Source organism: Lissotriton vulgaris, unplaced genomic scaffold (assembly GCF_964263255.1).
Source record: "Lissotriton vulgaris unplaced genomic scaffold, aLisVul1.2 SCAFFOLD_1663, whole genome shotgun sequence".
Taxonomy (NCBI): Eukaryota; Metazoa; Chordata; class Amphibia; order Caudata; family Salamandridae; genus Lissotriton; species Lissotriton vulgaris.
The window spans coordinates 154706-226794 of NW_028247258.1; positions in this window are offsets into that span (position 1 = coordinate 154706).

The following is a 72089-nucleotide window of genomic DNA, read 5'->3' on the forward strand; positions in this document are numbered from 1 at the left end:
AACATATGGTTTCAGTCTGTTGACATGAAGCACCGCGTGGGGGCTCCTGGGATTTCCAAGATCAACCAAATAGGTGACTTCTCCCTTCTGTTCAAAAATAGTATGGGGTCCACTCCACTTGCCCTGGGGAGCTGCTGGGGCCACAGGCTCCAACACCCACACTTTCTGTCCTGGCTGGTAAAGAGTCAGTACAGCCTTTTGGTCATGCCAGGCCTTTTGAAATTCCTGACTAGCCTCAAGGTTTTTGGATGCTTTTTTCATGTACTCTGCCATCCGGGAGCGGAGACCAAGTACATAGTCCACAATGTCTTGTTTGGGAAGTTTGAGAGGTAACTCCCATCCTTCCTTCACCAAACAAAGGGGTCTTCTTACAGTATGCCGAAACAAATGTTCAAAGGGCTGTAGCCAACCCCCTTCTGTGGGACCTCTCTGTAGGCAAATAAAAAGGCAGGGCAGTAGGATGTCCCATCTCCGCCTGAGCTTTTCAGGGAGACCCTTAATCATGCCCTTTAAGGTCTTGTTGAACCTTTCAACTAGACCATTGCATTGTGGGTGATAGGGTGTGGTGAACTTGTAGTTCACTCCACGCTTCTTCCACATTGCAGTCAAGTAACTACACATGAAGTTTGCACCTCTATCTGATACAACCTCCTTAGGGAAACCCACTCTTGAGAAAACTCCCAAGAGGTATCTTGCCACAACAGGTGCTGTAGTGGTCCTAAGGGGAATAGCTTCTGGGTATCTGGTGGCGTGATCCACTGCCACCAGAATAAACTTGTGCCCAGAGGCTGTTTGGGGATCCATTAGTCCAACAATGTCAATCCCTACTCTTTCAAAGGAAACCCCCACCACAGGTAGTGGTATAAGGGAGGCCTTTGTAGTGCCACCTGATTTGCCACTGGATTGGCAGGTGATACAGGAGCGACAAAACTCCTTGGTGTCTTCTGACATGTGGGGCCAGTTAAAGTGAGGGACAAGCCTGTCCCAAGTTTTGTTCTGGCCAGGATGGTCCTGCAAGGGGAATATCATGAGCTAGTGTCAAAAGGAAGCCCCTGAATGCCAAAGGTATGACCAACCTCCTGGAAACAACAGGCTTGGGGTCTCTAGTCTCTGAATACAAGAGCCCTTCATCCCAGTAAACCTTATAGGTTCCACTAGCATTTCCTGCAGCCTCAACAGCAGCTTGCTGTCTGAGGGGTTAAAGAGAATTGCAGTCCAACTGCGCCTGCCTCAGATCTGCCCTGGAAGGTCCCCCTGTCCCAAGAAACTCAACCTGGTCAGGCTACAGCTCTTCTAGGACAGTTCCTTCTTCAGGCTCACAATCAGCTTCCTCAGAAGGCTGATCCTCATCCTGAGGCAGGGGGGAAAGGCACAGCCTTAACCCTACTGCTCCTTTTCCTGGTAGGCAACTGGTCCATTATTCCAGAATCCAGTGCCTGTTCAGTGTTGCAATTTTTGGCCTGTGACCTAGTCACAGCAAGGACATGTGCTGAGATGCCTAGCATTTCTGCATGTGTCCTATACTCCACTTCAGACCAGGCTTAAGTCTCTAGGTCATTGCCAAGCAAACATTCTACAGGGAGGTCTGAGCTAACAACAACCTTCTTAAGTCCAGTTACCCCTCCCCAGGAGAAATTAACAGCTGCCATCTCATGTGTGGTAGTGACATTGCTAGCATTGGTCACTAGGTAATTTTCACCTAGTATGATCTGTCCAGGGTCCACAAAGCTGGGTGTCACCATTGTGACACTGGCACATGTGTCCCTGTATGCCTGAGACACTTTATCATTGATTAAAGGAGTTTGTCTGTACTTGCCCAAATAATTGGGACTCACAGTAGAGGACATGGCTATGTCCCCATCACAGATCAAAACAGCTTGAGTTTTTACTCTGACTAGACCAGAGTCCATCTCAGTTCCCAGGGCTAACCCATCTACACCCTTCTGTTGAGAACCACCGCTTGGAGCTGAGCTAGGGGGAACAGTTGTCTTAGGGGCAATGATGGTTGGAGCTGTCTCCTTCTTGGTGCAATCACTTGTCCAGTGAGTATTACTTTTACAAACTTTGCACCATGGTTTCTTTTGGCCTTCTTTCTTTTTAGAATGTTGGAACCCCCCCGCCCCCATTTAGAAGCTTTTTGGGGACCTTAAGAAGACTTCTGGTCTTTTGCTTTCTCCCCGCCCTTTTGGTCTTGCTTCTTCTGGTCACCACCTTGGTTCTGTACCTTCTGCCTCACCCTGGTTCTGACCCATTTGTTTGCCCTCTTAACTAATTCTTGTGGAGAGGTCAAATCAGAGTCAACCAGGTGCTGATGCAATAACTGGTTCTGACAATTATTAAGAATCTGTTCTCTCATTATAAGGTTATACAATCCTGTATAGTCACTTACTTTACTGCCCAGTAACCAACCTTCCAGAGCCTTAGCAGCACAATCTACAAAATCTGTCCAGTCCTGAGTCTGTTTCTTTTGGGTATCTCTGAACAGCAAAATATACTGCTCAGTGGTTAGGCCAAACCCATCTATTAGAACACTCTTCGGGACAGTGTAGTTGTCAGCATCCTCTTCTCTAACAGTGAGGAGCTTGTCTCTTCATTTGTCTGCAAAGGAGAGCCACAAGATTGCTGCCCACTGACTTTGGGGTACCTGCTGTACTTTGCAGGCCCTCTCCAAAGCAGTTATCTACTTGTGGATGTCATCCCCAATCTAATAGGGAGGGACAATCTTGTTTAGTTTTCTATGGTCATGAGCCTATCCCTACCACTGGGGATATTTCTGCTACCAATGGGCTGTAGCCCACACCATTTTTTCTCTCTTTCAAGAGCTAGGGTCTCTTTAGCCAGGGCAACTTTTTGCCTCCTGATCCTAAGATTGACTTCTGTCATTCTTGCTTCATGCTCTCTTCTCTGAGGGGATGTTCTCCTCATGTGAGATGAGACAGTTGACCCTATTAATGAACCACAATGGTGAAATTCACCTGAGTTAGACCTCTGTCTTCTGGGTCCACCAGTAGGCCTACCTGGGGGAATGAAGGAGAGACCCTCATGGCCATCCCCATCTCCAGTTAGTCCGGTTTCTCCCAGGTCTGGGTCATCACCCAGTGCCTGGTCTTCATCCTCATCCCCTTCAGAGTCCTGGTGGGGAACCCCACTAGGATCCTCTTCTGATGATGAATTGCCCCCCTCCCCATTACCTAGGGTCCCTGGATCTGATGCTTTTTCTAAGTCATCTGCCACCAGTATATCTATGAGGTGTTGGGTGGTTGGACTCTGTCCTTGCCTTAATTTTCTTGTGACACATAATCCTCTCAAATATGGGAATGAGAAGGTGTCATACTAAGATGTCTGCACTTGGCTGACATCTGGCAGAGAGGCACTAGCTCCTGCCCTTAAGGCCATGACTAGTGAGGTGTGGTGTGGGCACTACCTACACTACTTGTTTTCCTACTAGAACCTCTCTAGAAGTTGTAGTCAGGGTGTGCTAAGCCCTTACCACCTACAACTGCTAAGTTCAGTAGAACCTATTTATTATAAGACTTGATTCATATGTACCTACAGGTACCTTGATGTGATATTTCAAATGATATTCTCAAGATTATTTGGAAAAACAATGCAAGCTCTTATCCCATCCACTGCACACCAATGTGAGAAGTTAGCCTGGCATATGATGTCCACTAGTTCCAGTGGGCACCTTGCACCAGTCTAATCGACCCTTATTAATGGTGGTTGTAAAGTCAACCTTATAAAAAGCTATCTGAGGGGTAGCAGTGACGAGCAGTCTTCAGGCTAAGACTTCTGAGAGCGAATTTAGCGAGTTGTTTTACCAATTATAATCCCTTGAGTACCAAATGAAAGCACACCACCCAAGGTATATATCAAATATATAGGTACTTATTCTAACAGAACCCCTCTGCACTCTTTATGAGGTCAGAGGTAAAAGTACAATACAAGTTACTGTTCTGACCGGGTTTCTTGCCCCTTTTTGAGTTAAGGTGACTTTAGCCTGCTATCATTCTAATAGGAGGATTAGAACCTCAGACCTGGCCTGATATCCTCTAAAAACAAGGAAGATAGGCTGAAATTTCATAAAATGGAAATGGAGATATCTAGACTGGAAAATGCAAGGATGCACTGTCAACCCGAGGCAGTCCCTCTAATTCTTAAGGACCTAGACTGAGTTCGCTCTGAGTACAGAACTAAGTTGGAAGAAAAAGTGAGAGCCCAATGGGAGGTACATAGAATGGAGAATTATGAATACGGGGAAAGAGATAGTTCTACCCTAGCTTGGAAGATAAAAGCTGATAGAGCGAGGAATAATATCAATAAATTAATAATTGATGAGGCTGGTGCAACGTCAAGTAATTATGAAGATATGCAGCAATGTCTTCTTTCTTTATTTTCTCAATTATATAAAGAGGATGTTGTACCAGATACTGATTGTATTTAAGCGTGGTTAAATAATAAAGCTTTACCACTATTGACTAGGGATAGCCAAGATATGCTAGAAAGGCTGATCACTGAAGAAGAAATCAGGCTCCATATTAAAAAGATCAAAAATAATAAGGCTGCATGGACAGATGCTCTTCCAGGAGAAGTCTATAAAGTTCTGGATGAGATAATTATACCTAGGCTACATGAGCTATTTAATTATATTTATATATCAGAGGGGGGAATCCCTCCGTCCTGGAAAGAAGCAACAATTTTGTTCATATTAAAACCTGGAAAAAACCCACTAAAGGCGGATTCCTACAGGCCAATCTCCCTGCTAAATGCAGATTATAAGGTCTTCACTAGCATTTTGGCAGGGAGATTGGTCAAGGTGGTAACGCAGGTAATAGGAATAGATCAAAAGGGGTTCACTCCCGGACGATATATACAAGAACAGACCCTACAATTAATAGGATGTATAGACCTAGCAGTAGCACGGGCAGAGCCTCTGACGGTGGCCACATATGACGCAGCTAAGGCGTTCGACCGCGTTAGCTGGATCTTCCTTTGGGAAACCCTCAGAGCAATGGGCTTCGGCCCAATATTTATAAGAACTTTAGTTCAATGCTATGAGGGTGCTTCGGCCATTATTCTCCTTAATGGGATACTAACACCGAGGTTTGAAATCCAGAGGGGTACACGTCAGGGGTGTCTTATTTCACCCCTGTTGTTTAACATATACATTGACCCCCTGGCTCAAGCGCTTAGACTAGACCCTCAAATTACCCCCTTTCGAGTGCAAAATTTCAGCATTAAACTCGCTCTGTATGCAGACGATCTGCTAGTTTATACTAGTAATCCAACTGAGGTTTTCCCTAAAGTGGAGAATACTTTATGTGAGTTTGGACTGTACTCTGAGTATGCAGTTAATTACTTCTAAGACCAAGATAATGTGTTGGGGGATTGAAGGCTGGGAGAGGAGTGTTAGCACTGTATTTAAATACCTGGGGATAGTTATAGAGCAGGACCTGGCGAATATTCCCTTGACTAATCTGAGAGTTTCGAAGGAAATTGACCATCTCTTCCTTAGGTGGAGGAATTTGCCACTTACAATATATGGTCGAGTAAACTTAGTCAAAATGGTAATTCTACCCAAATTGACTTACCTGTTTAAAACAATCCCTTTGGACTTCCCTGGTAAACTTCTCGGGAAAATCCAGAGCAAAATCGGGATATTTATTTGGGCCAATAAGAGCTCCAGACTATCCTGGAAGAAGCTAAAGAGAAGGCTACTTTAGGGGGGCTTAGCCTTACCTGATATACTCTGTTACTGCCTCACCTTCCAGTTTAAAAATATCCGTTGTTACTGGCTAGCCCCACTGATAACAACGGTGGGAGGATCCTGAATGCCAATGTGAATCAAAAGGGGGGGGGGACTGGATTTTTGTATAAGTTCGGGGCCCCCAGGTTTTTTAAGAAAGTCCGTCTAAAGGTGATCAGATCCGCACTCAACACTTGGCATATTCTTAAAGCAAAGTGGGGGATAAAATACCACTCAGACTTTGCCCCAATCTGGGACTCCCCGGGGCTTCCTGACTGTTTGAAAGATAGCTTGGCCATTCCAATTCAGCGTGCAGGTACCCAGATGTGGTCTGATTTAATATCTTCAGATGGGGTCCACACCTGGGAGGTTCTGAGAGCAAAGATTGGGGATTCTTTCTCCCGATTTAAATTTTTACAACTTTGCTCATGGTATGTGGCAGAAAAGGTGAACATAGGCGGGAACTGGGAGGTGGATTATAAGCTCCAAAACCCAACTCCCATGAAAAAGGAAGTTGGGATATGGTATAGAAGCCTACTAGATAGGGAGGAAACTGAGCTTCCTCCACCACATCTTGTTTGGAGTTCATCTATATTAGAGAATAGCTCTGTAGAGCTTTACTTCCTATCTATTAAAAACCTATATAAGAATGTTAAGTCTGCCTCCCTGAAGAAAAATCATTTCTTCACTATCAACAGGTTATATTATACTCCGCAAAAAATGGCAAAGTTTGTCCTAGATCCACCTCCTCGATGCCCTAAATGTGGTTTGAGAGAAGCAGATGACCTGCATATGTTTTTTGAGTGCACTCAGCTAAAGGGCTATTGGCAGAATGTAGAGCTGGCATTGACGGGAATTTTTGGTTTTAAGGTCAATCTTGACCCAGCTTTGATTATATTTGGTTTGAGTCCTGATCTTGTGAATCGTATACCTAGCCTACAAATGGGCTGCTTTCTATGCTTGATCTTGTTAGCCCGAAGGGAAATATGTAAATTATGGAAAGATCTTGTTCCCCCTTCATAAGAGAAGTGGGTCCGGGCGGCATTGAATATGGCAAGACTGGATCATAGCGAAGGCAACATCTGGTCGCCCTTGGTATATTGGGGCACGAAATTAAGGCTGGTTTAAAATAGTCCGATGATTACACAAACCCTCGTACAAAGAAGCCGGCCTGGTGGGCCCGAAAGCGAATGCGGGAACATGGACCCAGGGTGTTCAGGATCGATGGGGTCTATTATGTTACGATGGCAGACGCTTACGGTAGTATGAGGACAACAAAAAAAGGATGTAGGAGGCCCACGGGAGCCGCGTGCAGTGACTAAACACAGGAGCGGGTTACCATTGACTTTCTATAGGAAACAAACAAGTTACAAATTTACAATTTAAGGACACTTCTAAATAAACTACGATAGAACCCTTTTGGACTTAGACACTAGGAGGGCCACTACCCTCAAGACTACCAGATTACTTGTGTTACCTCACCCACGGAAGCAGGTGCATAGGTCTCTTTTGGTGTCGGGTTTCGTTGTCTATTTCAATGGAGATCTGCAAAGAAGTGCTGCAGGCGACCAGAGGAAAAGTGTCCGTGTGGATCGAAGATCTATAGAACCTGTAAGCAGAAGTGACAGATTCTGGGTCACTTGCCAGTGACCAGGGCGGCGATAGGAAGATGCCACCAGATGACAGGTGATTTCAGGTGAGGAGGTGATGCTTGTTCTTCAGCCACGAGGACCAGGAGTCATCGATGATGACCGGGAGCTGGATTTGAGCTGTCCCACAAAGGATCTAGTAGACTGTGGCGTCGGTATCTGTATTGGACCCAACAAGCCTTGGCAAACGCAACCCATGCAGGAAGTAGAGATGGGATTCGGTGCAGACCAGCAAGGTCTGAGGAACTTCTCCTTTGCAGGGAAGTTGGAGCAAGCCTGTAGCAACCAGGAAAGCAAGTTAGATTCAAAGAAAAGTCTTCGGGGGGCTCACTAGCCAATGGGAAAGGAACTGCAAAGACGCGTCAAGCTGAAATGCAAAAGCGGGGCCCACGGGACACTCATGGAGTGGGGGCCTCTGAGCTTCGGTGCAAATAGTGCTCGGGTCTGGGGCTTCAAGCACCCCAATGCACAACTCCGAGATTCCTCGTGAAGTAGGTGCAGCTTGCAAAATGCAGGATGTCCAGGAGATCCGGTCCCACGCGTCTTCCTGTGTCCACCACGGGTCTCAGCTTTACTGTTAGCAAAGGTAAGGTCAGAGATGTCTGGAAGTCTGTGTCCTGTGTTGCAGATTCTTCGGGATCCGTTGGAAGCCTCAAAAATGCAGACCGCGCAAAGTTAATGTTGGTGCCTGTTTGAACAGTGTGGTCACTCCTTGACCACAAGGGAGATATCTTCCGTCTTCCAGTCAAAATGGAATGTCGAAGGTCCAGGATATATGCTTCAGAGTTTCATCCAGGGTAATCTAAAGTCCTAGGGACTGGGTTCCTATACTTAAACTAAGTTAAGGGGCTGGAATACCTTTAAGGTCCCTACTATGGGTGGACCTGGGAAAGGGGTGGTTACACCCCTTTCCCTATGTCCAGTTTTGCGCCAGAGCTGGGGCAGAGTGCCCCAACAATCGGTTTGAACTGGGAAATGCATGGAGAACCTTGTGGGCCCCAGGTAGTGTCTGGAAAGCATTCCCTGAATGCAGCCCTCCCTGCCCCAATACACTAAAGCCTGTCTGGGGAGGTGCCAGCACCTACCTGAACAGGAAACCTATTGTCCAGGCCTCCCCTACCGGAGTTTCGTCCAGCAGCAGGAGGGCAGACTCGTATTTGTGGCAGCAGCATCCATTTTGTGATGCTGAGGCTCTGCTTAAGTTTAACCGGGTTTACCAGTAGCTACATGTCTTCTCCCACTAGAAGAGTGGAATGCTACCCCCGCCTCCAGAACTGACGGGGGGAGGGTAGTATTCCAAAGTGTTTGACACCTTACACGACATGTTTTGATAAAGCCAAACCAAAGTTAGCATTAACCACAAGGATTATAATGCACTTAAGAGTATATGGTATGGCTATATCATAGAACAGCTATAAGGAGATGGTTCCGAAAGCTGCAGAGGGGCTCAGCTCATGCTAGGGCACCCTCTCACATAAAACCAAGCACTCTGCCTCAAGGATTGTTAAGGCCTGCCATAGGAGTGACTTATATGTGTCTATATATATATATATATATATATATATATATATATATATATATATATATATATATATATATATATATATATATATATATATATATATATGTTATCTCCCAAACACCACTGCGTTCAGCGATCCTCAGACCTGTGGTGTCAGTTTGGAAGGCAAACCAGGGGTGGCACAATACATGCTGCAGCCCCTGGTAGGCCTAGGGTGCACCTATGCCCTGGGTACATTTGGTACACTATAAAGGTGCTCACAAGGGTGACCCAGTAACCAATCTGGTATGTACCTACAGTACATGGTATCAATCTAGAGAGAGAACAGCTGGGCAATGGACCTGATTAGCAGGTCCACAGCCACATTAAAGTCGAAAAACCAGAGAATCACAGCAAAAAGTGGGGGTAACTATATGAAGCAGACCCTACTCTCCTACACAACCCCCCCCCCCCCTAAATGCAGGGACATTAAACTAACCTTGACCAGTTGAGTCTTCATGTTCTAAGTGGAAATATCTGGAGAGTCCACCTGCATTGGCATGCTTACTCCCAGGTCTATGTTCCACTGTAAAGTCCATCCCGTGTAGGGAAATGGACCACCTGAGCAGTTTGGGATTTAAACCCTTCATCTGTTTTAGCCACAAGAGGGGCTTATGGTCTGTCTGAACTTTGAAGTGAGTACCAAACAAGTTTGGCCTCAGCTTTTCAGGGCCCAAACCACAGCAAAGGCCTCCCTCTCAATAGCTGACCAACGTTTCTCTCTAGGGGTCCGCCTTCTGCTAATAAAAGCTACTGGCTGGTCTTCACCATCTTTATTCAATTGTGATAGCACAGCCCCTACCCCCAACTCAGATGCATGTGTTTGAACAATGAATTATTTGGAGTAGTCTGTACTTTGCAGAATCGGCGTAGTGCACATGGCCTGCTTCAGGTCATCAAATGCCTTTTGACAGCTGACTGTCCACTAAACTTTCTTAGGCATTTTCTTAGAAGTTAAGTCATTAAGGGGTGTCACGATGGAACCATACCCCTTGACAAATCTCCTGTAGTACTCAGTTAGCCCAAGAAAGCTCTGACCTGAGTCTGGGTGGTTGGAGCAGTCCAGACCATTATGGTCTGGATTTTGCTCTGTAATGATTGAAGCTGGCCTCCACCTACAAGGTGGCCCTGGTATACAACCTGGCTCTGCCCTATCTGGCACTTGGTAGCCTTGATAGTTAGGCCTGCCTTTTGCAGGGCCTTCAAAACATTTTTCAGGTGGATCAGGTGATCTGCCCAGGTGGAGCTAAAGACAGCAATATCATCTAGACATGCTGCACAGTCAGGGCCGTTTCTAGGTGTTTTGCCGCCCTAGGCGAGAATTGAAAAATGCAGCCCCCTCCCTTTTACTACGATCTCTATCACCCCATCATCCAGGATAGAAGAATTAATGCATCAGATATAAAACAACTTGTATTCAACATTAAACCATAAAACACATCAAACATTAAATATTAGAAAATGCAGACTTTGATACCAATTAAGCATAACAGATGTACTACCATGCTTCTCCTTGTTGCCAATTTCTTTATGGAAGGGTTTTTTAAAAAATTGTACAATTAGTTGAGGCCCACATTTTGCTTTGGGAGTGTGCCACTTTTTCAGACCAACCGTAAAGCAAAATTTGTTGAAGCAAATAATGTGCTTATTGCTTAATGCACTCATAATATATACCTAATAAAAACCAATGAGTGGGATCTTAACTAATCTGATGTTACTACTTGTGATGTCACATTGTGACATCATAGGCTATGTGGCCCAATGAGCGCCAATTGTGGCTAGATTTTAGTACTCAACTGTAGGGGCAACAGGGCATTTTTTCTTTCAAGCAATAGGACCCAAGCCACCCTTAATCATGATGAACAGCCTCCAATTGAGGTCTACCCATAGTCCGAATTATCCTACATAATCCTCCTAAATCTTTTAATTTGTACCACAGAAGGGCTGGCAGTGGTGAAATGCTCTGGCACTGGCGCTCTGCGCTCTTGACACCAGGCCCCGACAGTTCCATGCATTGCTGGAAAGCGCGCAGCTCAAGGAAAGGGGAGCCTCAGACTTTAAACTACTAGTGGAAGGCACACACTCTTCACGGCCTTCCGTTTATTTTATATATTTATTTATGCGTTTTTATATAGCGCGGACGTTACCCGAAGGTATCAGAGCGCTTCACAATGGGAACATTAATGATACATGAGGAGAAAATCACAAGTGATCAAATTACAAAGGCATACGTTAAGTTACATGAGGCAGAAGTGACAATTGTGAGCAAACAAAATACAAGAGGTAGCAAACGGTACATTACAGGAGGAAAAAGTGACATGTGCGCAAGTTACAAAAGCGTACAAAGTAAGAGTAGAGGTAGAATACTGAAATAAATGGCAGACCTCCACTCAGCCTGGCACTGGCGCTCCACACTCTTGACACCAGGACCCGGCCCAGACAGTTAAACACATTGCTGGAATGCGTGCAGCTTAAGGAAAGGGGGGCCTCAGACTTTAAACTAGTGGAAGGCACACGCTCTTCACAGCCTTCCTTGACCCCCTCTCCTGTGTCCTGACCTCCACCCAGCCTTGCCCACATGCACAGGTGCGGAGGGATTCTATCACCTCACTGACTGGAGCCGAGGCCTGCCGCCTGGACATGGGGCGGCGGACGCCAATCACAATGCCTGCCATTTTATGACTTTTGAATTAGGGCCTGCTGCTGCAACAAGCAAACAATTAACAAAACCCACGCAGACATATCTCTCACAGTTGTTCCCCCATTTCTGGAGCCGTGAGGACCGGGACGAGCTCAGAGACTAACTCAGACGCACAGGCCTCTTTTCAAATTAAGAGTGAGTACTGTACATATTTTGCACATTCGCAGCAGGCTTGCATGATGTTCGTAATAGTCGGTTCGCTGTAACTTCGCAGTAACTTACTCACCTGTGCTCGGGTGAAAGAAAGTCACGTCCACGTGCAAGTCATTGCAGTTTGCACGCTCCGAGCCTCATGCACTGTTGTCCTCAGTCAGATGCTCTGCGCTACCACCAGCACTACTACTGTGAGACTCTGGGATCTCAAGCCAGACCAGCGGGAGCCGAGAACTCTGAGTAACCAGCCGCCGGATGGGACAGGTCTGTGTTGTTGTTGTGGGGGGGCACAGGCAGCAGTCAACAGGTCTGGCCTGGCAGTCAATTCTCCTTTAACCAGCACCTCTACACACACAGTCCAGCCATCCCCCACGCTCCGACAGTTAGAGGGTGGTGCGTGTCATGCCGTCACTGGCTGCTGAAGCACCACTCGGGGATTGGGCAAAATTATGATGCCTAGGGCCATTATTGGTAGCGCTATCCCGCGCTACTAGATTGACGGCCCTAAGGAGAGACCCGCACATGATACAATACTAGTGTGTACCGCCCGCCCACTCCTCCCCACACGCACCACAAACCACCACTAAGCTAGGGTGCGTTCATCGCTGCGCAGCAACAATGTACTAGTACAAGCATAAAGAATGGTGCGCTTGCACTCCACTTATAGGTGCTGCTGCCCGCATGTTTTTTGCCGCCCTCCACCTTTTGCCACCCTAGGCGACCGCCTAGTCCTGCCTAATGGCAGAAACGGCCCTGCATATTTAAACTTTACAGAAACACACAGTCACTGGATGATGTCATCAGTGATGTCATCAGTGATGTCACTGACCATGTCATGAATGATGTAATATGTGACTTCATCAGCAGTGGATTGCGGGTGCGCGAAATATAGTTAGTCCAACTAACTATATAGGAGCAATTTCATTGTTTCTTTTTAATGCTAATTCTTAACTATATAAGACCTGAAACCTATGGTTTTTTAAGTGAATTTGCAAGGTTTTTAAAATGCTAATTCCTAACTATATAAGGCCTGAAACCTATGGTTTTTTAAGTGAATATATATATATATATACATATATATATATATATATATATATATATATATATTTTTTTTTTTCGTTGATTAGATTTGGTCATGGATGAAAGGCCTATTCAAGGCTGGAATGTAAATAATGTAAATAATTCATATGCCCATCCAGGGCTGAGATTGTATATATGATAACTGCGATGCAACAATGGTAACGCAAAATCATGTGAACATAGAAATAAGCGACTTTCACGATAAATTTTGAGTGAAACTCGCATTTGTTGGTACCAGCGGCACATTTACCATCTAAATCTATGGGTTATAAGCGAGATCGAGCATTGTAATTAATTTAATGTTTTCTTTCTTAAATTCGAATGGATATGACGAGTTCTCTCACATTGGGTTTATATGTATATATGTAATATAGTGGATTACATTTTGAAAGATTGCCGCCGCAGAAGCAGTGAATGTATTGTTCTAAGTACCTTCGTTTATGTCAATGCACATGAATTGACACGTGACCTATGACGATCACGATGTTACTTGATTTAAACTTGATTTGTAAATAATGTCAGTTACACTGACGAAGGCGGAAACGCCGAAACGCGTTTGCTAACTGACTACCGAGGGAGTTTAATGAATAAAGACTTGGCTGACCTACGCCACATTTGCTTTGAGTGCTCTCATTCCTTGAAACCCGGGAGCTTTGGGGTTTCTGAGTGTTGCCAATATATATATATATATATATATATATAATCACAGGATTTCCCCGGTCCCGGGGAAGAATGGAGTCGCAGAAAGACGGCTCTGACACGCTTATTTCAATGAAGACAGTTTAAGGCTGACCGTGATCAAGACAGCGGACGCTGTCGAAACGCGTTGGTTTCTTTTTGTTGTTTAAATCCCCCCACATGGATTGATGAAAATAAACTGTCTTCATTGAAATAAGCGTGTCAGAGCCGTCTTTCTGCGACTCCATTCTTCCCAGGGACCGGGGAAATCCTGTGATAATTTACAGCGGTTGGCTCAACCGCAGGAGCAACGCAACAGAGAATCAAGGAGCGCCTAGCGAAGGGAAAGGGAGCCAAGCGGTGGATATATATATATATATATATATATATATATATATATATATATATATATAAATACGGGCCCTTGTTGGCAGCAGTATACCGGCCAAAGTCTACCTGGGTTAACCACCTCTTCTCTTGAGTAGGTGACTAATGTAGGTTTGTTCCCATCGACAGAAAGACGACCAGCTGCTTGGTTGATACTGAGCGTGGCCGGTGCAGGGAGGAAAGCCTTGCCTATGGCTTGCCTTCCGAATATATCCCGACTAAATGCCACATAAACTGCAAACAGGCTGCAGCGTACAATAAACCCACAGTACCAACGTGGCTTAGATAATGTTCATTGGAATTTGTGTAAAAACTTGAAAGCGGCCATACAGCGCCTTTGTGAGACCGGAAGCGAGTGTGAATGGAAGCCAGCCTCACGGACACAGCGCCTCTAGCAGCTTTTTCCCTCCCCTCTGGAAGAGATCTTGGACGCTACTTCCCCACCAGAGGGTTATTTGGAAGGGGAAGAATGGAGGGGAATCTTACAGCAGCATTGACCGGGGGATAGAGCTGGATCACTAAAAAAGTCTAATTGAAGCCGACAATCCTCTGGGGTGAGGTCAGGGTTAACAAGCACACATCCTGCTTTGTTTCACACACAAGGAGTCTCCAGCTGTACCACGACGAACTGTCTGGAACTTTAAAAGACTCGATTGGCAGAGCACTCAATGTTCTGCCTTTTAATTTCATATATGTAGTGCCTCAGACACATGACGAGGCTCCGAAGCGCCTCCTCAGACAGACCTCAATACAATGCCCATGATACTGGGGCTTAACAGACACCGCCTAGGGAAAGGAGTTTACATGGAGGAGCTGACTTGACTCTCATTAAAAAAAATACATATTTAAAAACACTTCAGATATAAGCGGAAGCATCCATGCTGCAGCGTATTGTAAAATGTTCCTTTAAGGTCTTGAAAACCGACCCTACCGCTTGCTCTACACTCACTTCTAGCCAGGGCCCTCTTTTGGCATGTGAGATCTGGGCACTGGCCCGTGGCGCTTAGAGTAAGAGGGGCGCACACAATAGCTGACCTCCAGAGCTCTCTTCACTAATGCTTTTATTCCAGGACGCCGGTTTAGTTTATGAATTTCAGGCTGTCTATAAAATATTGTTTTATTTAGTTTCATTAGCCTCTCTCCAAATAGCATTCCCCCATCCCCCCTACCTTTTCCTTACCACCCTCGCCCCCTCCCATGGATCTCACCTCCAGTTTAGAAACTGAATATGTGATTCAATGAGCACGAAAGGGACCCCTAATAGCATTATATAGGATGGGAAATGGGTTGAAGAAAACTTTCAGGAGAGGCGTCAAAATTAGTTTCACCCAGGGCGCTAAGGAAAGGCCGACCCTCTTTCTAGGGCGTCTATAAACTTAAACACAACTATTGGATGCAGCACTGAGTTTACCCACACACACAGCCGGAGTGGGAACCAAAAGCTGCCCTGGCAAAACTGCCCAAGCCAGCCTACTCTCTTCGTCTTCTAGCTCAATGAACAAGTTACTTTCCTTCGGTAATGATGTATCTTTAAAAGCCATATATTAGTTATAGATTCCTTACCTTAGGACTATTAGTGATAGGTTCCTTACCTTAGAATTACCCCCAGGTGTCAGACTGGATCCGGAGAATTTTTCTTCAGCAGTACCCTTGAGCGTCGCTAGGTGGCATCGGTCCACTCCACGTCCATCGGCAGTGTTGTGGTGCCATGGATGGTGTCATGGTGCCTACTTAGATGCTGCCCCTGCCTGCTGTCAGTTCGGACACGAGTTTCCACGCCAGAAGCTCAGAGCCATGAAAGAAACTGACCACTGGTGCACCACACTAGGGCCCTGCAAGGGATTCCCTATCCCTAGAAGTCAGTTTGCAGAGAGGGGAGGATGGGTGGGGCGGTAAGGAATCTATAACTAATATATGTCTCTTACAGATACATCGTTACTGATGGTAAGTAACTCTTTCATCTGAAAGAGACTATTAGTTATAGATTCCTTACCTTAGGTTAGAGATCCCAGAAATACCAACCCCGGAAGTGGGTCTACAAACCACGTTCACACAAGAAAGTCCTGGCGGACAGAACTGGCAAAGTAGCCATCCTTCCGGACTTGACTATCCAGACAGTAATGTCAGATGAACGTGTGCATAGACACCCACGTGGTTACCTGGCAGATGTCAATAGGTGGGACTCTACTTGACGAAGCAGTAGTTGCTGCTGTAGCTCTAGTGGAATGAGCTCCAGCCCCACTGGAGTTTCCTTTATAGCTAAAGCCTAACAAATCTTTATACAAAGGATGAGCCATCTAGAGATGGTACACTTTTGTACAGCTTGACCTTTCTTGCCACCATCATAGACAACAAAGAGTGATAGTCTGTCCGATGTGAAAAGGAGTGATAACTTTAAAGAGGAATTAGGGTCTCGTTCGAAGCACCACTTTTTCCAGATGCACCGAGAAGAAAAGGGGCTTAGAGGAAAGCGCTTGAAGCTCACTCTGCGAACAGAGGTGTTGGCAACAAGAAAAGCGGTTTTCAAGGTAAGAAGCCTAAGAGGACAGTTGTGAAGAGGCTCAAAGGAAGCGCACATAAAATAAGTCAAAACAAGGTTCAAGTCCCACTGAGGCCTTAGGAAAGGAGATGGAGGAAAGAGATGAATAATGCCTTTTAAGAACCCACTCACAATAAGGCACTTGAACAAAGAGGGCTGATCTGGTAGCCGAAGAAAAGACGAGATGGCTACCAGGTAGCCTTTAAGAGTGCCCAGAGCAGAGACCTGCTGGGCCAAAGAAAGAAGGAACAAAAAACCTCAAAGAGGGGTAGAAAGGGGATCCACAGCCTTTGCTGTGCACCATGCCACAAACTTGTTCCATCGACAGGCGTATACCGTTTTCGTGGAGGGACCCCTGGCTGCCAAGACATTACAAACTTCAGGAGGAGGGTCAAAAGCTGTCAACTGTTGCCACTCAATCTCTACACAAGGAAGTGGAGGCTAGACAGGTTCGGGTGGAGGACCGTCCCCTGCTGCTGCGACCGAAGATTCTCCTGAAGGGGCAGTCTGATCCATAGCCATGCTCAGGAGCTCAGGGTACCAGACTCTTCGTGCCCAGTCCGGTGCCACAAGAATGGCTTGGGACAGGTCACGCTTGATCTTCTTCACCACTTGAGGCAGAAGTGGTACAGGCGGAAAAGCGTACAGGAGGCTGCAACTCCACTTGCGACAAAATGTGTCGCTGAGCGAGTGCTGCCTTGGAAACTCAAATGAGCAGAACTGCTGACATTGCATGTTCTTTTCGGCTCTCCCCACTGCTGAAAGAGACCTCGCACCACCTCCAAGTGAAGACGCCATTCGTGATCTACCAGGCACCGACGGCTGCATTGACCTGCCCTGATGTTCCAGCCATGTCCAAAGGCAAAGAACCTCTACGACCCCACCCGCCCTGTTTGTTGCAGTACCACATGGCGGTGGTGTTGTCTGTGACCTCCTGCACTGCCTTCCCCTTGAGGGAGGGAAGGAATGTTTTGAGTACCAAGCGGATCACCCGGAGCTCCAACACGTTGCTATGGAACTCAGACTCCGCTGGAGACCAAACTCCTCTGATCTCCGCCTCGCCCGCATATGCCACCTGGCACGGTACACCAACAGGATACAGGAGGCCATGAGGCCAAGCAGCCTCAGGGTCATTCTCACCGAAATCCGGGATAGAGGCTGAAACATCGGTATCATTGCCCGAATATCATGGACTCGGTGTTCGGGAAGATAAGCCTGAAACTGCAGTGTGTCCAGAACAGCTCCAATAAAAGGGAGCAATGGAGAGACTTTGGCACGTTGATAGTGAACCCCAGCAAATGCAGGATGTCCGCCGTAGTCCGAAGGTGGGAGACGATAGCCTGGGGTGAGCCCGCCTTCCACAGCCAGTCGTCAAGATAGGGGAAGACTGGAACCCCTGGTCTGCGCAGATGAGCTGCAACCACCGCAATCACTTTTGTGAACACCCGGGGGGCACTGGTAAGGCTGAAGGGGAGCATGGTAAACTGAAAATGCTCGTGGCCTACCATGAACCGTAGGTAACGTCTGTGGGCTGGCATGACGGGAATGTGAAAATAGGCATCCTGCAAATCCAACGCTACCATCCAGTCTCCAGGGTGAAGGGCAGATAGTACCTGAGCCAAGGTTAGCATTTTGAACTTCTCCTTCCGGAGGTAGCGGTTGAGGGCCCTGTGGTCCTGGATAGGACGCAGGCCTTTATCCTTCTTGGGCACCAGAAAGTAGCAGGAATAGCAACCACAACCTACTTCTGGTGCAGGGATCCTCTCAATAGCTCCCTTGTCCAAGAGAGCTGAGACTTTGTGGTGGAGAAGCGCTAAATGATCCTCCGACATGCAATCAAAATATGGTGGCATGGAGGAAGAGAACATGCGCTTCCCAAGATGATCCAGCTTCTTGGATTCCCTGTTAGGGGGTGCAGAAGGGAATGCGCCTTTGGAAGAAGAAGCTTGGACCCAAGCTCTCAGGGTAAGAGTGTTGGGTGAGGAAAATGGGATCACCCAGATCTGGGCAGTGGTAGCGGGCAATCGTCCGTTCCCCAGGAACCCCTGTGCTGGGCTTGGATCAAGTGCCCAAAAGGACACCCGTGAGGGCTTCACTGAAGGGCAAGAGGGGTTCAGAGGAAGTTGCCACTGGTTGAAGCACCTCTGTCAGGAGGATAGTCCTTAATGCCACTGTAGGGAGCTCCAGGCCCAAGGCCTCGGCTGCCCTACGCACCACCACTGCATAGGACACCCCCTCCTCCGTAGCCACATTAGGGGGAGAAAGCATGCCAAGGTCTGGGAAGGTGTCCAGACCACTGGTGTCACCCAATTCCTCTCTCCAGTCCGGTTCTTCCAGCTGGTCGGTCAAAGGGTCCAGCGACCACTCCCAGTCCTCATCAGCACCCTCAGGGTGATAGGGAACACCTGGGATGAACAAGGGAACAAAAGTACCTTCCGGCATCGGATTCGACGTCGGCCGACGTCACTCTGGCTCCATCTCGAGGATGAGTATAGGGACGGAGTCGGCCAGAGGCACAGCCGGGGGCGTCGTCACCAGGATCAGAGCAGAGGGAGGTTGAGTAAGGTCAACCAACATGTATCCGGATCTAGGCCTGGATCCACAGGGGCCCTCTGGGGCCGGAGCTGCTGGCATCGAAGGCCCAGGGCCCCCAACTGACGCTGCTGGGCCTGAAGGCACACCAGCGGAGTCGAGCTGCCCAAAGATATGGTGGAGGGCTTTGTAGAATGTACGAAGCTGGGCAGGGGACGCTCTGGCTCCCGGAAAAGGAGGGAGGCGCGGAGTCGTTCCTGAATCAGGCGCCGGCGACGGAGCCTTATAGCAACGACGCTACGAGTCCCGCTTAGCGCCAGCCAACCGACGGGGAATAGGCGAAGAGCGACGGTGTTCTTCGCTTTCTTCTTGTGCTTCGACTTACCTGTAGAGTGCAAAGTCTTGGACGAGGTGTGGTGACTCCGCGACTGGTCTCGAGACCTTCCCCTCAAGCGAGATTGGGTGCGACGCAGAGCCGACTGCCAGGACCTCCAAAAGCTTTTGGGACCGCTCCCTCAAAGACTTTGGATTCATGGCCCGACAGTCGAAGCATGACTTCAGGTCGTGGTCGTGCTCCAGGCAGCAGAGGCACACGAGGTGCGGGTCCGTCACGGATATCAGTTTGTAACACGAGTCGCAAGGCTTTAAGCCGGTCCGACAATGGGGCATCCCTAACGCACCAGGAGTCAAAGACTCGAAAAAAGAGGTCGACAAAAATCAAAAAAGGTTTAGTCAAAAAGTGACTAAGGGGCAAGCTCTCTCAGGATCTGTGCTAGGCTGGCGCGGAAAAATAAATATCTGACTTCAGCGTGCAGGGGCGACGTCTAAGTAGGCTGGTCAACGTCATCCTGGTGACCACAAGCAGATGACGGATGCTGAGTCGACCGACACCACCTACCGTCGTGCAGGGTTACTGCTGAAGAAAAATTCTCTAGATCTAGTCTGACGCCCAGGGGTAATTCTAAGGTAAGGAAACTATAACTAATAGTCCTAAGGTAAGGAATCAATACCTAATATTCTCTTTCAGATGTCTAGATTTCCGTCTTTCTTTCGCTCACCTTCTCCAGTCGCTTTCGCGGTATCTGCCCCTTTAACCCCCACATCTCCCCTCGATTAAAGCCCCCCAAGCCTGCTGCAATTAACGTCTGGGAGCTGGGCTGAGGCACAGGGCTTTAAGTGGGCCGTGTCCAGTTATTAAAAGTAGGTGCTGAGACAGGTCCCTAGCGGACTCTCCATGTTTGCCCTCACCCTCAGGGTGAAAAAGAAACGCAACCTGCAGCAGTACCACTGCTCAAAGCCTTTGATGTAACTTCAAAGAGACTGGTTTTAGTTCTCTCACACTTTCATCATTTCAGAATTGAAGCATTTTCAATATTATATACAACAAAGCCATGGTTGCTGCTTATTTTTCTTATGCAACTAACAACCATTGACAAAGCCAATAGACCTGGCTTGATTTTTGTATAATGTTACTTGTTGTATTATAAATCTGGATGCAATGACAGAAACAGCAAATTACCAGTTGGGCGGCACACTATGCTAATCACATTTTTAGCTTAGATATTTGTAAACCACGCCTTTAATTACATCGGCCACGCCCCTTTGATTCCGCCTCTCACCAGTTTTTTCATCCCACTAAAAAACCTTACTGAGGCACCTAGCACCGGTTTTTGAAACCCAGCCTCCAAGAGCTCCGCCCTGCTGGGAAATGCCCAGTGGAATGAATGGTCTGTCTGGCCGGGTACAGGAGGTAGCCTCATGGTTACAACAGCTGCTACTTATGACTGATTTATGATGGGAGTGGAATTGTGGGCCTATCACGCCAACAAATTAACACCAGGGGGCTGCGCCCTTGGAACCAAATCCTCAAGAATACTAGCAAATTGTCTGCTATTGGAAGAGTCAGACATGTTGGGATGTTTTTTGTAAAAATAAGCTATTCAATGCCATTGTAGATATTTACTGAAAATGACCAACACAGAGGTAGTAAGTGTTAGGCCCTTTCCTGCACCTACGAGTGATACTTGAATTTAGCAATTAGAACAGGTGACGTGCGTGCTAACATTTGTGGACAATACAGAGTCAGACCCTCCATCCAACGTTTGAACGTTTTTCACCATGTGAGGAGGGGGCGGGCAGAGCTAGGCACTTTTAATTCACTACCTCAACCCCCCTCTGTCCCCCATTCGCCCTTTCCTTTGAAACCCCCTCCCGTCTGCCTCTCAAAAACCCAAAACAAAAGGGCAGATTTACAAGCCCCCTGCGCCACCAGTACGTCACTTTTTGTGACATAGTGGTGGCGTATTTTCCTGCTCCATATTTACAAGGACAAGAAAAGCCATCATGCATGGCTTTTCCTATCCTTGAAAATTTCGGCCCCTTTACATGCAGCACTTTGCGTGAAAGGGGCGTTCCATGGGTGTTGCTGTGGGTGTTCCCACGCAACACCCATAGAACCAGACACATTTCCAGATTTATGAGTAATCGTAAATCTGGAAATGCGTGTGAATACTACGCCTCCCCAGGGGAGGCAAAGGGATACTAATGTTTTCCTCTTTGCATTCTACAGTACGCATTGAAAGAGGAAAATGCCTGTAGTCAGGGCTTTAAGTGGGATGACAAAAACTGAGGGGTCTCTCTCAGGTGCGCGGCTTAAAACACGAAAGCTAAAAAACTGTGCTTAGCATAGTGTGCCGCCTGACTAGTATTTTGCTGTTTGTCATTGCATCTAGATATATGATAAAAAAAGTAACATTACACCTACAACAAGTCACAACTATTTGCTTTGTCAATGGTTGTTAGTTGCATAAGATAAATAAGCAGCAACTATGGCTTGTATATAATATTGAAAAAGCTTCCACTTAAAGCCCTGGTGATACCTGACCATGTTGCTGCTTCTGAGTTTTAAAAAGAGAAGTGAAATCCGGAGAAAAAAGTACTCCCTTTAAAGGATTTCCCTTCCCTCTACATCGCTCACCTGGCATGAAGTCATGCCGTAACTTCTCCACTACTGAGAAGTGAGCGGTGCACACCAGAGAGAAGTGAGCAGTGTGAGCACGTGCACATCGATGTGCCTGCTATCACTGCAGTCCGGGCTAAGGCACAAAACTGTGCCTGATAGAGACCCGTTTCGAGGCCCCCTTTAAAAACTGCCAGTGCTCAGACCCAGTGAGACCCGGCCCACTTAAAGCCCTGCCTGTAGTGATTGTTTTCATGCAGGAAGGTGCCCTTCCTGCACGAAAACAATCTCCCCATGACGCAGGCATCCTTGCACCATGGTGCAAGGTTGCCTGCGCTGGCGCATGGCAGCTGTTTGTGCGCCAGCGCATGGGAGAGCACAGGAATACACCATAACATTGTAAATATTTCACATTCCTGTGCTCTGAAAGTGACTCAGTGCAGTGCAGCCAAATGGCTTGCGGAATGCACTGAGTCACTTTCTTGTAAATCTGCCCCAAAGAGTTTGAGGTTGGGGAGCTTTCACACCTCGTAATGGACATGGCTGAGCAGAACCTCCAATCAATTAGCTAGTAACTTTCTGTCTGCAGGGGTTTCCCGCCAACTGTGTGCACCCCCTGTGTTGTTGACTCCTCGCTAGGTAACCATGTGATGGGATTCAATATTCTGTGTCACAGTGGTAAAGGTTATTGTTGAATTCTAAGGGTGATGAGTTAAGGGCTTTGTAATGCATGTGACCTGCAATCCCTGTATTAAAAACCTGTTTTTTATTTCCTCATTACAGGCGACGTGTGGCACACCCAGATAAAGAAATGATGTATCTGCTCAACTGTAATAACTTCTTACAGTTGTGTTCTCAGGTCACAATGCCTGCTGCTAGAGCCAGCAGCCGGGGTGAAAGCCAGGGTACAGAGCATAATTAAAGCTGCACCTTAAAGAAAGTCTGTGATAAGCAGAAAGAAGATATTTATGTCAACATGTTATTTTATGCATGTCTTAGCATGTATGTAAAATATAGAATCTTTCTGCATGTTTCTACACATTCACTATAGCACTTTTTAGGTCTCACCTAGGGAGCGCTTGAGCTGTCTCTTCGAGACCTACTGTATCTAGGATATGTACTTGAAAAAAACGCCCATCTTTTTCATTGGTTCCTGTTGCTGATGTTTAGAAATGCTGGCTTTTCACTGGTGAATACACTTAGAAGTCCCTCCTTTTCAAATTTGGTATCCTTTCACGAGGATTGCCCCTCTTACATGTGTTTTTACTGTTAGGTTATTTATTCTTATCAGGAACTCTTTTTTTAGCTGGGCTGCCTCTTGGTTAACTGTTATGTTTACTTGTGCAGTGAAGCAGTGAAACTTCTGTCCCATACTTTGCTTGCCGTTGCTTAATCTCCGTGCCTCCCCCTCACACCTGCCACATCACAGCTCGCAGGCGCCCACCACCTATCCGAGTCCACTGCTGTTTTGCGTGTTTAAAAAAAAAAGTTACAAATGCTTTTATTTATATCGTGTACCTAGCCATGGGCTCGGGAAATTGAACAATCAAACCATTAACACAGGATGTTGAGCAGACTCGAACACGGATCTCCAGCTCACCAGTCGGCAGCTCTCACCTCTGCACCATATCCGTTGCCTAGCAATGTTGCAGGGTGCAGTATCATGTGTCCAAAGGAAATCTCAAGAGACCCCTAGTGACAGCTAGTGGTACTGCACCCTCACACACTGCTTGTTATATTTTATTGCCATTTTTAGTGTTAACAAGTGATGCTTTGTGAATGAGACACTATTTTCAAGAGTTAAAAAAACAAGCATTTACAATGCAACGGTCTCGCCTTTGCAAAAGTTAGAGCTATTGCCATTGTAAATGACAAACTTTTTATTTACGTGTTGGTTTTGAAAATAGATAAATAAATGGCATTGTCATTTACAATGCCAATAGCTTAATCTCTCATGTGAGAAGTTGGCCTGATGTGTAGTGTTTCCAATTCTGGAACCACTTGGTATCAGTCCAAACAAACCCCAAAGATGTCTGGTTGTAAGTCAACCTTGTTAGACAAGCTATCCTAGTGGTAGCATGGACTAAGCAGCCTTAAAGGCTTAACTTAAGAGGTCGTGTTAAGCGAGCTGTTTTACCACATACAATCCTGTAATCAAATGAAAGGACACCACACAAGTATATATTATAAAAATATATGTATTTATTTCTAAATTACTCCCCAGTACTCTTTATGAGGAAAGGGTCACAAGCGTTAAATCAAAAGCACAGTATAACATACAAAGTTGCACAATTTTGGATAAGGGCCGTTTGCCACTCAAACCATATACTAAAAAAGTGGTATAAGAGATACCAATCGAACAGTGGTTAGGCCTAGGGCCTAGAGAATCGCTGGGAGCAGTCAGGACTAGCAATGCTGAAGTCGGGAGTAGCCCACGGGACTCGGGTGCAGCACGGAAAGTGCGGCTTGCACCAATGCAATGTCAATGGTGCGTAAAAGTTACACAAAGTGAGTTAAAAGATACTTCCGCTGAACCTAGAGGAACAAAACTTTAGACACAGACCCTAGAGGTGTGTACCAGTGTGGGAACACCGGCGTTGCAATGTTACCTCACCCACAGGCCGTGGGTGCACAGGGTCGAAGTGGCGTCGGGTTTTGACACGCAGGCTCTTGGTGCTTGGAGCTGTAGAAGCTGCAGGCGATGTGAAGCAGAAGTGTCCGGTGTGATCCAAGAGTGGATCGAAGTCGAAAAGTACCTGGAAGCAGAGGGGACAGAGTCTGGGTCATTCAGCAGTGACCAGGGTGGAACCAGGACGGAACCAGGCAATGTTGGGCGCAATCAGGTGGTTGTCGAGAGGCTTCTCTCCGCTGTCACGTGGGCTCTGGGGCATCTGCGACGTCCAGGAGCAGGTCACGATCTGTCCCACGCAGGTTCTCACCGTCAGCACCGTCGGCTTCAAGATTGCAGCGAACAGCACTTGGCAAAAGCAATCCACGCGGAACCGGGAGATTGCTTCTCACTCAAACCAGGAGGGTCAGAGTGGAGGCTCCTTTTCACAGGAGCTGGTGCAGATCTGGAGCAACCAGAAAAGCAAGTCGTGTTCAAGTTTTCGTCGGCACAGGGGCCACAAGCCAGCTGGCAAGTGACCGGGCCAACGCATCGAGCCAACACAAGCAGAAGGGCCCCACGCAGCACTCGTCGAGTGTGGAGGGGGTAGCTTTGGGGCAAGTGTAGCTCGGGGTGGGGGCTTCTCAAACCCCGGTGCACAGCTTCGAGGATCACTCGTGGGCTGCACGGTCAGCGTCTCGTGGCCTTTTCAAGATGGCGTGCCCCACGCTTCCGGTCGCCTCCACTGGTCTCAGCTCTGCAGGGACTGTGGATCGGGCTGGGAGAAGGCAGGCAAGCTTAATCTCGTCGATCTCTGTCGCTCGAGTTCCGGCGGGAACTGCAACAAAGCAAGGGTCGAGGGCTGGATGGTGCCTGTTTGCACAGGGTGGTCACTCCTTGACCACAAGGGAGATTCTTCCGTCTTCTATGTTGAATAGAATGTCGAAGGGTCCAGAATTCGTTTCTTATGTTTCTTCAGGATGATCTGAGTTGCATTGGCACTGCTCCCACTCTTATTCGAATCTGGTGGGCTGGACATCCTGCTAGGTCCCCTCCTATGGGTGGGACCCTGGAAGGGGGTGGTTACACCCCTTTCCTTTGATCCAGGCCGCTCTGGGACTGGGGCTGGAAGGCCCCAGAACCTGTTTGGCCGGATTATGCAAGGGGCAGCCTTGTGCTCCCCAGGCAGTGTCTGGTTTCTTTGAAACCTCCCTGCTGCAATCCACTATCTCCTGTCTGGGGTGGTTTGACACCGCCCTGCGACAGGAAACCCTTTGTCCAGGCCACCATTTGCTGAGTTTCGGTCAGCAGCAGGAGGCCAGACCCGTGTCTGTGGCAGGGGCATCCATTTTGTGGATCTAAGGCTCATTTAAATCAACCGCGTTTCAGTAAAGTAACATGTCTTATCCCTCTAGAAGGGTGGAATGCTACCCCTGTCGCCAGAACTGGCGAGGGGGTAGTATTCCAATTCGTATGACACCTTACACGACATGTTTTGATAAAGCCAAACCAAAGTTGCTATATATCCGCGAGGATTATAAGGCGCTTAAGAGTATATGGTATGGCATTATCCCGGATCAGCTTAGGGAGTTGTTCCCGACAGCTGCAGACAGGCTCAGCTCATGCCAGAGCTCCATCTCACATAAAACCACGCACTCTGCCTCCTGGATTGATGAGGCCTTCCATAGGAGTGGCTTACAGGCTATATATGTGTCCAGATATAGGTTTAGATATAGGTATACTATATCTAAGCAAGGGGTGATTACACCCACTTGCCCCAGCTGAGTGATCAGCCAGTTGTGTCAATTTAAGAACCAGCCAGGGGTGGCAAAAGCTATGCTTCAGCCCCTGGCAGGCCTTGGTGGCACCTATGCCCTGAGCACCTATAGTGCATGGTACAGGGGCTGACAAGGAGTCCATTTCCAATTGTGGTATGTACCTATAGCACATGTATTATAAATTTAGAGAGAGAACAGCAGGCTGGGGGTCTGATTAGCAGGCCCACAGCCTCAGTAATTCGAAAACCAGTGAAGCAAAAAGCAAAAATTGGGGTGACCATAGGATAGCAGACCCTACTCTCCTCCATCTCACAAATGCGAGACCTATTGCATTTGCACCCACACACAGAGCCACACACACACACATACACACAGAGCCACACACACACCCACACACAGAGCCACAGACGCACACACACAGAGCCACACACACAGAGCCACACACACAGAGCCACACACACACACACACAGCCACTCTCACACACACACACACACAGAGCCACACACAGGTTCAGAGCCACACACACAGCCGCAGAGCCCCACACACAGCCAGACAGAGCCACAGAGCTACACACACACAGAGCCACACACACAGAGCCACACACACACGCACACGCACACACACACACACACACACACACACACACACACACGCGCATACACGTGTTACCATCCTTGTGGGGACTATGTGTGAATACCTGCCTTGTGGGGACTTACCTTTCCCAATGTTTTTAAAACACACAACTAACAGAAGAATGTTAAGAAAAAATTCATGATACAGGATCCTGCTTCAAATTTGCAAATATATTGTTATTTAATCGTGCGCACAGCACCATCCTTGTGGGGACTTGAACATGTGCTACCATCCTTGTGGGGACCTAGTCCATAACACTATTTGTGATTGAATACAGTCGAAGGCACATGGCTAAATGTTTATTTTAGCAACAATATACACAAACAACATTATAATATATTCATATATGAATTGCTGCGTATATAATAGGGGTATACATTAAAGGTAGATTATCTTAATTTGCCAGAAAATACCATATCATGCTTAACGAAAGATACTTAAAGCTGCATTTAACCTATTTATTAGTGCTTAAAATCTTAGGAGATAAGGGAACTAACACATAAAGAAATTAACATATAGAACAAAGGAATATGGTCAAGTGGAATCCAGAGCTTGAGTAGCCGCTTACATTTTTACCAAAATAGATGTTTAAGTTCCAATAGAGATACTGAAATAGTGTGTACATTCAAAGCTTGAATCCCATTATAAAGCGTGTGAAGCTAATGATGTTCAAGTCCACACAGAGGTTGTGTGTAATTATAGAAATGCTCAAGTCCTCACAGAGATAGTGTGTTATCATAGAGATGTTCAAGTCCCCACAGAGATAGTGTGTTATCATAGAGATGTTCAAGTCCCCACAGAGATGGTGTGTTAATATAGTGATGTTTAAGTCCCCACAGAGATAGTGCATGAAGGTGATTGTGTTTAAGTCCTCATTAAAATAGCCTTGAAACAAAAAAGGGTTCGGCTTAAGCGCAGTAAGGCTACGCCTATACTAGTATGAAAACAAAACAAATGCCAGTACTGCTCGTCTTATTTAATCAAAGACACAAGAAGCTGAGTGAACCTTTCACAGCTCCGTGGACCAATTATTCAGTCCACACCTAATGTTTATAAGAAGGAATTTATTTTCTACTTCAAAACATTCATATTTTCTTTTTTCTTTTTTTCAAAAAATGCTTTTTCAATTTTCTGTATACATCAACAAAGGATTAGATAACAAACACAACAATTGGGCAAGGAAATTTCAATAAATACAAACTCAAGTGAGAATGAAGTGTGGGTGATGCGGGGGTTTTCTACAAAACACAACAAAAACAATTGTCCACTACTGTTCACTCAGGATTCACAAGCTTGCCATACATACTACAGTCATTCTACATGGAAACACTAAGACAAGTGAGGGAATGTGATTGGGTTATGTACAAGGGGCAAGAACTCTTATCTACTATATACAATTCGAATAAGCAAAAAGTCAAAAACTCTATTCTACATGAAAAACAAAGTACAATGAATAGAAAAATGTATACTCGGTCAGATCGATTTAAATGCAATGTATGCACAAACTAGATAAATCTCAATCAGCCAGATGACACAAGGTCACCATGGGGAGAAATTAAATGATTATTCTATCTAGAGGGGTCGACGCGTTTCGAATCCCATTATTTCTTGGGATTCTCCTCAGGACCAGAAACAGACATGGATCTGTCAGAGTTTCTTGATGAATTCTTCGAAGAAAGTGCAGCGTATCTTGTAATCTCCTTCGAGAAGTTCACGTTTTTCGAGTTTGATGTAAATCACAAGTTGGGAGCGGAGCCTGTAGTTAAGCGTCCATCATCCGCCGTCTCTGTCTGTAACCTTCGTTTGGCAATTGACTTTACGGCGCCTCTAGATAGAATAATCATTTAATTTCTCCCCATGGTGACCTTGTGTCATCTGGCTGATTGAGATTTATCTAGTTTGTGCATACATTGCATTTAAATCGATCTGACCGAGTATACATTTTTCTATTCATTGTACTTTGTTTTTCATGTAGAATAGAGTTTTTTACTTTTTGCTTATTCGAATTGTATATAGTAGATAAGAGTTCTTGCCCCTTGTACATAACCTAATCACATTCCCTCACTTGTCTTAGTGTTTCCATGTAGAATGACTGTAGTATGTATGGCAAGCTTGTGAATCCTGAGTGAACAGTAGTGGACAATTGTTTTTGTTGTGTTTTGTAGAAAACCCCCGCATCACCCACACTTCATTCTCACTTGAGTTTGTATTTATTGAAATTTCCTTGCCCAATTGTTGTGTTTGTTATCTAATCCTTTGTTGATGTATACAGAAAATTGAAAAAGCATTTTTTGAAAAAAAGAAAAAAGAAAATATGATTTTTTTGAAGTAGAAAATAAATTCCTTCTTATAAACATTAGGTGTGGACTGAATAATTGGTCCACGGAGCTGTGAAAGGTTCACTCAGCTTCTTGTGTCTTTGATTAAATAAGACGAGCAGTACTGGCATTGGTTTTGTTTTCATACTTATTAAAATAGGGCCCGATTCACAAAGGTAAACTTAGACCAAAAGTCTAACTTTACTACTTTTCAGTATTCAAAAAGCCCCATACAGAGAATGCAAAGCTGGTGATGCTCAAGCCAAAACAGAGCTTGTGTGTAATTAAATGAATGTTCAAGACCCCACAGAGATGGTGTGTGACTATAGTATTACCACGGTCACCAAATAGAATGTGTGTGATTATAGACATGCCCAGGTCCCCACAGATATAGTGTGTGATTATAGACATGCCCAGGTCCGCATAGAGATAGTGTGTGATTATAGACATGCCCAGGTCCCCACAGAGATAGTGTGCGATTATAGACATGCCCAGGTCCGCATAGAGATAGTGTGTGATTATAGACATGCCCAGGTCCCCACAGAGATAGTGTGTGATTATAGACACGCCCAGGTCCCCACAGAGATAGTGTGTGATTATAGACACGCCCAGGTCCCCACAGAGATAGTGTGTGATTGTAGACACGCCCAGGTCCCCACAGAGATAGTGTGCGAATATAGACATGCCCAGGTCCCCACAGAGATAGTGTGTGATTATAGACACGCCCAGGTCCCCACAGAGATAGTGTGTGATTATAGACACGCCCAGGTCCCCACAGAGATAGTGTGCGATTATAGACATGCCCAGGTCCCCATAGAGATAGTGTGTGATTATAGACATGCCCAGGTCCCCACAGAGATAGTGTGTGATTAGAGATGTTTAGGTCCCCACAGAGATAGTGTGTGATTGTAGACATGCCCAGGTCCCCACAGAGATAGTGTGTGATTATAGACATACCCAGGTCCCCACAGAGATAGTGTGGGATTATAGACATGCCCAGGTCCCCATAGAGATAGTGTGTGATTATACACATGCCCAGGTACCCACAGAGATAGTGTGTGATTATAGACATGCCCAGGTCCCCACAGAGATAGTGTGTGATTATACACATGCCCAGGTCCCCACAGAGATAGCGTGTGATTAATGGGATGCACAGGGATAGCACACAGAGATGGTGCATCATTGTAGTCATGTACAAGTCCTGACAAATATATTACAGGTACGTTTAAGTCCCCACAGTGATAATGTGTGATTACCATCATATTCAAGTCTCCACAGTGATGTGTGTAATGATAGGTATGTTGAAAAATCCATACCGATCGTATTAATATAGATCGCATTAGTCAGTGCCAAAAAGGTGTTTCTTGGGTGGAGTTTGGGTGTTCCCATACATCCACCCATATATTCTGGCACATTCCCAGATTTACAACGACAAGTAAACCTGGGGATGCATTACCATTGTACGCCTTCCTGATAGAGGCGCAACAAGGAAAAATATCTTTATTCCTCCTTGTTTGTTCAGAATACAGCACACTTAGAAAGAGGAAAATGCATCTAAGGAATGCCTTGGTGCGGGAAGGTGTCCCTTCCTCAATAAAAAGAATCTTTCCTGCAACACAGGCACCCTTTCACTACGGCACAGAGGTGCCTGCGTTGGCGCTAGGTAGCACTAAAAATAATCCCGGTTTTATGGTAATTATTTTTTTACATTTCCGTCAGTATTTATCCATATTTATAAATATGCACTCATGCTTGAATGTCTACTAGGTTTCAGTGCTGTAAACACCCGCAGAAGAGAAATTAATGCCCTTTCAAGAAAATATGCACTTTTCAGTATCAACCTTGTGCATATCTGCTGCTGTTAAAGCCTCTTTACTAAAATTCCTTTCTTTTTTAGCTCCCTTACCTATCAATCTACACAGCTATGCGCCTGGCAGTCATGGCAGACAGTATTTAGAATTACTCAAAAAGTAACACAATGTCTGTTTTTATCCACATATAAAAATAAATATAGACAAGAAAATAAAGGTTTTCAGTCTGTATGTATCTGTTAAAATCAGTAAAAACGGAAAACAGATAGCCTTACACAAAAAGCACCAGCACAGTGAGAAAGCAGCAATGCGCAAAGTATTTATGAGTATGGCCCATTCCTGACCTCTCCATTTGATGCAGTGCAGCATGTTGTCTTGCTGCTTTGCGCTACGTCAAATCTTGGTAAATTTAACCCTAAGTCTGAAAGTAGGAATCTTCACCGTTACTTCGTCCAAGGGCTCAACAAAAACAATGCCTCCTCTTTGGACACCCTTGGCTGCCCTGCCCAGCTGTGCTTTAACTTCAAAATTTCTTCTAAATCAGTAGGTAAATGGATACGCAGCCCAATCAACTTCTTGTATCCAAACTGTGGTCCACGATGAGATGCCCACAGTTGGTGCTTTAAAATTTTAAATTTACAAATTCATAACTCTCATTCTACTGATAAAACATAAATATAAACTTAAGATAATATTCGTCCCATTTCAGAAATTTCTCCATTACCATTACCTGGTGACCATTTTTAATGTGTTTTGACATGATTCTTGAACAGTCAACCTGCCAATGATCTTTCTCCTCATGCATCAAACCATTTGGAGATACTTTGTCAGACTGCATACAAGTGGCTTCCCTAGAGTGTTTTCTCAATAGCCTTAATGCCTCTGCTTGTTGTGTTACCCCATGGAATTGCAAATCCATATTATCCCCTTCCTCCTGGGATTTTTTATATGCTGCACAAAAGAATAGAAGATGAGTCATTCTTTCATCTGGCAAATTACATACCGGCATAGCGCTGAACAGGCGGTATATGTTCTACCGTTTGGAACAAAAAACACAGAATTAAAGAGACCCGTCTGAATTTTACACATAACTAACTAGCCACTAGGAGAGTAATAAAGTCAAAATAGCGTTAATGAGAACCAGTACATTTAAAATCCAGAAAGGCTACAGTTAGGAACTTCTGAGTCAGGAATTAGTCATTTGTTTCTTTGGCACAGTATTCCAATGTATTTTTGGATAGTGTTCTTTAGATAGTGGTTGGAAGTTCATCCTGTCTTTGTATTTCCCTTCAAAGGCAAGTAATGTTAGCATTTACCACACACTTCTAAAGCACAGGATTTTACTTTGCCTATCATAATAAGAAATACCAATTGTTACACCACCGTACCACCTTTTGATTTGAAATCTAGCCACAAACGAACATGATCACCTGTTTAAAAAAAGACCTACAGAACTTCCCCATGACCCTATTCCATTAACTCTGCAAATTAGGTTGTCTATAGACTTTTATTTTGCGATAAACACTCCCATCATTGATAATAAAACCCAACTTAGATCTAAAAGTCCCCAGTAATTATCGGCTCATACCATGTTATCCCAAACTGAGCTAGATCATTGAGAACCCAGTAGGATCACCAATGCAAGTGTACTGCAACAAATACCAGTTATAAAATACCTCTCCGTTTGGATTCCACCCAACGCTTGGACAGTATTACTGACTATTAGTGAATTTTCAGAATGATAACAGACAGAGGGGCATATGAACAAGCCCCTATCGCCACCACAATATCACTTTTTCTGACGTTGTGGTGGCGTTTGGGGCTTAGCCTTATTTACCAGGCAGCATTAAGCCACGTACCGTGGCTTAACGCTGCCTGGAAAATAAGGCCCCCTTTCATGCTATTTTTAGTGTGAAAAGGTTGGGCAGTGGATGTTGGGGGGCGTTCCACCGCAACACCAATTGATTTTGACGCTGCCCCCTATGTACAAGGGCAGCGTACATAGGAGACAGCGCCAAAATTAATACAAGGGAAAACCTGGTCTTAACTTGGCAAAATGAGGAGAAATGCATTATTTTCCCTCGTTTTTGCATTTTCCATGTGTGCTGCCTTGTGCAGCCATGGATTGTTATGTACAGGAAGGTCCTCCTTCCTGTACATGAACAATCTGTAAAAAATTGTCATTGTGTGACTTTTATGTGTGCTACATTCATACCCCCAACCTGAAAAATAGAACTGAGGTACAAGAAAGAAGTATACTTTTGCATGAGTATGTGGGAGGAAGACCTGTTTAACAGACTGACCATAACAATAAGGGGTACTATCTTAATATGTAAAATGGAGAAGTGTGCTTGCTATGCACTATGGCTTTAATATGCAGCAGCATTTCCTTGCACAATTCTATGTTCATATCTCAATGTGTACCTGTAATTACAGTTTATATATAAAATGAGTGCAGTGTGAATTCCTTCTCTGTGTAAGGGTATGCATTCTCTTCAAGTTGCATAGCTTCCACTGCTTTTAAGATGTCACTTTGGAGCATGTTGGAAAGCAGAGTCTCATGTGAAGCATTGTTAGAGCTTAGGAGATGCACAGGGTATTTTAGCTAGATATCGGGGCACACAGGAAGAGGTGTGCATGGAGGAATGCACACTGATGGTAGGCTGACTTAAATTCATTGGTAGAGCTTTTGGTGAGACACGGTGACGGGTTATCAGTGTCTTGGGGCTCTGTAACAAGTTGAGACTGGACTAGAGAGATGTCATGCAGTTTTCTTTCTACAATAGAAGGATGCAATGAAGGGCCACACTGATCTGTGCTGATAGACCAGCTTGTGTGTTTCGAAGATGAAATAGTCTTCCACAAATCAGGCTTGAAGGTTAATCATAATGCAGACGGTTGATCTCAATGCTGGAGCAGCAAACAATTGTGCAATTGGTTAGGATTGATGACTATTCGCAGTACTATCAGAGCTGATTTTTTATGTGGTGTATATATTCCCAGTAGTGGATATATTCATCATGACAGAAGATTGAGTTCCTGAGGCCACATGTAGGTTTGCAGTTTTGAATATGCTTGCCCGTCACTTGTGAATCTTCTTGGTGGTTGGTTTCTGATCAGGATTCAGTAGAGTTTCAGAATAGCTTTGTGTAGCGTGGAGGCTGCATGACTACTTAGGCAGGTTTACGTTATAAAGAGTAGGTCTCAGCAGGAGTCACAGATCTGATGGTAAATGCTTAGGTGATTCTTGTTCATCGATGTGGTGTGGTATCATGTCATGACCATACATCTCCACTCTCTGTTCCCCCTCTGATTACTAAATTATATTTGTGTATCATTGCCATAGTGATCTTCATAATCGAGCAAGCCTTGAAATTTAATACTAACCCTTGAAGATGATGCATGCCCAATATTCCTAAATGAATTCATTTGGATGTGCCCATGAGATGATGTGAGGATTTTGGGAGCCTGTATGTGAGTAAGGATAGGCCTTACCTTGTGTTTTAAGTTCATGAAGGTGTTCAAAGAACACATTGCGAAAAAAACAAAGGCAGGTCTCTCTTATAAAGAAAGTGAAGTAAGTTCATCCAGAAAGCTAATTCCTAACTGCTGTTTCAGGCCTCATGCCAATAGCTAGGGCTAATGGCAAATACATGGCCTCCCAGACTCCATAATGGAAAGTCTTAAGGGCATTCTACAAGCCACAGCATACCTCATCCAGTGCCTGAAGAACGATGGTAAATTATCCCCACCATGGTAGAACTTGATCGGCTCCCCTTGCCAGCCCGCTCCATTTTTAGAACCAGCTTCATATTTTATAAAGCCATCACAGTCAGCTCAAGCAATAAATGCAGAACACTCTAGGCCCAAAATCCTTGTACTAAAAAGTCTTACTATGGGTACATTCCTCCCTTGATTAAAAGCCTCCACTGCCAGTACAGAAAGGAGTTAACTTTAAGATTCTTTGTTTAACATTCAAATGCTTACATGACATCCTATTATATCTATTGCTGGATCTGTTGCTGTAAAAGAGTTCACTAGCATTGCCCTCAATAAACCCTGATTGGGTAGTGAATTCCGTAAAGTAATTCATTACTCAATCAGGTACCAGTCCATCTATGAGCAGGGACCCGTATTGTTTTGTTCTAGCTCCACTAGTTTTGAATTGCCAGACTTCAGATTGCCAGAGAAGTGGACTTTTGACTTACAGTTAGTCCTTAATACTTACTTGGCACATGATTTCACCTGCAGGAGTGACAAGTTTAAATTACATTTTCCTCACTCACTAATATTAATGAAGCATCAAAGAAGGTGCTGTATAGGAAGCTCTGTGACCCATTTGAGTAATGTTTCTATTGTCTTAGTATAGTTTACGTATTACAATAGTGCACATGAATGATACCAAAAGGTTCTAGATTGAGATATAACGGCAGAGCTATCCTTTGAGATTTAACACCAATGTAAAATCGGTCCTTCTGTATGGAGCAGAAACTTGGAGACCAACAGTGACTAACACCAACAAAGTCCAGACCTTCATCAACACCAGTCTTAGGAAAGTCCTCCAAGACCACTGGCCAAACCCCATCAGCAAAAAGTACCTTTGGCAGAAAACTTTACAACTCCCTGCTCATGAAGAAATCATGAAAATGCACTGGAACTGGATAGGTCACACCCTCTGCAAGCCTGCATCGAACACCACCAGGCAATCACTCACCTGGAACCCTCAAGGGAAAAGTAAACAAGCATTGGCATAGCCAATAGGTCTCGCATTTGGGACCTTATAAGTATTTCGTTATGCAGCGCAATATCCTTGGTGCAACAACATCAACTGTTGCATGGCTAAAGACTAATAAGGTCCCAAAGGCGAGACCTATTGGCTATGCCAATGCTTGTTAACTAGTGTGTTTTCTCTGTAGAGGCAACGGCCAGGTGAATATACTTACTCTGCTCTGACACCAAGAATTACTATAAATTTCTAGCAATGGAATTGCTATTTGTAATGTGATAGCGCGAAAAGACCTCAGGGTATGTAGCTTTCTCAACACTTTCATTGATTTTCCTTTTTATGTTACTGCATAAAAACTGGTTACTTTTATGTATTTATAATTTTACCAGTGCTTCCTCTCTCTGCACAGTCTGTCTCTTGGCAAAGCAACACTTGTTACCTCTGTGACCTAGAAGCTTTTCTCGGGAGGAAGCAGAAACACCTTAGATCCCCTGTCTTGGGCTCATTTTAAACCACCGTACTGAGTGAGGTAAGTGGGCCACTGAGGAGTAGTAAAAGGAGTGCTTGGAGATGTGGGGGTCATGCACACTGAGGGATCATGGTTTCATATTTACTTATTTCTCTGGTCTCTCTCATTTGTTTGGAGAGTGAACCCTGTGTCCTAGGTACACGGAATGGTTCTCACATGTCCTGAGGGACAAGAGATCCCAATGAATCAAGAGTGTCTACTGCATACAGTGCAGAGAAGGAGAGAAGTGAGCTCAACACCTGTGCCCTAGTTCACACCAAACACCAAATCTCTACTGCGCATGCACACGTGCTGGGGAATCCCGGTGTCACTGGGCGACATTAAGGAACAATCCTAGGGCATATTATATGTGAGACAGAAAGATCTCAAGGCTCTTTTACAGGGCGTCATAGATGTCCTGATCTGTGCTGCCCGGAGTGTGGAGACGGCATTCACAGGAGGGGACCAAGACACAACAACCAGCTGTTTGAACTGCATCTACTGAGCGCAAAAGTATTGTAGCTGATGTCCGGTTCTGCCACCATACAACTGCCCCCCACCCCCGCCGTCCCGTTATCGGAGCTGCAGGGCGAGCGGGACAATGCCGAGAGTCGAGTCGGAAGTCGCAAATGATTACAATATAAAATGGGGAAAACAACAACACATATAGACGATAAATAAGCACAGTACAGTTCCCGAGATTCAAGAGACAAAACGTACAAATAGTAATGCCCACATGGCTGTCAGAACAGAGATATGTGCATTTTGTTTTTAAACACGAATAAGTTAGCTCAACACATATGAGTGTTCTCCGGGTGCGACTACAAGAGGTAAAGTGGCTGCAAGAAATAGAAACTGTAAACAGAGAGGCAGGTGCTGAAATAGAATATACTAGAGGTCCACAATATAGTGCCGACCTGAATGTGGAGATCAAGGTGGCGCGTTACACAAAGCGTTGTAAAAGCTGTGAAAGTGCTGCCTGTGAAGGGAGGGGTCCAGAAGACAGATTGCAGTAGTGATGGTTACAGGTGAGAGTGTGTGTGTGTGTGTGGGGGGGGCTGTAATTTAGACTGTACTAGAAAAAACTCTGCGCTGTTCGAATGTTGTATCCTACATACTCCAGTCACAATTGCACGTGATAATGGTTTTGTTTTCGGGTACGGGGGGGGAGGGTGATTTGGCACAAATCACACAACTTTTTTGGCTAAGAGTTGGATGCCGGGACTCAAATGACAGAATCTTCAACACTAAACGACACTGATGAATGTATCAAGAAAGAGCGCCTCTATGCGGCGCATATTCCACTTTAAAAACGAACGTCAGGGCTAATTCTTGTAAAAGTTACTGCCCTTCGTGTTTGTGTTCAAACCGCGGCCACGGCCAGTTTGCATCGGCGGGATTTGTTTTCAAGACTTCGAAAAATTGTGTCGGAACATGCGCGTTTTCGGTAAACAGTTCAACTCTTATCTGTCGGGCTTGGAGCGAGATGACTGCCAGCTTACTGTAACACAAGGCTCATCACAATATTTCGAGTTTTCACCAATGACTCACGCCCGTTTATCCTGTTATTTAAAGAACTGCGCCCGACGTCAGCAGAAAATGTCACACAGAACTTTATTTTAGTTCACATTGTTATTTCACTCAAGCTCCTAGTAAAACAAGACAAAAAGCGCTTGCGCTGTAGCAGGGGGGAGAGATTCACTCGCAGGAGCGATAATTGCGACCACAAGGGCCGCGCGCTCCCGCAAGTGGATCTCCCGACGTGCACGCGTTGCCATTGAAGGCAATGGCAACGCGTGCACGTGCTTGGCTGAAAAGCCTACGCGCTAGGAAAAGGTTGTTTTCCTTTGCAGCGCATGCGCTGCGAAGGCTCGACCTAAAAAGGAAGGCCAAGAAACACCTACCTGCCTTGAAGCTTACTGCAAAGAGATGGGTTACACCCGGAGTCAGATAGAAAAATAGCCCACAACAGAGATTGCTCGAGATTCCTGGTTGATGGCCTATACCGAGTTAGTAAGTATCCTTTGAGATACAGTTCTTGCATTCTGAAATTGCAATAATGTCCTCTCCTGTAGGATATATCTTAAAGCCATGGCTTAATACAGCAGGGCTTAACACCAGATAAAATAACCAGACGTGGTCTACAGACAGACAGCAGAGCTATGTTTCTGGTTACAATGCTCTGATAGATGGTGCAGTTACACACTACAGAGCACCACTCAAGCAGCTGGATCATGAATGTTTTTAATCATTTTGAGTAGCAAAATAAATAGAAATTAGAGCTAACACAGAGTCAGTGTTGTACGTTTTTAGAATGGAGGAATATAAAATAAGTCCTTAATGAGGGAATAAGTTTGAACTGCTGGCTAAACCCATAGAAAGAATGAGGCTCACTTAAGAGGTATTTTCTTGAGGTGTCTGTGTGCCCATCCCTTTTTAACTCAAGGTTGATGGTCATGTGATACAAAGAGCTTGTTTAACAGTACAAAAATTCAAAATTTGCTCAAATGATAGAAGGTTTCTGTACTGCTGGGGTTACCAATCACCCTCAGTGCGCTCTTTAACTTGATAAGCGCAAAATTGGGTAATTTAAAATTCAATTTTCTCCCCTTTTTGCCCATATATGCCTTAGTCTCCAGGATTGTCATTTTTCAATTCCCCGAATCTCTCTATTTGTAGTGTGCATTGCCTTCAATCTGAGGACTTAAGAAAGTGCCCCAAAATAATGCTCAGAGTTTATCTTGTGAAGGGATCTGGGAGTTGGTTGTCACTATTACCTAGTGCAAATTCCTGAGACAGCTGCAGACACAGACAGGAGGATTTTTATGAATTACAACATTTACTATAAACACACTGAAGCATTTATTTTTACTATACACTTTAAAATCACACACTTGGCTTTATTGTTTTAATGCAAGATAGCGCCAAGCTGTAATCAGAGTCAGCCCAGTTGGACACCTGAGTCTCAGGAGTTCAGGAGCCCCCGATGTTCCTTCTTTCTCAAAGGTGTGCTGTCTTCACAGCAGGGTTATTCCCTAGTTTGGAAAGTCAACTGACTTCAGGAGGTTCCAGCACACAGCCTGTTGAGGTGCTAATGGTTCCTTTGTTTTGCGCAAAGGTGTATTTATTTGTATACAACTACTTAGTCCTAAATCCTGCCTTATATTTAATCTTGAAGCAGGTGATAGTAACATCCAAGCTGCGGGACTGCGGGAAAGGTTTTGTCTACAAGGTGGAGTAAAAACTGTCTTAAATACTTTCGTTCATCAAATTCAGTGTGAAAAATGACTCTTTATGACTCATGAGATTGTTTTGTTTCATGTTGATGTGCATTCATGTGTATTCCCCGTGCTATTTTTTAATGCCGAAAATCTTCATAGACACTTATGAAATTGTTAGTTATTTCAAGAGGACTTTCAGATTATAATAAGGAATTATAATACAAAACGAGGGCACTTCATATTTAAAATAATACCTAAAATATCACATTTTATTTTTTTAGGAAAAAGGTTGACGGCTTCTCTGATAATGTGGCTCAGAGTGAAGCGCATTTACAATATTTAGAAGTGCACCTTGAGGCTCTATTGTGAGGAATCAAGTGTGTCTAGATTGCTCCAGCCCTGACGAGTGGGGTTCCCAGTCTGGGAGACTGCAAGCAGGGAACCACAGTGTTCTGGGGGTAGGTTATTGTGGACACTTAAATATTGCGCCCCAAGGATGGGGTCCCCATGGTGATCACTGGGCACAGATCTGTAGCCTAAGACTGGCACAAACTTGCAGTCTCAATTTGGTACATAACACAGTATGGATTTTTGTGATTTTGTATTTAACAAAAGAATTGAGTAGCATAGCATGATTATTCTTTGCTGTGAAATAAGAACAATGAATAACCAGTTTTATTTCAAATGCAGTGTCCATGAAGGATAAACACAACATAAACACATATGTGTTTATAGCCCCAAAGACAGTGATATTAAATTTTCCATATATAATGATAGTGATAGTTATGATGGGGCAAACGTGAACACACATTTATAATTAATAAGTAGAGGTGTATATCTAAGCATGCACGTAGACATGGTTTAGTGAGTAATGATTCAAAGCTGGGCATGTAGTGAAGATTTCAAGGTAGTGGTGCAAATCTGACCATATACTAATAATAAATGATCATATATGCAAACCCAAACAGGCACTGTTGATTACTGAGTCATGATTGACATCTCAGCATGAGCTGATGATTACAGAGAGATGGTGCAAATTCCAATACTTACTAAGGATTACTAATGGCCGGTGTAACTATGAAGAAGCAGATCTGTATAAACAAATTAAAAGCCAGACCTATTGGTAGGTCAATTAATTATATTCCCTGCAATTCATACTTTCTAATTAAATTTTAAAAAAATCATTATTTATAGCCCTACTTTGACAGGTATGGGACAAGTAGCTATTACACTTTTGGAGTTGGCAGTACCAATGTTCAAAATTATAATATTATATAGATCAAAAGCTATAAGCTTGGCACCCCACTACTCAGAAGCTTACAAAGTCATCTCTAGGGTGCCCCAAGGTACATGACCCCTCTAACCACAATCATCAGCACATACCTCAGCATGCTTTCCTACACCAACGTCACACAATTCATACTCTCCCTCTCAGACAAGAACCCCAACACAAGAAATAAGTTCATCACGTGCATGACAAAATCGCTAACTAGATGAAAGCTGACTTTCTCAAACTCAACACCAACAAGACAAATGTAGTGATCTTCACCACACGACATGGGACTCCACCTGTTGGATGGCTGCACTCATACCCACAGCCACACCTAGCACCAGAACCTCGGAATCATCACTGACACCAAACTGGCAGTGACAGCACAAGTAAGCACAGTCATCCTGCTTCCACACCCTAAAGATGCGGAGGAATATTCTATGGCTCCCAAGTAACACCAGAAAAGAATGTCACCCTCACCACCAGCAAACTAGACTACTGAAACATTCTCTCTGGTCATACCATCAAGCATTCATTCTGGTTGTATCACCAAGCATCTCACAAGAAGACAACAAACCATCCAAAATGTGGCAGCCAGTCTCATCCTCAACCCACCATGTATAACCCACATCACATCACATCACATCCCAGGGAGCTCCACTGACTCCCAATGCACAAATGTGTACATTTCAAAACTTCCTACACACATGTTCAAGCCACTACACAACTTAGGCTCCACTTACCAGGCCACCCACCTCTCCTTTCACCCACCACCTAGTCACCTACACTCTGCAGTACGATTCACACACATTCCATGCATGCACAGAACCACAGCATTCTCTTACATAACACCTAAAGCGTCAAATAATCTTCCATTTCACATCAGACAGAGTCCTCTATCTTCTTGAATTCCAAAAGAACCTGAAGATCTGTCTCAACTGGTTTCGACATACAGCTGGTCATCACTAGAATTCCATCATGGATGAGAGTACATTCTACAAATACACATACCATTATTGTATATGGCACATAATTATACTCTAGAAAACAATAAATAAATGAGATTACATACATTTTTTTTAAACTTTATTTTTGGTTTGCAAACAAACATAAATATTCCCCCCAAATTGTGGCATCGTACAGAACTGTTGAATACAGGACGACAACCTCATTAAGGCACATTAGGGACAAAAACATCGCTAATCGTCAGTCAGGCCTTGGGCTTGTAAAGAAACCTTACAGTACAATCAGTACATGGCAACCGTGAGTTGAGGCAGCGGCCGAGCGCACAAAGACAATCCGGATCTAACCATCCCCAATACCCTCCCCCTCCCCGTCAGTTCCCGATCCCTCAGAGGTGAACAGTTCGGCACTATTCCCCTCAGAGTCACTCAAGGTCAAACCAGCAGTACACATCATTCTCCATGCCAACAGGTCTTCCTGCAATCTCTCGTCTCTACGCGTACATTGCATATGAGTCTCTTCCGCCAATGACCACTCCCGGACATCCCTCAGCCATGCTGAAATCTCAGGGGCCCTCCGCCCCATCCAGGTAATGGCTACCCTACACCGTGCCAGAACCAACATAAGCTGTAATAGTTTATAGGGGATTTTCCTCTTCCTAGGCCGGGGAACCAGAGCTAGCAGACAGTGGAGTGGTGTCAGGGTTATACTAAGGCCGGTAGCGACGGCAATCCGTCCCACCACCTCCGTCCAAAAATCTCACACCAGGGCACACTCCCAGGCAAAGTGGAGAAACCTCACTCTCTCAGCACCGCACCTACGGCAAGTGTCCTCCCTATCTGGCAAAATGCGCTGTAAAGAGACCGGTGTCGGGTATGTGCGATGCATAAAATTAAAGTGTGTGAGCTTAAACCGTGCATTACAAGAGACCTTACGTGTGAGACCCCCAATACGCCTACGCTGCCCGGCATCCAGTGTCCCCCCCAGATCTATCTCCCAGGCACTCCACGCAGGCTGGACAGGTGGCTCCGAGTCCTGACGGAGTGCGGAGTAAAGCAAGGAGATCAACCTGCGACCCCTGCCACAGGTGAGGATGATGTTCAGAGTGTGAGAAGTCTTAGGCGCCTCTGGAAACTGGGGCCACATCTCCTTCACCACCTCCTGCATACGGCGGTAATGTAAATATTGTCTTCTCTCTAGTCCAAAGGCCTCCGCAGCCTCCTCGTAGGAGACAAATGAGTCGCCCGGATACAGGTCCGCCAGAGTATCACAGCCTCCAGCCCTCCAATCCCGAAAAGACATGTGTTCCTCCATAGCTACAATAGGCGCCAAAATCCAAACTGGCAACTCCCTATCAGAGGGGGCCCACCGGAGAACCCGCTCCACACATCTCTGCCAAAGTGCAGCCGCATGACGCACCACATACGATAGAGTCGCTTCCGCTCCCCTCTATCATCGCCACCTGCAGCATATGAGATTACATACATAACACAACCTGAAGAAAATTAGGAATATTAGATTGAAATGTCTTTCCCGTGCACACACAATTTGATGTAGCGAGTAAGTTAAGACCAGAGCTTAGACTTCTGTCACAAAATATTGAATTCAGTAATCAAATTATTTCCTCCTGTACTGGCAATTTATATAAAAAAATGCATTTATAGTATGGCATATGTAGCTGGTGAAGGGCCGAGATGCATTTATAAATGGGTATTGTGCTACTCTGTGGTAGTGCTAAGGATTGAAGAATGTGTGAAGATAAAGCAAAAAGTAGTGTGAGATAATGTGCTTAAACCTTACTGTCAAGTCTATGGATGGGGAAAAAGTGAGTCGGTGCAATCTGGCCCATTTGAGAGGTGTTTCTGTTTTATTTTTTTGGTTTTTATTTTTTTTGCAGAGTTTTATATAGCGCGAACTAGACCCGAACCGAATCGGGTATCAGATTGCTTTACATAGCTCCAGTTACGTTACATGAGGACACACATTCATTTTTGTTAGGCACGGGGAGATTAAGTGATTTGCCCAGAATCACAGGACGTTTGGTGCCGTTACCGAGGCTCGAACCCAGTTCCTCCAGGTCCGAGATCGAACACCCTAGCCGTTAGGCCAACTCCCTCTCTTGTGTGTATATGAAAGCGGCTTTGCAAGATTTGTCACAGCAGCAGTATAGCTGTGTATATGCCTAGGTAGGTGGGAAAAGTGTTAGAAAAGATGTTGCTGTTCATGCGTGTGGACAGTAGGAGTGTGAGAAATTCATGTGATTTGTTTTTACGCACTATTGCAAACAAAACAGGTGATGGACCGAATGTGGATCAATGTCACACATTCACCCCAGTCAAAAGATCTGGGCCCAAATCCATCGTTTTTTTGCAAGTGCAAAAAAACGATGGACTTGGGCCCAGATCTTTTGACTGGGGGAGTGTGTGACATTGATCCACATTCAGTCCATCACTTGTTGTTTTTGCAATTGCCGCCCTAAGTGCGCTGGGGATGCCCAGACGTGGGTCCCAGGCACTCCACACCACTTGGAGTCAAGCTAGCCGGGCTGATGAGAGGTGTTACCTCGAAACCGGTCCGGTCCTCGGATGCTTGATTCCGTTCTGGGAAGGACATGGCTTTTGTAGTTCGGACTGGACTGTTCCCATGGGGCAACAGGGTCAGAGCTGATTTGCATATCGCCATTGTCTAACCCAGGGTGGTGTGGAGTGCAAAAAAACGATGGACTTGGGCCCAGATCTTTTGACTGGGGGAGTGTGTGACATTGATCCACATTCAGTCCATCACTTGTTGTTTTTGCAATTGCCGCCCTAAGTGCGCTGGGGATGCCCAGACGTGGGTCCCAGGCACTCCACACCACTTGGAGTCAAGCTAGCCGGGCTGATGAGAGGTGTTACCTCGAAACCGGTCCGGTCCTCGGATGCTTGATTCCGTTCTGGGAAGGACATGGCTTTTGTAGTTCGGACTGGACTGTTCCCATGGGGCAACAGGGTCAGAGCTGATTTGCATATCGCCATTGTCTAACCCAGGGTGGTGTGGAGTGCAAAAAAACGATGGACTTGGGCCCAGATCTTTTGACTGGGGGAGTGTGTGACATTGATCCACATTCAGTCCATCACTTGTTGTTTTTGCAATTGCCGCCCAAAGTGCACTGGGGATGCCCAGACGTGGGTCCCAGGCACTCCACACCACTTGGAGTCAAGCTAGCCGGACTGATGAGAGGTGTTACCTCGAAACCGGTCCGGTCCTCGGATGCTTGATTCCGTTCTGGGAAGGACATGGCTTTTGTAGTTCGGACTGGACTGTTCCCATGGGGCAACAGGGTCAGAGCTGATTTGCATATCGCCATTGTCTAACCCAGGGTGGTGTGGAGTGCAAAAAAACGATGGACTTGGGCCCAGATCTTTTGACTGGGGGAGTGTGTGACATTGATCCACATTCAGTCCATCACTTGTTGTTTTTGCAATTGTTTTTACGCACTTACACAAAATTTTAGGAAAATTTTACGAAATGACATGTAATTATGCAAAATGTGAATCGGACTTTTAGTGCTATATTTTAGCACAAAATAACCAATAAGTCATTTTTTGACACAAGCACACATTCTGCAGCATATTATAGCTCAAACAAGACAATTGGCATGAGCAATACCTGCTCACGTTCTGTTTGCCCGCATTCCTCCTGAGTGTTCAACATAAATGTTTGTAGCAAATGCCACATAATTAGGTGATGTGGCATCAGGGATTTTACATAACAAGTGCAACATGAAATTCCCCAAATTACTCAAACTATGCAAGGGTAATTTACATTTTTCTCAGGCCTAGTGGACATCTACCATTTGGATTAGACTATCTAACAGTTTAAAGAACACTGAATATTGGCATTGGAGTTGTCCAGATGTGAAAGAAGCTAAAATGCGAGGGAGCTGTGGTGGGGGTCAATCATGGATTAACTATAGTAAATACTCTTGCCTTCACAGAGGACCATTAAAAGAGCTACCCATCAGAATGGCTATTTTTTAACCAGAAACAATATAAACTCTAATGAATCCACTGTGTACCAGCAGAGGAACAATCATTGTATGGTAAGCTATAGTCAGGGCCACTGGAATTATGCAATTGTGTGGCAGCATCGATTTTAACATGAGTATAGATATGCCGCATTGGTCACAGAATCCACTCTCTACCGCATAATCTGCAGAATGTAACAAAAAAAATTGTTTCTTGTTTGAACGGTTCAAAAGTTACTAAAAAAGAAGCAACATCTATTGCCACACAATGGAAGGATCTTTGCAAAGGTTAACTAGTCGCCTTTCTGTTGTTATTACTATATTAGGGCGGTAAACTGGTTCCAAAGAGGCACAGCCAATGCACTGACAGTGTTACCAAGTTTAAAAATGAGAAAAGAATCCAGTAATACTATTAAAAAATCTGCCATATTTTAGTGCATAATTTCCCTTTTCTTGCTGCATAATCTACTCAAGCCTGCTGCATAATTTGGTCCTCCCCTGCTGCATAATTCCAGTGCCCCTGGTTATAGCATATGCCTGAAGCGATCACCCAGGTATTCCGGGCGCAACCTATAGAAATGGGTATTACACCAGGGGATCGCTTGTCTCTCGATTGCTGAATCAGTGCACTGCATTTAAACAGCAAAAAAACAAAAACAATAGGAGACATAAGAGGCTGCAGTCACAACATGTCCTAGAAGACAAAATAGAAATACTATTTGAATAGGTTGTGGAAATCAAATCAGTGAGCAACATGGAACGAAATGCATGTGCTTTGCTCTTTGTAGCACTAAATGAATGGCTTGGAATGCAGAGCGCCCTACATATATGATGGCCCTCCTCTAATTTAACAAATACAACGTCTTGCAAAGTATTGCAATGTCTCAAGAAAAAACAAACATGATTTAGAAGCCAGTGATTTTACAGAAGGTCACAAAAGTACTTTGACGCCTCGTCAGGGGTAGTAAACGCTATATAAATGCAATTAAATAAATAAATAAATAAATTACAAACTCAACTTGTTCAAATCCACAAAGGAAATTTAGTAGTCAATGCCTACAATTTTGCTCTGTGATGTCTTAAATACAATTTTAGTGAAGGAAGTAATAAAAGTTTGAAATCTGATTTTGCAGGTGGTGCTTCACAGGGTAACACAAGAGTGCCTGTGTTACTGTACACCTGCTACATATGCTGTTGCCTTTTTGAACTGATCAGGGATGTGCATTGCGGCTTGGAATCGTTTACAATTTGGCCTCCACATAGCGCTTGCTTTTTACCTTGTATGTCTGCGTCCACTCTGTTTGAGAACAGCCTAAGTGGGGGGGAATCCTCGAATTGTTTGAATAGGGCTTTGCTCACCATTCTCTTTGATTATCTTATTCAGGCCTTAATTGAGGTGCCAAAGTGCGTTAAATAGGTTTCGGAATGTACATAAACTCATGAAAAAGAAAACTGCAAAATTGCCTCATGCTACACCATGTAAACCCACGTTATATTTTTTTTTTAACAGCAAGAGAACATGCTCATCATAATTCGGGCCCTACAAAACAGCTGTAAAGAAAATCTCTCCCCTTTCTCAGGCGACAGGTGCAAGAGCAGGGCGTTAGCAGTTCCTTCTGGGCAGAGCACTTCCTGGGCAGCCGTCAAAGTGTTAATGTATGCAGATCACATCCTTTGTGTTTCGACTGATCACAGAGGTGAGCCTCAAGTTAGGAATGAAAGGAACACCTCCCCTCCCCCAACCTCCAAACACAGGTTGGTTGCAACAACGAGAGCCACTCTTGAAAACATAGGGCCTTATTTATGAAGGACTTGCGCCGCCGGTGCGTCACTTTTAACATGGGAAAAAGTGACGCACCGGCGGCGCAAGTCCTTCATAAATAAGGCCCATAATATGGACACTGAATTTAACAAGGCAACTGCGGAAGACCCATAGTTTGTTTTGCGTGTGACAATTTGTACAATTAATAGGTATTTGACAAAGGCTGATACATGAAACTGGCATTTCTTTGCAACCACATGATTATGCACTAGAAATTCCAGGATGACAACACAAAAACTAAAGTTAATAGTTTTTGATACATTTTATTTTTTGTTAGTGAAGCAAACGAGAGGGAGGACTTTGGTGCACTACATGCTGTTGTGTTCCCGAGGGTCCGCCCCCGAGGTCCCGAGGGACGGACAAGTTGGTCATGTGACCGCCCTATAATAAAAAGAGGTCGAGCACGTGAGAGGGCGTTCAGAGACACGCGCCGACCGACCAAGCAACTTTATTCCCAGTGTCTGGCTGAGTTTATTCTAGGGCCACGTGCTAGGCCTAGTCAGGGTTAGATGCCCCTTGAGCGTAGATCACCCGACACAACAATTGGCGACGAGGGTGGGATCGATTCCCCGCTCGGGGTGCGTGTGTGTGTCCCTGTTGGGGTGAGGCGGCTGCGGGCACTACCACGTGTCCGCGGTGCTCGTGCCTTGCCACCGCACACCCCCCGCTTTGCCTGCCTGGAGGAAATACTCTGATCCCTGGCTCTCTTCAGGTGAGCAGCGCTGGCCTGCATCTCTCTGCGGCGCGCAGGAGTCTGATTGGTCGCGCGAGGTGCGTCCGGCGCTCCGACTGCCGCTGGATCATACCCCGGCTGCCCACGGACATCCTTCCGGGCGTCCAAAGCGATGGCTAACATTCCGCCCATTGAGCCGTTCGTGGTGGAAGGTGCGCCGTCCACTCTCGCACCGAAGTGGAAAGAATGGGTGGACAGGCTCTTCATATTCTTTGAGGCCACCAAGGTCCATAAGGAGCAGAAGCGTGCCATGATCCTCCATCTTGGTGGCAAGGACATTCATTCCATCGCCCGCACCCTTACGGAAGCAACTCCCAAAACCCACCACACGCTCATAAACGCACTCAATGCGCACTTTGAACCCATGGCCAACCAAGACTATGAACGGTTCATTTTCAGACAAGCGCGACAACTGCCAGAGGAATCGCTGGACGCCTATCACTCTCGGTTGAAGAAACTGGCGCTAACGTGTGGATTTCAGGATGTCACGGAGGAAATCAGAGGCCAGATCATTCAGGGTTGCGCTTCTGCTAAACTGCGCGAGAGAATTCTGGAGGAGTCGGGGAAACCCCTCCCAGACATTCTCACGCTAGGCCGCACGAAGGAGCTGTCCAAGGCCAGGGCAGCCCACATGGAAGCAGCTCTGCAGGCCAATATGAAAGTGGAACCAGTGAACAAATTGCAGGTCCGCCCACAGCCCAAATGGGTGAAGCGAACAACAACTCCGCAGGGCGGAGCTTCGGCGCAATCATGTGGTTACTGTGGAGGCCCGAGACACCCGGCGCCAGAATGTCCAGCACGGGGCAAGACATGCTCCGGGTGCGGAAAAATGAACCATTTTGAAAAGGTGTGTCGGTCCAGAAAGTTCAGCAAGCCCCGCCAGACAGTACACGCGGTGGCGGAGCCTGAAGGCGCGGAAGGAGGACCCAGCAACAGTGATATGGACGACGACGAGGAGGAGCGGTCCGTACACAAGGTGCACATGATAGGCACGGCCACCCGACGCACAAGGACACTACCACAGTGTGCAATACAAGTAGCGGATCAGGACATTATGGCAACGGTGGACACGGGCGCCTCAATAAATCTGATGAGTGCGTCCCTCTACGGAGACATGGCTACTCCACCCAGCCTACGCTCCACTCCGATCACCGTTTTTGCTTATGGCCAGGACGTGCCCCTCCGCATTCGAGGAAAGTTCAAAGCAGCAGTCCGACACGGAGACAAGATCACGCATGCCAACATCTTCGTGTCGGAGGAAGGCCAAGGCATGCTCCTGAGTTGCCGGACGGCAGAAGACCTGGGAGTGGTCTCTTTTGCGCTTGGGGTGCACGAGGAATCAGTGCAGCAACTGATTGCAGACTTTTCGGACCTGTTCGAAGGGATCGGCCGCTTCAAGGGTCGGGAAATACACCTGCATGTGGACCCCACTATCCAACCGGTGGCCCTGCGACACCGGCGGGTCGCGTTTCATTTGAGGCCACTGGTTGAGGAAGAACTACAGAAGCTAGAAGCAGCGGGCATCATTGAAAAGGTGTCCGGACCCACCCCCTGGGTATCGCCCATCGTGGTCACCCGGAAACCCAAGCAGCCGGGAGCGGTCCGGATATGCGTGGACATGCGCCTCCCCAATGCGGCCATCAAAAGAGAACGACACATCACCCCCACGATCGATGACCTGATCGGAGAGATGGCCGGGGCCCGGTGGTTCTCCAAGTTGGACCTCAGGGCGGGGTACCATCAGCTCGTGCTGGATAAAGAGTCCCGGAACATTACGACGTTCTCCACTCACATCGGACTGCGCAGGTACACCAGACTGAGCTTCGGAATATCCAGTGCTGCCGAGGTGTTCCAGAATGTCATCCAAGAGCTCATTACTGGCATACCGGGGGTGATCAATGTCAGTGACGATATCATGGTGCACGCCAGGACAATTCCTGAGCACAACCAACGCTTGGCACAGGTGTTCCGCAGGCTCCGCAGCGCTGGACTCACTCTGCACCGAGACAAATGCGAGTTCCTTCAGACCAAGCTGGGGTTCTTCGGCTACGTGTTCTCGGCCGATGGCGTCAATCCTGATCCGGACAAGGTCAAGGACATCAAAGATGCACCTCCGCCCACGACTGTCACGGAAGTCCGAAGCTTCCTCGGGATGGTGAATTACTGTGGTCGCTTCATAAGAGACCTAGCCAACCTGACCCTCCCTTTACGTGATCTAACCAAAGACTCCACGCCATGGAACTGGGGACCGGAGCAGGAGAGGGCATTCCAAAACATCAAGAGTGCGCTGTCCAGCAACACCACGCTGGCGTTTTTTGACCCCAGACATTTCACTCTTATCGCAGTAGATGCCGGACCGGCGGGATTGGGGGCCGTCCTGATGCAGAGAGCCCGAGACGAGATAGATTGGGCCCCCGTCGCCTTTGCCAGCCGGTCCCTCACGGACACAGAACAAAGATACTCCCAAATTGAAAAAGAAGCCATCGCGATTCACTGGGGATGCCGGCACTTCCACTTATATGTATATGGCAAACCTTTCACAGTAGTAACGGACCACAAGCCGCTGCTGTCGCTGTTCTCAGGTACCTCATCCAAACCACCCCCCAGAATTGAAAAGTGGATCTTGCAATTACAGGAGTACAACTGTGCCATTGAGTACCAGCCAGGGGCAAAGAATCCGGCGGACTATCTGTCACGACACCCCCGGGCGGCCACCCCAGAGGAGATGGAGGAAGCTGAAGACACGGAGGCCCTGGATGAGGCCCCAGATCCGGAGGGGGCCGACAACGAGGCGCCAAGCCACGAGGTGGAGGCTGGAACAGAGCCGATGACTCAGCGAGGGTCCCAACGCCAGCTACGTGCCAACCCCACCCCCTCCAGCTGGCTGAGAGACTACTTTACGTAAGACTGTTCTCATTTACATATGTACCCGTCATGTTTGAACTGAATGCGCTAGCATTTTGAAAGACGCTGAAGGTATCGGTCCTGATGCTAGTGAGACCCTGGGTTTGATCAGACCATGTTTGCAATGTTGCAGTATGTTTTTGGTTTTGTTTGTTTTTCTTGTTTTAGGAGGAATGTTGTGTTCCCGAGGGTCCGCCCCCGAGGTCCGGAGGGACGGACAAGTTGGTCATGTGACCGCCCTATAATAAAAAGAGGTCGAGCACGTGAGAGGGCGTTCAGAGACACGCGCCGACCGACCAAGCAACTTTATTCCCAGTGTCTGGCTGAGTTTATTCTAGGGCCACGTGCTAGGCCTAGTCAGGGTTAGATGCCCCTTGAGCGTAGATCACCCGACACAACACATGCTAGCAAATAATTCAAGTCTAGTTATTCATCCTTCAATGTAAACATTGCAGGTCTAACCTTCCAGGACTGAAACCTTTGCAGGTTTATGTAGCAGAAACTCGACCCGAAGGCATTGGAGCGCTTTACACAGCGCGTTACACAAGGACACATTAATGTTCCTAGCCACAGGGAGAAAAGGGGACGCCCAGAATCACAGGGTGTTGAGCTGACACTGAGCGCCGAGAATCGAACCTGGATCCCCATTTATGGAGTCGGCATCCTCTTCCTTTCATTTAGCATAAATAGCTAAGCATAGGAAAATAAAGCATTGAGCCTCTAATGTACATTTCACCCATGACAGTAAGAACGGCCCAGGGGAGAAAAATGGGGAGGGAATGGGGAAAATAGTAAGAGGAGCATAGGGAGAAATGGATAAAGTCAGAGAAAACAGAGAGAGATGGAGAGAGATACAAGTTGAGTCAAGATTTAGGGAGAGAACGGCGTGGTAAAAGTCTTGGAGACAAACAAGGAAATAGGGGTAAACAGGAGAGAGAGATTTAGAGATAGGAAGTCAAACAAAACCAGTGAGAGAAATAGACAGGGAGAGAGAAAGTCAGAGATATGGGGAGACTGGGGAGGGCACAGGAATGACAGGAGAGGCAGATACATTAAAGCTAGTGAGAGGCATCGAAAAATAGAGATACAGAGATAGACAGGGAACAAGAAAGAAAGACAGAAACAGAGAAAGACAAGAAGGGAGAGAAAAAAAATAGGGAAAGACAGCCTAATATGAGACATATGTGAGAGTCAAGGAGAAACAGGGTTAGAATTGGTGAGAGAGAAATAAAGCCAGATAGTGTCATAAGGAGGGAGAGATAGGTAGAGACAAAAACAGTGGGCGAAAGACCGAAACAGAGATGGAAAAATAGGAAGAGAGAAAAAAAGAAAGACAGGGAGAGATGTGAAATCGAAATGGAGTGAGGAAGTGGGAGAGAGTAAAAGACAGGGAAAGAGTAAGACAAGGAGAGGGGTGGGTTTATGAAACATACTAGAAAGACAGGAAGGTGGACAGGAGGAAGAAAGGAAGGAAATACACACTGAACTGAATCTAAATGTAAATGTAAATTGATACTTGTATAGCGCACTACGCACCCACAAGGGTCTCAAGGCGCTTGTACGAATACCGCTGTGGAACCTATCCTGGCTTTCCCTGTGAGGCGTCCACTCCTGGGCACCCCCAAGGTGGAGGCCAGGCATCCTTAGCGTTGTGGGGGCCATTGTGGAGATTAAGCAAGCTATTGCCCAGAGTTGCAGAGTGGAACTCCATGATTGGAATAGGCACTGAGGCGAGAATTATCAGGTCCGTGGAATTTTTGAGCCCAAGACCCGCCGAGGCAGGGAATTGAACCCTGGTCCCAGGCTAGACCTCTGCATCAGGGTCTGCCACTCTAACCATTGAGTCACACTTCTCCACCATTGAGCCATACTTCTCCAGACTAAAGCTATTTGTCTGTCCATTAACCTCTATCCCACCCTCTCTTGATCTTTCTACCTGTAACAGAGACATCTTTAGCTACATAGATCGGTCTTTGTCTATATTTGTTTCTCCTTCAATCTATCCTTAGTAGTGCATCTGTCCATCTATATATCCCTTTATTTGTATGTACATCTGTACATCTGTCTGCCCATCACTCTATCTAGTTGTAAATCTGTCGATCCGTCTATCTATCTGATTTATCAAAATTGTATCCACCATACATCTGAATGCATGTTCGGAAATGAGATCCCTGGCCACACAACTGGGAATGGGTGAATTTCACCTAGCAACTGACGTAAGAAGGGGGCTAGCAACCTCCCTCAGGCATCAGGTGCACAGATTTTAGGAAGATAGGAACAGCCATGGATTACAATCATGCCGAGACATCGGAGATAGACAACACCAGCTTAACACAAGTGGACCCATCATGCTTTGCAGTACAAGCAATGGATCCCACTATGCATTAATTTAGTACCCGCCATCCCACCCACATGAAGCCCTGCACACCCCTGACCATCAAGTTGGCAAGACCTGTTGTGTCCAAAACATGACATGTACTTAGAGTGGACTTTGGGACAGCCACTTGCTCGTGATTGGACAGCCATTGTTGTTTATATCAGATGTCTTGATTCAATGGCTTTTCTCTCTGTCCCTGTGTTTCTTCCACCCTGGGGCATTTTGATCTCACAGTGTTGTGAGTGAATGTTTTTTATCCTTCTTCTGCATACTTGTGGAGCTGTTTTTTATTTTAGATTTAACATTTCATGGGAGTGCAGGTATTTCCTTCCTGTCTATATTTATTGGTTTACAATGGGTTGGCATCTGCAAAATGCTTCTGCTCCATTTGCTTCCTTCTGTATATTGCACTCTTTTATTTTCACTTTGTTTACATTTGAATTTACTGATCTAACATGGTTGTCCGCCATGTTAGATTAGTACATTTAAAGCAGAGGCTTGTGTCATGACACATTCTTGTGTCATAAAGCTCATTCACACATGCATTAGGACACACATCACGGCGAACACTTGTGCATGTGGCATATTGCCGGCCACCTTAAAATGAGGTTTCTTTAATAAAAACTCTATTCCAAGATTGTGAACCATACATCTGTTAGTATGTGGTGGCCATGATATTCAACTCCTCACAGAGGTAGTAGTTGTGATATTCATATCCAAGACATGCAGAAATAGTGTGTGATGAGAGTAATGGGCAGGTCCCCATGGAGATAGTATGCTATAGTGTTCTTATTCAAGGCATGCTGAGATAGAGTGTGCTGATAGCTGTGCAAGTCCCCACACAGATAGTGTGATTACTGTAATGACCAGATTGTCTCAGTACATGATAAAAGTCATGTTCAAACCTTCACACGGATAGTATGTGATGATAGACAAGTTTAAGGTCACACACATATAGTGTGCTAATCAAGTTCATGTCTCTGAAGAGGTAATACGTGATTATAGTAATGCTACGGCCCCCACTGAGATAGTCTAATGATTGTCCCGTCAGAGTTTATGCATCATAATAGTAATTCCAAGCCACTTCCGAGACCATGACAGACAGTGAGATGAAGGCCTTTCCTTTGTGGGGACATCAAGATAGATGAACTAGCAATGCCCTGGACAGTATGAGTAAGGGGAACGATAAGTATGATGATTGCTTTCCAGTTCAATATTATAAATTGAATAATGCAAAGTTGGTGCCACTATTATACAGGTGTACAAGGATGCAGTGGTGTTTTTTCTAGGCAAATGAGCTGGCAATCACATTAGAACCATTATACATCTACAGTGGCAGGTACAGAATGAAGCAAATGACAAACTAATAATATTGCTGGTTGCAGAAAAGGCCTTTGACTACGTAGAGTGCAGGTATCTATTCATGGTAATAGGTAAATTGAGTCTGTGCAGGGATTTCATTGAAAAAGTGCAGAAGCTATATAAAGTGACTGACTCAGATAAACATTTGGAGCTTTATCTCACAACAGTTCCTCATCTTCAGGGGCACTAGAATGGTCTGTCCTCTGTCCCCACTCTTGTTTTACTAACTCTGTTTTTATTTCAGATGGCAATCACACAAAGCAGACACATATGGAGCATAATGACACTTCTGTTTTATGCAGATGGTATTGTGGTTGCACTTGTAACGATCAAGGTTTCCCAACTAACATTAATGTCCTGATAACTTTTTTACAAAATTAACTGGTCTGTATGTAAAGCTCTGCCCATGACAAAAACCACAACAGCAGTGTTAGGCTGTGTGATGCTGAGAGCGTCGATCCACTGGTTCTGAGTGACACTGGTCCAGCTGTGGAGTGGGGCACTGGGGCAGTTGGGGGTGGTATGGGGGCATCTAACGAGGGTGAAGTGTACGATGGAGTGGTCTGACCAGGTGACTTCTGTGGTGTGGCTGTATCATATTCTGTTGATGGACGTGAAGATGGGGTCTAGCGTTTGTCCTGCTTTGTGTTTGGGGTATGTAACCAGTTGCTTGAGTCCAAAGTTGTCCAATCTTTCCAGTAAGTCAGTGGAGTCCAGGTGGAAGTTGATGTCTCCCAGGAAGACATAGGGCCCGATTCACAAAATTAATCTCAGGCAAAATCCTAACTTTACGACTTTCGGTATTCACAGAAGGCATTTAGGAGTAGTAAAGTTAGGATTCCTAACTTTACTACTACAAAACTGACAACAATCCTAACATTTTGACTTTTTGCATTCACAAAAGGCGTTTAGTTGTAGTACTACTAAATGCCTTTTGTGAATACAAAAAGTCGTAATCTTAGGATTTTGTCTCAGATTACTTTAGTGAATCGGGCCCAAAGTGTTCAGATTCTATGGTGAGTGTGCCGTGTGACCTTACAATAGAAATATGCATGGGCTTTTTTCTGACATAAGTGTCTCCAAGTGGTACTTCAGCATGTGTAGTGATACCGGGGCCCAAGCATGTAAGAGACTCACTCCCCTCAATTATGATAGTGTTTTACAGCATAACCTTTAAGCATTTAAAGTCTGACAACATTACCCACCCACACTTTGAGCTTTTTCGCAGATGTGCTTTGTGAGCCTGGGACTCTGACAAGTGTAAATAAACACTTGTGCTCTGGGCTTTTCTTCCCCTCTGCCCTCCAGTGGCTGCTAAATGCATGGGCTGATGGAGGCCGTGGGTCCCATTAGATGCTGTCGGTGTTTGCTGGGTTACATAATGAGAACCATGATTCCCAGATAAGGGGGATACTGCCTCAATGATCCTGAGATAAGAACGGTTGTCAGCAGCCCTGTGGTGACCACCTCAGCAGTCGCAGGTAAAATGTGATGGATTGAAGTAGGAGAGGGGCCTTTGCAGCAAATCACCAGCAGTCTACAGCAATGGGCCATCTTCAGGTCTGTGGGGCTCACTCTAACCTGCACCGTCACTCAACAGGGGCGAACAGCGTGCCATATGTCACCCTCCCTGATACTCCAACTGCCTCTCATTCATCAATCCATCGATGAAAAGCCTGATGTCAGCAAGGCATCAGCATTCGTGGAGCACCCTTTTTGATGCTGCCTTGCTAAACTACATTTTGGAATAACGAAAGGTCGGAGCCCCTACAAGCGGAAAGCAAATTATTCCTACTGCCAGTGCTTTAAAAGAACCAGTACTCACCGGTACTGAGTATCGGCATTTCTCAGATTTATCACTCTGAGTACCGGCACTTCTCTACTGCCGTTGAGAGTACCAGTACTCACGAAAAAAGTAAGGCTCATTGGCTGTGCTGGTGAGCCGGAGTGGAATGTGTATCTGGCAGCCAAGGCACCGCTTCTGCAGCCCCGATCTGAACCCCAGCTGAGCTATTCAGCAGGGCTCATTTGAATAATGAATGAAAGGGAGGGAGGATGGATGGATGAAAGGATGGATGATGGATGAGTGAAAGGAGGGTTTAAGTGAAAGGGTGGATGGAATGAAAGGGTGGATGGAATAAAGGAATGAAGGGGTTGATGGATAGATGAGCGAAAGGATTAATAAATGAGCGAAAGAGTGGATAAAAAGATGAATGGAAAGGTTTGGAGATGGATGGATGGATGGGTTTGTATATGAAGGGTGGACAGACGGAATGTGAAAACTGAATGATGGATGAAAGACTGAGCAGACGACACAATGTAAAGGTTAAATAGCGGACATCAGCAGGTAAATGGTAGGATGAAAGAATGAATGGATAGATCTATGGAAGAGACAAGCGCTATCTTCTGGGGAGGGTCATGATGATTTCCTTCATTTACATTGTGCTATAAAAGCTTTGGGTCGAAGTGGGGGTATTTTCAGTGGGTGAGTGTGTGGATGGATGAGTGAGCAAGAGTGGATGTATAGATGGATGGATGAGTGAAAGTATGGATTGCTGGGTGAAAGAGGGTGGATGATTGGATAAAAGGGTGGATGATGGGTGGATAAGTGAAAGATTGGATGGATGAATGAAAGGGAGGGAGGATGAATGAAAGGGATGGAGGATGGATGAGTGAAAGGAGAGATTGAGTGAAAGGGTAATGGAATGAATGGGTGGATGGAATAAAGGAGTGAAAGGGTTGATGAACAGATGAGCGAAAGGATTGATAAATGAACGAAAGAGTGAATAAAGAGATGGATGAGGGAAAGGATGAATGGATAGGTTTTGATTTGGATGGATGGATAGGTGTTTATATGAAGGGTGGACAGACAGAATGGTGAAAAACTGAATGATGGATGAAAGACAGAATAGACGACAGAATGTAAATGTTAAATGGTGGACATCAGCAGGTAAATGGTAGGATGAAAGGATGAATGGATAGATCTATGTAAGAGACAAGAGATATCTTCTGAGGAGGGTCATGATGATTTGCTTCATTTGCTTGGTGCCATAAGAGCTTTGGTGTGACGTGGGGGTATTTTCAGTTTCTTTCTACTCATGTGCTGAAAAATATATGGTTTTGTGCCAAACAACAGCAATTAACAGTATGGCATTGAGAAGGTGCATCTATTGCAAAAAAAGGAAATGTTAACATATTATAGCATTACTCTTTCTTTTTTGTGTAATGAGTTAACTTGCTTCGTTTATATAAACACATTTCTCATGTGTTTTGATGTGTCCTGCAACTAATAATAGAAGTCATGAAGTATCATCAGGTCTTGCCTTTAGCCCCGCCCCCTCACTACACCTCTAGCTCATTTTAATGAGTACCTGCACTTATTTTTCCCATTTAAAGCACTGCCTACTGCCATATAGGGATGTATGTTGGGACGTTTTCTCAATATGAAAAACTACTTATATGATTATTCCCCGACTGTAAATGAAGAGGTAAGTTAAAAAAAGGGTGCATTGGAATGTGACCATTGTAATTACGAGTGAATGAGATTCACTCAAGCATCCCATGCATCACTTTTTGTGCTGTTCAACTTGGAGGTTAGACCACTTCTCAAAAGTATAAAATTATATTATACCCCTTGGTACGATATGGCCTTGCGATACTTATTTGGATTTGTGAAGAAGACGAAGGATAGCAACTATTGCTTTTGGAGAAAGTGGCTTGTATCCGCTTTAATTACAGAAAACAAAATTGGAGCAGGATTACAAATGCTTGTTTTTAAGGCTTCTGTATAGTAGGGATCTGGTTGCTCCCGTGAGAGCGCAGGAAAGCGCGGGGAAGGAATTGGTCCAGTCTGTAAGCTTGGATAGCCTCTGCAACCATGCTGGTCTGTTAGTTCTTGATCTGCTGAATGCCGCACCTGGTTTTAAACGTGGCTGAAGGTGGCATTCAGCTCTACGCCACTGGCACATTCGCCCACTGAGCTATCTTTCTAGTTTGTGAGCATTAGCATTTTTAATGCAGTTCTAAGCAATGCTGCGAGGTTTACGCTGCCTAAGCCATATGTTGTGGAAATATGGAAATATAATTCACATCTATGGGCTACAGCATTTAGTTTCCATATGTATCGCGTCATCAGGGGTTCCTAAGTGCTATATAAATACAAAGCAGACAATAAGGACTCCAGAACGGACCAGCTGACCATTTATACTTAGTGAACAGTTATTGTTTATTCTACCCATCAAGTCATAACCATAGCTTCAGGAGGAGAGATTAAAGAGAATCTATTTACAATTAATCAATTGGGACTTGTACAGCGGCTAATCAACCTCGAGGGTATCCAGGCACTAAAGATGCGTTTAGAATTAAATGAGTGCGCCCTTTAATTCAGGAACGCGTTTGGTGTGCTGATAGCCGAAAAGCTGTATATAGCACTTTCAGTCAGACATTTAACATTTTAGCGAATTGCATATGTTAAAAGTGAAACTGCAAGTCACACAACACAATTTGCTGCTGGGTAAAAGCCAGGCTGACGTTGTCACTCATTACTAGTTAGCCCTATAGTCAGACTTTTACAACTGTTCCAATTGTAAGGCACACTCCCTTTCCTCTCATTCTCTTGCTCTCTTTCTTGTCCGTTCCTTCTGTCAGTCTCTTTAACTTTAAATCTCGGTCTCATTTTCTTCCTCGCTCGCTCCTATCCTCTCTCGAGACCTCCCATTTCTTTCTCCTTCTTTGTCTTTGCATCTTTCTCCTTCTCCTTTCTCTTTTTGGATATTACTCCACTCTCATCCCTTCATATTCCACTACCTCTATTTCTCCTTTCTCCCCTCTTCCTGTCTCACATTTTCTATTTTGATCCCTATATTTCTTTCTTCACTCGTGTTTGTTGTCCTTTTCTTTTTTGATGTTTCATTTGTCCTCCTCCTTTCATTTTACTTTCTCTCATTCTGTTGTATTTCATTTTCTCTCATTTTGTTATTTATGCTCCACTTTCAATACTCTATTCCCCTGAGCCACAGGTGTTGCGTGTTAGACCTTTAAACCACGAATAAAGCGCAACATTATTTTAAGTGCTGCAGTAAACTTACCAAAGTAAAGACGTGTCCACTAAATTACTTAATAAGACAACTAGAAGAAAAGTAAACTGTGTTTACACCACAAATGCCTTCGTGATTGGCTGCTGTTACTGCTTATTATGGGTAATTTTTAATTGTATGCACAGTTTAGAAATTGGATGTGATGCAATAGTTGTTGTTGTTAAACTTCTATTATGAAGGGCAACATAGATTGGTTCCAATGACTTAATAAATCCCAAAAGTTTTAAGATGGCATTCACGCACCCCACCTGTTGACTCGCATTTTGTGCAGAGACCACAGTGCTGGGGTTTAGTTACCACTACTCATTTGCCCGGGTCCCAGCACTATGTACTCCTGGCCACAGAAAGGTGATGTAATACTCAAGCAAGATGGAAGCTGGACTGACTAAACTGACAGTCATACCATATGCATACTGATCTTCCCCTTGACTCCATGTATGGTCAAAAGAGGTAGCTACACCAATATGCATTCTTTCCAGTAAAATGTCTGGAAGTGGCCGTGAGGTGACAGTTAACTATAAAATAGGCCTCTGATAAGAAAATCTGCTTTCTATGTAATCTCTGTTAACAGCGCACAACGCTGGCCTCACAATATTGTAGGCAGATTTATTTAATAAAAGACAGATTGGTGTTAATTGTTCCCTTCGTTTCTAGCATTCAGTATACACACATTCTTGTACATAGCCTCCCTACATCCTCATTGGCACATGAAATCACAGTAGATGTTGGAACACCCAGGATAAAGTGCTGCTTTACTAAACACTTATAAGGAGACAAAGGCAGGATCTATTGGCTATGACAATGCTTGTTTTGTAGGCACTGGGAGAGTATGTGAATTGCCCACAATCACAGAATGTTGAGCTGACATGCCACATACTCTCCCAATTAATTTTAGGGACAAATAAACCTCTGTATGACTTCATGCCTGCATTTCTAAATTACACAAATTTCTTTATTAATGTTTACAAACTCGCTAAGAGTTAGACTGGGTTCAGTCTCTGGGTGCTTAAACCTCGTTCTGCTCTCAGTGTCCCAGTCAGTCGCATCTCATGTTGCCTTTCCCTGCAAAGGTGCCGTCTTTTCAGCAGGGCCCATCCCCCTGTCTGGGAGAGTTTCCTGCTCAGGTGATTCGAGCGCCGCGCTGGCCTCTTGAGGGCTAATGTCCCTTTTGTTATGCGCGAAGGTGAATCTGCATATCTGTGCTCGGCCATCCTGAAACCTTACAGGTTTGGTTTGCTTTAAGGCCGCCAGGATTATCATTCCGAGGGGCAGAGGAAATGCTATTCAAACTGGGTAAAGTGTTTCTTTAGTGAGCAGACTTGTAAAAGTGTTTTGCTTACATCCGTACGCACCAACTTCACAGGTATTTTTCCCCAAATTATTTATTTCACGGACTCTGCTATCATAAAGAACGCATTTCAAGTAAGCGCTGAAAATTCAGAACATTATGCAAGTTAATATCTAATAACTCGTTATTACTGTTCCTGAAATCTCTCTCGTACGGGTTGAGAAAGCTTTAAAACAGGTAAGCCACTGCAATCTAAACTCTGTGCTAGTGCAAGTTTTGAAGAGTACCTGATATGCGCTTAGTAAAAAAGAAACACCTTTTATCACAGGTTAGTATTTAATTGTAAATGCAAATGATAAATTATAACAAGTTCTGTCCTTTTCTTTATTCCTTCAAACCAATGTAAACTCTAATCCTTTTTTTTAACGCAAACAATGTATTGGATTACAACTGGAAGACAAGAAGAATTTTTACAGACTGAATTTTCATCAGGAAAAATGTGTCACGAAACTTGCTGGCAAATGGTTCAGATTTTGTGTTTCACAAAGCCCCATAGAGGGAATGTGAAGCTGATGATGCTCAAGCCAAAACAGAGCTTGCGTGTAAATACAGGAATGCTCAAGTCCCCACAGAGATGGTTTGTGGCTATAGTATTACCGTGGTTGTTAAAGAGAATGTGTGATTATAGACATGCCCAGATCCCCACAGACATAGTGTGTGATTATAGACATGCTCAGGTCCCCACAGAGATAGTGTGTGATTATAGACATTCCCAGGTCCCCACAAAAATATTGTGTGATTATAGAGATGTTGAGGTCCCCACAGAGATAGTGTGTAATTATAGAAATGCCCAAGTCCCCACAGAGATAGTGTGTGATTATGAAGATGTCGAGGTCCCCACGGAGATAGTGTGTGATTATAGACATGCCCAGGTCTCCACGGACAGAGTGTGTTATAGACATTCCCAGGTCCCCACAGAGATAGTGTGTGATTATAGAGATGTTGAGGTCCCCACAGAGATGGTGTGTGACTATAATATTACTACAGTTGCCAAAGAGAATGTGTGTGATTACAGACATGCCCAGGTCCCCACAGAGATAGTGTGTGATTATAGACCTGTCCAGGTTCCCTCAGAGATAGTGTGTGAATAATAGGATCCATAGAGATATTATGCGATTAAAGTGATGTTTAAGTGCCCACAGTGTAAATGTGTGATTACAGTCATATTCAAGTCTCCATCATGATGTTTGCAAGGATAGGTGTGCTGAAGAACCCATACAGATTGTATTAGTCTGATGGCTTATTAAATGAAGTAATCCACTTGAGGAAAATGTGTTTGACCACTCTCTCACATATCTGAATCCTGGTGCGATCACTCAGTCTTTATTCCTTCCAAGGTCTATACAATAAGTATTATTTACTTGGATAACTAAAACATATGGTATTCAGCAACAAGTACTCTCAGGTGTGAATGTGCATTTTATATATGCTCATGAGAATATATGATGTGATAATAGTGGGACTCAAGCCACCACTAGAGATAGACTGTAAGTATCCCATATCTAAGAATCCCACTAACTGATTTAAACTGTATTCATCCAGGAAGGTTTACACTTCCTTAAAAATCCAAGTATCAGAGTTCTCATTTTCTTTTCTAACACCCATCTTATCAACTCTAGTCTCCATTAAGAAGATACAACTGTATTTCTGATTGCAATAAACTCCCCATACTGATTTGTTCTGATACTTTAGGATGATTACAATAGAAGAACTGTCACATCTATATAATGTTTGTCATTATAATTCAAGAATGAAATGGTCCTCTCCTCACAAAGCTCTTCTTTCTCTCAAAGTATTCCTTACACCTGCTCTTGGGGCTCTTTCTAGGCTCCCTCTCGATAAAAATCTGTATTAACATATGTCCTCCCGAATGCTGCCTTTGAATTAATTGGATAATTCCATAGATTTGAGTGCTGGTCCATTCTACATGTGAGAAGTGAAATTTTTCGATTGTTAGGTATAATGTGGCATCGCCTCAAACACGTACCACTGGCGATCAGGAAGCAGTCAGGAAAAAAAAAGATATCTATCTATCTATCTATCTATCTATCTATCTATCTATCTATATATATATATATATATATATATATATATATATATATATATATATATATATATATATATATATATATTCACTGAAAAAACCATAGGTTTCATACCAGTTATAGTTAGCTAAACATTTTACTCGTACAAAACCATTGAAATTCCCACGTTATAGTTAGTTGGACTCACTATAACTTGCGCGCCCGCAATCCACTGCTGATGATGTCACATATTACATCATTCATAACATGGTCAGTGACATCACTGATGATATCTCAAATGACATCACTGATGACTGAGTGCATATGAGAGTTGGCATATATCAATAACTATACATAAGAGCCAGTGATTGTGCGAGTGGCTTTATGGATCAATGTGTACTTGTATCAGTGATTGCATAAGAGAGTATGTGTTAGTATATGTTTGAATAAGTAAGGTGTTGTGTGTATAACTGTATAGATGAGGAAATGGGAGTGTGATTGATTCTTAGCTTGACTGACTAGGTGTGTGAGTAACTCCATGGATGAGTGGCAGTGTGTGAGTGTCTGTATAGGTGTATGAGTGCATATGATAGTGTTGTATTGATGAGTGACTGTATGTATGAGTGATTCTATGGGTGAATGATTGAATGTGTGTGTAGACCTAGGAATCAGTGAGTGCGTATGTAGTAACTGGTATTGGTGTGTCAATGGTTTCAAGAATGGTAGTCTGTATTTAACACTGGGTGTATCAAAGGTTATATTAGAGTGTGAAGAGGTGCATCGTATTATCACATGAATTATATCATCAGTGATGTGATCAGTGATGTCAAATGAGATGTCATCAGTGATGTCATTTGAGATGTCATCAGTGATGTCATCAGTGATGTCACTGACCATGTCATGAATGATGAAATATGTGACATCATCAGCAGTGGATTGCGGGTGCGCGAAATATAGTTAGTACAACTAACTATATAGGAGCAATTTCAATGTTTTTTTTAAATGCTAATTCCTAACTATATAAGGCCTGAAACCTATGGGTTTTAAGTGAATTTGCAAGGTTTTTAAAATGCTAATTCCTAACTATATAAGGCCTGAAACCTATGGTTTTTTAAGTGAATTTGCAAGGTTTTTAAAATGCTAATTCCAAACTATATAAGGCCTAAAACCTATGGTTTTTTAAGTGAATTTGCAAGGTCTTTTAAATGCTAATTCATAACTATATAAGGCTTGAAACCTATGTTTTTTTCAGTGAATTTGCAAGGTTTTTTAAATGCTAATTCCTAACTATATCAGGCGTGAAACCTATATTTTTTTTCAATAAATTTCAAAGGTTTTGTAAATGCTAATTCTATTAGCGGATAACGTTTATATATGTTATTATCCTTCTGGGACCACCTGAGCAGCCATCTTGTTTCTCAGGAGAAATGAGGCACAAGAGAGCACAAAACAAGAGTGGAAACGTGAAAAGGGGGCAGGGTTGAGACCCCCTGACCCCTAGCCCTTCTCAGGGGGTCCCAGAAGGACCACCAAGTGCAAAAAAGTTTTTATTTTTTTTAAATCGCGGGGTACGCCCACGGTACGCATACCGTACATGTACGGTGCGCGTACCCCACGATTTTTTAGAAATTTTTTTTTTGTTGCCCTTGGGGGTCCTTTTGGGACCCCCTGAGAAGGGCTAGGCCTTCACACCTACGTGTTTCGAACTGCCCTAGTTCTTGATCACGGTAGTTACATTTGCAGCAGAAAAACAAACATGTATACACAAGTATAAAAACATCAACTTTATGACTTAGATAAAATTGAAGTAAGCGCATTGATCCCTAAACACACTCTTTTTTTGGGAGAACAAACACTCCCCAGGAGTGTACATACTGAAATACAAAAACACATATGACCAGTGTGGAACATGATCCGCCATGTGGATAGCATGACACAGGGCAATTTGTGAATACACAAGAGTAAAAATGTAAACATTGCACTACCAAACCCACAATGCATCATAATTGCAAAAGTGGTGTTTATGGTATAAATTGGTGAAAGTAAGGAAGGACAAATGTAACTACCGTGATCAAGAACTAGGGCAGTTCGAAACGCGTAGGTGGAGATTTGGTGGAGGTCATTAAAAAGTGAGTGAAACTATCCAAGAAGAGTGCGGCGTGCGCTTTTTTCAAAATTGCTTGGAATTAAATTACGAAGTTGTCCTTACTTCGCCGCCGGCACCAGCATATTAGCGCTCCTCTCGCAAGGACAGTTCTTGAATCATATTGTGGCACGGGAGGGAGCCCAGCACGAACAATCTGTTATATGAAAAGGCAGGACGCCATAAACATTGTGAAAACACTTTCCCGCTTGCCGTAATTGAAAGTGAACTTTAAACTGATTGAAGTCGGCGGAGTGCATTAACAAAGGAGAGAGTGTTTCCTGATAACAGTTTGTTATTCAACAAATGACAGCAAGGAAAGACGGACGGATCCCGGGTGAGTGTCAACGTGAGGCGTTAGAGAACACTGCAACGTTAGAAACCTCCCCGGTGAGTGAACAAACGTTCTGTGTATTTCATTTCTGCATTCTGCATTCTGAAGTGCACTTCGCGTAGCTACGCGTAGCGCTACTTTGCGAACTACGCCCAGGGTTACTTCTGGCCACAGAGTCACTACTCAAGGTGGCTGACGCAGGGAACTCTGTTGCACTCATTATGCTAAATCTCAACGCAGCTTTCGATACAGTCTTGTATACTGTGTTACTGGATCAATTGTGGACACAGGGTATTAGGGGTCGAGTCTTTGATAGGATTGCAGACTTCCTTCATAAACGCTGGTTTCAGGTCATCCAGAAGCCATATACCTTGCACATTATCCCGTTGCAGAGGGGAGTGCCTCTTTTAAATCTTTACCTGCTTGGCCGATGTTATCCAGAGCCATATGGTGAAGATGGTATCTTACGCTGATAACACTCCACTTATGATTACATTAGCTAATGACAATGAGAAAGTGTGTGAATATATAGAGATCTTATTGTCCCCATAGAAATAGTGTATGATTATTGGATGTTCAAGTCCCTAGAAAGATGGTGGATGAAGATAATCTTATTCAAGTCCCGAGTGAAAAAGTGAGAAAAGACAGTGTTCAAGTCTCCACATAGATAGTGTGTGAAGATAATGAAGTTCAAGTTCCCACAGAGTGTGTGAAGATAATTATGATCATGGCCTACTGAAATAGTGTGTAAATATATTGTTCAAGTCCCCACATGAAGTGTGTGTGAAAATGTTGACTTTCAGGTTCAGGTGGAGATAGTATGTGATAATATGCATGTTCAAGTCTCTACCTAAATGGTGTGTGGCTGTAGGAATCTCATGCCCTTTGCTCAGATGCTATGTGTAGGTAATCATGTTAAAGTCCTGTAACGACCAGATTTTCAGACCAGATATCACCAGCTCACCAAGACACCACCAATCCAGCCGAAACGTAGCCATCTCCCTCCCCAGAGCCTACTTACCAAAGTACCTAGGTACCTTCCTGGGGATGGGCAATAAGCAATATACAAGCTCAGATCATCAAAAACACCACTAAATCTATAGGGATTACTAGAAACAATCACTAATTGCGACGGAATTCCATATTCTACACCACACTCATACCTTATAGTCTTGTGGCAACTTAGGCCCAGACTATACTACCCTCCTACTCATAGTAAAGGGGGCAGTTCTGATTACTTACCATTACACACTGACCACAATCAGTGCTCACACAAGCCACAATCCGGTGGGTATACACATTGACCACAATCAATGCTCTCATTAATGCCACTCCCTCTAGCAGCAATCTCACTACACACCGTATCCTCCCGGTGCTCTCACAAGCCACAATCATGTGGGTATACACATTGATCACAATCAATGCTCTCACTAATGCCACTCTCTCTAGCGGCAATCTCTGTCCTATGAATACCTTCAGCTCTCTCTCTCTCTCTCTCTCTGTTGGGAAGTTTCTCTATATATCTAATATCTACTGGGAATGTAATATTATATTTTATGTGGTAGATAGACAGTTCAAACCTCTCACACAAGAATGGCCAAATCACAATATGCAAAGGTTATTCTCTGATATAAGTGCTCCCTGCTCCCTTGATCAGTTACCACTTACCCGGACGGGAAACGCATCCGTCCACATAACAGCATCTGACTAGAAGAAAGGTTAACTTTACCAAACAAATAACAGTTACACAATGGTTCACTAAGAACTGGGGTCCCTTTATTACACAATAGCAAATTATAACATCACAACAACTAGCAATCTAGGCATAGTCTGAAAAGTAAAGGAGAATAGACACATCTAAGGAATACATCAAGCTTTATTACTAACACATCCACATATAGCTGACAGGAACTGTAAATAGCTAAAAAGGGAAATGGATTATAACAGGACTGCACACCGCTGAAAGAAAAGGGATTAATCAGTGCAACAATACAGTAGGGAATATAGCCTAGGGAATAAAAGAAAGTGAATGATTAAGTGTAAAGCAAACTAGTTTAGAATACCTCACGCTATAAGAAAGGAATGTTTCTCTCTCTCTGGTAGAACCAGGGCTCTCTCCCTCTGTCACCACGGCTTCACTCCACTGGCTCCAACTGCTCCAAAAGCTCTTCCATCTGACTGTCAACTGCTTCAATACATTCTGACAAACTGGCAGCTCCAGCAGACAGTTCCAGCTCCAAGGATCATCTCTGACTGCTCTCTTCAGCTCCAAAGACCAACTGCCTTCTACCATTCCAAGATTCTTCCGACTGCTCCAAGATCCATCTGAACTCTCCAAGATCCATCTGAACACAACTGCTTCTGACAACTCCACCTCTCTGCACTTCGCTAATATGGAATGCTCTCCCCTAGTGGAAAGTCCAGCCAGTAGCCTCCTCCCACCAAATCCATGAACCAGGCTCGCTGCTCCAGATGCTCTCACAGTGATCAGCTGCTTGTTTCGTCTAGAGACTTGAGCCCCAGGGACACTTCTTGATAAGATTCAGCTCCGGCCGGTTCTCTCTAGTTTGCATAGAGCGAACAACACCTCATAACTAAAACATCACACTTGACCTACAAACATCTCAGTCTGCAGAGGCAGACAGCAAAATGGAGTCTCTCTGGTTCTGGGCCTTGTAGGCCCGAAAAGGATGAAATAGACACATAGCTCTATCAAAATACATTCACAAACCCTACCAATAGGTAATATAATGTCAGAACTACAGGATCCACCCTCTACTACAGGTCTTCAGGCCTGAAAATGATGAAAGGACACATAATTATGTCAAAGCCAATAGGGAATAGATGGATTAGAGTCAGGAATAAGGGATCAATCATCATATAAAGCAGCTATCCTCTAGTTTAGGTCTGAAAAGAGGCCTGACTAGGATCAAAACAAGCTAAGAATAGGGATCTAGGATGGTAGCAAGCTAAAGTCACCATCACTCAGAAATAGAACCAAAAACCCGGTCACTACAAGTCCCAACAAAGAGTGTGTGTTACTAAAGTGATTATCAAGTTCCGACAAAGATAGTGATTGATTACTGCAATGTTTAAGTTCCCACAGAGACACAGTGTAAATATAATCTTGTTCATGTCCCCACTGAAAGAGTGTGTAAAGCCAATGTTCAGGTCTCCACATACATAGGTTGTAAAGATAAGGATGTTCACGTCCAAACAGAGATTTGTGTGTGAATATAGGAATGTTAAAGTGCCCACAGTGGTGGTGAGTGAAGGAAATCATATTTAAATCCCCACAATGATACTCTGTGACAAAGGTGATATCAAGTCCCCACCAAGCCGGTGTGTGGTTATAGGGATGTTTAAGACCCCAGAGAGAGAGTATAGGTCTCCACTGATATCTGGTTTAAAGACAATGTTCAAGTCCCCATTCAACTAGTATGGGAAGATAATGATTTTCAAGTCACAACAGAGATAATGTGTGGTTATAGGGATGCTCAAGTCCCATTGTGTGTTATAAAGATGTTCAAGTGCCCACAGAGATAGTGTGTAAAGATAATAGTGCGCATGTCCCCACTGAAATAGTGTGTAAAGACAATGTTCAAGTTTCCACACAAAAAGGTTGTGAAGATAATGATGTTTAACTTCAAAGAGATTGTGTGTTACAATCGGCAGATAAAGCAGCAGTTAATAGATTATGTGGTAAACATGGCAAATCTATAAATATGTAAAAAATGTTGCAGCCACATAATGTCATAATCCTAGTGGCCCTAACAATACAGCATACATATACTTTCCCCGACATTAATTGGATCACAGATTTATGCAACCTTAAGTGTAGCAGTCCTATTTTAGTACAAAAGGGATACAAATATTTTTTACTATTTAGCCTTTCCAATCATAAAGCATGAGGAGGCATCGCCATCGCTCACAAGACCATTCTGCGGCTGAGCGCCTATTCTGATGGCCCACAGACCTAATGGAACACCTCCATTTCATGATCCAGACCAACCAGTCCTACACACTCCAAGGCACCCTCATCTACCAATCCCATGGACACTGCGCTCCTTTTGACTCCATCACAGACATCATCACGCCGAATGCCATCACCTCCAACAACTTCACTAGGATACCTCAACTTCCACCTCAATAACCACTTGGACCCCAACTCCACAGCTGTCCTGGACAACCTCTACACCGTCGGACTCCAGCAGATCGTACCCGAACCAAAGCACTCAGCCGGGCACATCCTCAATCCCATTTTCACAGCTGGGAACTCCATCCCCTTCAGCCACACCTCTGACCTCCCATGGACTTACCACCGCTGTGTTCACTTCACCTTCAAATCCAACATCTCCCGCAAACGCCCTCATCAGCTCCAACGCCGGAACAGGAACAAGATCTCCAATGACCAGCTCGCCGCCACCCTCAGCAGCTCTGCTCCCACCACCACAGACGATGACCCCATAATCGCCGACCACATGCTACACAACTGGACCACCAACTGTGCCAACACCATAGCCCCCCTCAAACAAACTATCCAGCCCCACGCCAAGAAAGCCAGCTGTTTTTACACTGAACGACAAAGACTCTAGACGCACCTGCAGATGACTCAAAAAACTGTGGAGGAACTCCAAAGCCATGACTGACCATGACAAATTCAAAATAGCTCCTGCGGCCCACCACAAGCTTATCAGACTCTCCAGGAAGGAAGCACTTCAGAACAGAATCGCCACCAACGTTCACAATAGCGTGGAACTCTTTGGCATCATCAAAGAGTTCGCTCAACCCAACAGCGAGTCCACAGTCATCACTCCCCCCCAGGACCTCAGCGACAGACTCATCACTTTCTTCCATCACAAAATCAAGATTATCTATGACAACTTCGATGTCAACAACCCCCATGAGGAACCCCCTCCCACTGCTCCCAGCAGCACGCAACCAACATTTAACAGCTGGACAGCCCTCAGCATCGAAAACACACTGAGGATAATGAAGACCACCCACTCCGGGGCCCCCATGGAACCCTACCCCCACATCATCTACTACAAAGTCGCACACATCATCGCTTCCAAATTTCAACGCATCTCCAACCGCTCCTTTAAGACTGCCTCGTTCCCGATGACTGGAAACATGCCGAGATCAAACCTCTCCTGAAAAAATCTTCCACAGACCTCGAGAATTTCAGACCAATCTCCCTACTCCCTTACCTGGCCAAAGTCATGGAAAATGCAGTCTCAACCACCTGCGGAGTCCCACAGGGATCCTCTATTAGCCCTACCCTGTTCAACATCCGCATGGCCATGCTTGCAGCCAACGTCAGAGCACACAGACTCAACATCACATCATATGCAGAAGACACCCAACTCATTCTCTCCATATCCAGCGAACCCAACACCGCTAAACTCAACTTTCAAGATGGAATGGAAGCCGTCGCTAGATGGATGAAAAACAGCTGCCTTCAATTCAACACGAACATCACAGAGATACTCATCATGGGCCCACACCCTGACGCCTGGAACAACACATGGTGGCCCCCTGCCAGTGCCTAATTTCTGCCGGTGCTTAGCACCGGCACTTAATTATCAGGGCCAGGTCTACACGCATTTAGTGAACATCAGTAATTGACTTCTAATTAGTGGCACAGAGTGTGTGCTGTGATGCTGTACCATAAGTGCAGCTGTCAGTGATGGGTTACTAGTTAAGAGGTCCTGGTTGTGTGATGACTGGTTATGTTGAAGAACTTGTTTCACTTTGTGACTCCGATTCTGTCTTCACGACGTTCAAGTTCTCAATCAGGCACTGGCGGCCCAGGGGCAGCGGATCAGTGCTGCCGGCCCAGTGGGCGGGACACTGAGTTGGGCAGGGCTTTCCCTGGTCTTCTGCGAGGGTTGGGGCTGTACGCGCATTCTCTCCTTTTTGCCATGCCCCCCAGCATATACCCGCATGGCCGCACCTAACCGCATCGAGTATCGTGGTTCAACGGCCGCCGCTGTTTAAAGTAGCGCGACCTGGACGATGTTGGCCGCAATGAGTTGGACTCGGTGGAGTAGACTTGTCTGGACAGTACCTAGAGTTAAGCACCAGGTGAGGCAGTACCTGGTAGGCCTAATCATCG